Raw genomic sequence first — 72,089 nt, forward strand, 5'->3', positions numbered from 1 at the left:
AGGCCAGCATCCCAGAGTCACCTCTTCACTGTAGACGTTGACACTGGCGTTTTGCGTGTACTATTTAACCCCTTTCTGACATTAGACGTACTATCCCGTCGAGGTGGGGTGGGCCCCTATGACCAGCGACGGGATAGTACGTCATGCCCTTTAATGCGACACTGCGACTTAAGTCGCGGTGATCGTGCAGCGCCCCAGAGTCCTGGTCGTTGCAGTACTGATGCTCCGCCGCTAAGGGGGGCTATGGTACGTCTGATGGCACTGAAGGAGTTCACCTGATCAGGTATCACAGACACCAAAACACTTCACAGTCTGGCCTCCAGGGGGAGCTAAGGGTACTATGTATTAGGCCACTCCTCACAGTCTGGTAAAACTGGGGGTTAGACAGGAAGTTAGGGAGAAGCTGACTGGGAATCGAACAGGCAACATCCTGTGGCAGAGGGTGTTGCGGGGAGAGACTCAGGGGGGTCCCTGTCAGGGGTGGGATCCTGACAGAGGCCTAGCGAACAGAGAGAACATTACGGGACCGCGCCTGCACGAGATAGCGGCGGTGCCCGAAGAAAGGACAAGAAGCGAGGTTTATTGTGCTGAGTGAGAAACGAGATCAACGCAACAAGGAGAAACACCAGTAGGAGTCGTGCTGTAAGACGAGGCAACATCCTACTGAGGCGCGTAGCCGGTGGCCGGAACGCCGAGGAAGTATTGAGCTCCAGGCCTTACTTCAAACCTACGGCAGGACAGTCAGTTATAGGCGGGCTGTCTCACTCAAATCACCTAAGAAGACATAGGGGGCAACAATTGGAGAGGGGCGACACTAGGGTCCCGGAAGAGCTCCGAGCCTACCCGTCATACGGGTGCGTCCTAGCCATATGATCTGGGGGACGAAGAAGAACATCATAATCGAGTTGTGAGGGAACTTCAGAAACAGACACAACAGTTGTGGGGACTATCCCGTAAGCAGAGCAGGGGAGGACCACAACACACAAGCGCTAGAAGGTAGGCACAGATTTCCACCTGCAAAGGGAACTCTGGAGGTGCCATCGGACCAGCCGGAATTGCGCAGCCTGGTTAACCGTATTCCGGACTGAGGATCCTGAAGCCTTCAGTAAAGAGGTAAAGAGACTGCAACCTGGTGTCCTTGTTATTTACTGCGATCTGCACCGCACCACTACAACATCATCACCACCTTCCACCTTCATTGTACGCCCCTCAGCAGGGTCACGGACCGGGTCTAGCCACCGTGACAACCCCAGAGCAGAGACTCAGAGGCCCGGTACCGGGTACCCCTCGGCCCTGCGGCAGTGGGGGCGCTACAATCACATTAAAATTCCGACGCCATCTTACCTTGGGGAAGATGGCCTCGGCATCCTGAGGTATGGCGTCCCTCCCCCCGATCGCTGTGATTGGCTGTTCAATTCTGAACAGCCAATCACAGCCTTTCTCATTGTTTCAGCCAATCAGCTTGGCTGAAACAGTCAGGTCCCAGGCTAGGATCCAGTACCGATGTACTCGATCCTGGGGCCGGTGCCTGGCAACGGCCAAAACCCCCCCAGATTGGCGCGATCGACGATCACATCGATCACGCCAATCGCAGGGCACAGCGGCGGTGTTACCGCGCTGTGCCCTGCCTGAAAATGCCTGATCCGGAGCCTTCCTCAGCTGCCCTGCTGCTCCGGATCCTGCAGCTCTGATTGGCGCGATCGATGTGATCGTCGATCGCGCCAATCAGAGGAACAGACCCGCCGGATTGGCGCGATCGACGATCACATCGATCGCGCCAATTGCAGGGCACAGCGGCGGTGTTACCGCGCTGTGCCCTGCTTGGAAATCCATGGAGCCTGTGCCCTGCCTCATCTCCCTGCCACCTCCGTTGCCAGATCCTGCAGCTCTGCCAATCAGGGCACAGCAGCGGTGTGCCCGCGCTGTGCCCTGCTGGTGACCTGCCGGTGACCTGCCTATGATCGGAGCTGTGAGCTCCGATCATAGGCTGGTGCCTAGCAACACCGGTGTCACCAGGGCCTCCACCAGGGATCATTCGATCCCACCAATGACAGGTCATAGCAGCGGTGTGACCGCTCTGTGACCTGTCTCACCTGTCCCTGACCTGTCTGACCGCTCTTCAGGAATCCTCACACTTGGTGAGGATTCCTGCAGAGCGGTCACGCTGACAGATTCCCTCCTGTGCTGAGACTTGTGGTGCCACAGTAGCCTGTGACACCACAATTCTTGCTAAAGAAAAAAGAAAGAAGACAGAAGAAAGAAAAGAGACACAAACGTAAGTGTTCATCCCCGATCCCGGCCCGATCTTACTTCACCCCTCCTTACCCTTACCCCCCCTTCCCCCTCCACCCCCACTTTGCGCTGCGTCCGTCCGTGCCCAAATTTAGCAGCCGCCGAGCGTTGATTGGTGACGCAGTTCACCGATCAACACTCGTGCTCGCTTTTCTTTCCCACATCCCCTTGCGCGCACCCAGCCGCTGCATCTAAACCCGTGCCTTTTTTTTTTCCACATCCCCGTCCGCGCACCCCGCCGCTGCGTCTGAACCCGTGCCTTTCGGTTTTTTTTTTCCACATCCCCTTGCGCGCACCCCGCCACTGCGTCTGAACCCGTGCCTTTCGTTTTTTTTTTCCCCACATCCCCGTCCGCGCACCCAGCCGCTGCGTCTGAACCTGTGCCTTTCGTTTCTTTTTTTTTTTTCCACATCCCCTTGCGTGCATCCAGCCGCTGCATCTAAACCCGTGCCTTTCGTTTTTGTTTTTTTCCCACATCCCCGTCCGCGCACCCCGGCGCTGCGTCTGAACCTGTGCCTTTCGTTTTTTTTTTTTCCACATCCCCGTCCGCGCACCCAGCCGCCGCCGAACTTTGATAAGTGACGCGGTTCACTTATCAGAGCTCTCGTGCCTGCCGTTTTTTTTCCACATCCCCGTTCACACACCCAGCAGCCGCCAAACTTTGATAAGTGACGCAGTTCACTTATCAGAGCTAGGGCCTGCTGTTTTAGACTTTTCCTTTCACAGGTTTTTTTTTTTTTTTCCTTTAGCTTTTTCCTTTCAGAATAGTTTGCACCAAACACTATCCCCCCCACACGTACACATAGTTACCAATAAATATTACACCCAAGCACCATACTCACAAAAAAAATGTCCCGTTCGTCCCAGCAGCGCTATTCATTGGAGGAGGCATATGCTTTCCTGACACTGATAGCGAGGGAGAGGATCCCACATTCCTTTACTCTTCAGATTCTTCATCCTCTTCCTCCTCCTCCTCCTCATCTTCCTCCTCGGGTACTGCGGAACCGCCACGCAGACGCCCCAGGAGAGAAGATCAGGCAGCGCCCACTCCTGAAGATGAACCAGCGCGGCCCTCTTCGGACCCCATATGGACCTCGCCCCCCGAAAATTACGAGCCACTGATTCCTGATTTTGTGGCAGAATCAGGAATCAAGTTTGACACCACGGGCCTCACAGAAATAGACTTTTTTAAAGTCTTTTTCTCTGAGGATTTTATTAACCTCATGGTGGAGCAAACTAATTTGTATGCTCGGCAATTTTTGGAGCAAAACCCCGGTTCATCATTTTCTAACTGGTCTCCTGTAGACGCAGTTGAAATGATGCAGTTTTGGGGCCTGGTCCTCCACATGGGGATCGTGAAGAAGCCAGAAATTCGGCAATATTGGAGTGTAGATATTTTATATAACACTCCAGTGCTCCAATACCTGCCCAGCAAAAGGGCCAGGTACGGAATCAAACTCTACAAGCTGTGTGAGAGTACCTCAGGGTACACCTACAGCTTTAGAGTGTACGAAGGTAAGGACAGCAGGACTGAACCGCCTGAGTGTCCTTCCATCCTGGGAGTGAGTGGGAAAATTGTGTGGGATTTGGTGCACCCACTGCTGGATAAAGGTTATCACCTCTACACCGATAACTTTTATTCCAGCATCCCACTCTACAAATCCCTCTCTGCGCGAGGTACCGCAGCATGTGGTACTGTCCGCAAAAATCAGAGAGGCCTCCTGAAGACGCTACTTGGGCAGATGCTCAGAAAAGGTGAGAGCAAAGCCCAATGTAGCAACCACCTGCTGGTGGTCAAGTACAAGGACAAGAGGGATGTCCTTCTCTTGACCACCATACACGGTGATGGCAGTGCCCTCGGCAGTGTACGGGGTACCTCTACACAGGTCTGCAAACCGGACTGTGTACTGGGGTACAACAAAAACATGGGGGGGCGTTGATCTCTCCGATCAACTCCTCCAACCGTACAGTGCTTTGAGGAAGGCCAAGGTGTGGTACAAAAAGCTGTCGGTGTACATCGTACAAATGGCAATGCTTAACGCTTTCCTGCTGTCACGATGTGCACGCCACACCGATACGACGTACCTTCAGTTCCAGGAGGTAGTGGTTAAGGCCCTGATGTTTGGCACAAGGGAAGGAGCGGGCCCCAGTACTTCCGGAACTGAGGGTGCTCGTATTGTACCAGGTCAGCATTTTCCGGGGGTGGTCCCGCCAACTGATAGAAAAGGTAAGCCGCAAAAAAGGTGCCGAGTGTGCTACAAACGAGGAGTACGCAAGGACACCATCTATCAATGCGACACATGCCCCGACAAACCTGGCCTGTGTATGAAGGACTGCTTCAAATTGTACCACACCTCCATGCACTACTAATTTACTTAACAGGAACCAGTAGATTAGTTCCAAAGAGGGGGCACATCTAAGTAAGTTCCATGGGGGTCTAGGTTCCAAAATGATGTCACTTGTGGGGTTTTTTTACTGTTTAGGCACATCAGGGGCTCTGCAAACGGAACATGACGCCCTCAGAACCAGTCCATCAAAGTCTGCATTCCAAATCGTCACTGCTTCCCTTCTGAGTCCCAAAGTGCCCAAACAGTTTTTCCCACATATGGGGTACCAGCGTACTCAGAACAAATTGGAAAGCAACTTTTGGGGTCCAATTTCTCTTGTTACCCTTGAGAAAATAAAAAATTGGGGACTGAAAGATCATTTTTGTGGGGAAAAAAATAGAATTTTTTATTTTCACGCCGGGCGTCATAAACTTTAGTGAAGCACTTGGAGGTTCAAAATTCTCACCACACACCTAGATAAGTTCCTTAGGGGGTCATGTTTCCAAAATGGGGTCACTTGTGGGGGGTTTCTACTGTTTAGGCACATTAGGGGCTCACCAAATGGAACATGATACCCGCAGACAATTCCATCAAAGTCTGCATTCCAAAACATGACTACTTCCCTTCCGAGCCCCGAAGTGTGCCCAAACAGTAGTTTTCTCCCACATATGGGGTACCAGTGTACTCAGGACAAATTGGACAACAACTTTTGGGGTCCAATTTCTCCTGTTACCCTTGGGAAAATAAAAAATTGGGGACTGAAAGATCATTTTTGTGGGGAAAAAATAGGATTTTTTATTTTCACGCCCGGGCGTTATAAACTTTCGTGAAGCACTTGGGGGATAAAAGTGCTCACGACACATCTAGATAAGTTCCTTAGGGGGTCTAGTTTCCAAAATTGGGTCACTTGTGGGGGGTTTCCACTGTTTAGGCACATCAGGGGCTCGCCAAACACGACATGGCATCCGATCTCAATTCCAGCCAATTTTAGCTTGAAAATGTCAAAGGGCGCTCCTTTCCTTCTGAGCCCTGCCATGCGCCCAAACAGTGGTTCCCCCCCACATATGGGGTATCAGCGTACTCAGGACAAATTGGACCCCAACTTTTGGGGTCCAATTTCTCCTGCTACCCTTGAGAAAATAAAAATTGGGGACTAAACGATCATGTTTGTAGAAAAAATAGGATTTTTTATTTTCACACCCAGGCGTTATAAACTTTCGTGAAGCACTTGGGGGTTAAAAGTGCTCACGACACATCTAGATAAGTTCCTTAGGGGGTCTAGTTTCCAAAATGGGGTCACTTGTAGGGGGTTTCCACTGTTTAAGCACTTCAGGGGCTCTCCAAACGCGACATGGCGTCCGATCTCAATTCCAGCCAATTTTAGCTTGAAAATGTCAAACGACGCTCCTTTCCTTCTGAGCCCTGCCGTGCGCCCAAAAAGTGGTTCCCCCTCACATGTGGGGTATCAGCGTACTCAGGACAAATTGGACAACAACTTTTAAGGTCCGTTTTCTCTTTTTACCCTTGGGAAATTAAAAAAATTATTGCTGAAAGATCATTTTTGTGACTAAAAAGTAAAATGTTAATTTTTTCCTTCCATGTTGCTTCTGCTGCTGTGAAACACCTGAAGGGTTAATAAACTTCTTGAATGTGGTTTTGAGCACCTTGAGGGGTGCAGTTTTCAGAATGGTGTCACTTTTGGGTATTTTCTGCCATATAGACCCCTCAAAATGACTTCAAATGTGAGGTGGTCCCTAAAAAAAATGGTTTTGTAAATTTTGTTGTAAAAATGAGAAATTGCTGTTCAAATTTTAACCCTTATAACTTCCTAGAAAAAAAAAAATTTGTTTCCAAAATTGTGCTGATGTAAAGTAGACATGTGGGAAATGTTACTTATTAAGTATTTTGTGTGACATATCTCTGTGATTTAAGGACATAAAAATTCAAAGTTGGAAAATTGCGAAATTTTCAAAATTTTCGCCAAATTTCCGTTTTTTTCACAAATAAACGCAAGTGATATCGAAGAAATTTTACCACTATCATGAAATACAATATGTTACAAGAAAACAATCTCAGAATCGCTAAGATCCGTTGAAGCGTTTCGGAGTTATAACCTCATAAAGGGACAGTGGTCAGAATTGTAAAAATTGGCCCGGTCATTAACGTGCAAACCACCCTTGGGGGTGAAGGGGTTAATGAAGCTGCAAGTTGAGGATCTGTGAGGCATCGATTTCTCAAACTACAGACTCTAATGTACTTTTCTTGTTGCTCAGTTGTGCAGCAGGGCCTCCCACTCTCTGGTTAGAGCCTGTTTGTGCTCTTCTCTGAAAGGGGTAGTACACACCGTTGTAGGAATTCTTCAGTTTCATGGAAATCACTCGCATGGAATAGCCTTCATTTCTAAGAACAAGAATAGACTGTCAAGTTTCACATGAAAGTTCTTTTTTTTCTGGCCATTTTGAGAGTTTAATGGAAGCAACAAATGTAATGCTCCAGATTCTCAACTAGCTGAAAGGAAGGTCAGGTTTATAGGTCCTCTAATCAGCCAAACTGTTTTCAGCTGTGCTAAATACTTGCACAAGGGTTTTCAAACCATCCATTAGCCTTCTTAGACAGCAAACACAAAGTACCATAAGAACACTGGAATGATGGTTGTTGGAAATGGGCCTCTATACCAGACGTTTGCAGCTAAAGTAGTCATTTACCGCATTAACAATTTATAGAGTGTATTTCTGAATCATTTAATGTTGGCTTCATTAGAATAAAACTGCTTTTCTTTCGAAAATAAGGAAATTTCTAAGTGACCCTAAACTTTTACACGGTAGTGTACATTTGTAATTGAGGATAATGTCACATTTGCATGTAGCTGAAAAGTGGCTCCATGGAGTTGGTTAGTGGTGGGCCCTTGGCACCCCGGTCCGACACTGCTTGGAACGTTGTATTAATGGGTGGTGATCCTAGTGATTAACAACTTATCTTGTAGCCTATAGATAATGGCACATCCCCTTAGGCCGGTTTCACACGTCAGTGGCTCCGGTACGTGAGGTGACAGTTTCCTCACGTACCGGAGACACTGACACACGTAGACCCATAACAATCAATGCATCTGTTCAGATGTCATTGATTTTTTGCGGACCGTGTCTCCGTGTGCCAAACACGGAGACATGTCAGTGTTCGTGGGAGCGCGGACACATAGATCTTTATTTTAAACACTATTATTCAAATTTTCTCTGCAGCAAACGCTGCTGCAGGGAACATATGAATCGCGGCTTCAGCACGATGCAGGGTACCACACGCTCCGTGTGGTACCCACTCGCCATACGGGCGGCACACGTGTGCTGCACGTATGGCCTACGTGAGTTCCCAGGCACACGGACACGGATAACTCCGGTACCGATTTATTCCGGTACCGGAATTATCTGGACGTGTGGGACAGCCCTTAAAGTGTAAACCACAGCACAGCAACCCTAGCACATGTAACATGGCTCCCATAACCTCCTATGGGCCCATAGTGTACCTCCATATGCCTCAGGTTTTATATGGAGCAAAACAGATTGGGTGAATGTGTGAGAAGAAAAATATGGAATAAAATAAGGATTTCTTTAGAAGCATTTGGAATAAGGTGCCTCATTAAGACCCTATAAGGGGCATGTTACCAGTGTATTGCAGACCCTTAGGGACTTGCAATGTAGGAACTCTTGCATTTATAAACTTTTTCTTTTAATTTACCACAGCTAACACTTTTTGCTTATAATGCTGATATTTAGACCACAGCATGGATTTCTTTTGGCCTCATGCTTTTGTAATGTCCTTCCTTATAAAAATGAATACACTCAAAACAGACAAAGTGAACACGAGAAGAGTTTCTCATTTTTTTCCTATTTTTAATTAATTATCACAAATCTCCAATAACAGGAAATAAATAAACCCATTAACATTTTTTGTCCATTTTTTTGTTTCACTGTGAAGTAAGCACATCAAGCTGGAGGAATGGTTATGAAAAAATAAATTATTAAGCGTAAAGATGATCACAAATCTGTACATCTTGTAAAAACTCATTTTGTATAACAAAACTTTATCAAAATTTGGATTTCCAAAGAAAATATCTGTATACTGCATTTGATATAAAAGGCGTCCAGCCTTTGCACTGGTTTCATTCATCAGTTGGAGAAAAAAAACAAATAAGTTAATTTTGAAGGACTGCATGCCTTGCAAGTTGTAATGCGTCATCTGCTTCTGGCACGTACATGGAATGTGCAAGGCCATTATCGTGATCGTGTACGACACATGAAAAGTAGCACACGCCGAATACTGGTTAAGCGATCCTTCAGTGAGGTCATAGCCAGAAAAGGGAGCTGTGCCCTGCTCTCCAGAGGAAGAACGGCTAGAATCCACCAGCACCAAGCAGGGCCATTGGGGTTCACCTGGAACAGACAAGGAGTAACACAAATACATTACAAGCTGCAATCTACGTGACATCTAGTATCCGCCCATCATGGAGCCCTATGTCTTTAAATTAACAGTTTCCTAGATGTTAATATTGCACTGTGTTCAGTTTATGTAAAGTGGTTCTTATTGTCAGCTCACAGAGTTTTACAGGGAATCACCTTTCTAGCCACCCTCACCCAGTGATATACAGGAGTTATCACTTTGTTTCTGGGAAGGGGGTGCAGAAAAAAAATACTGGTCCATTCTGGGCCTTATAGTGCAGGGAGGAACCTTCATAGCTGCAAAATTCTGCGGCTCGCTGACTGGAAGGGAAGATACAGAGTGACAGACACCACACCAAACATGGAGGACAGGTAGAGAGTAACAGACCTCAACTGCACACAGGGGACAGGTAGAGAGTGACAGACCCCACACTGCACACGGAGGACAGGCAGAGAGTGACAGACCTAACACTGCACACGGAGGACAGGCAGAGAGAGACAGACCTCACACTGCACACGGAGGACAGGCAGAGAGTGACAGACCTCACACTGCACACGGAGGACAGGCAGAGAGTGACAGACCTCACACTGCACACGGAGGACAGGCAGAGAGAGACAGACCTCACACTGCACACGGAGGACAGGCAGAGAGTGAGAGACCTCACACTGCACACGGAGGACAGGCAGAGAGTGACAGACCCCACACTACACACGGAGGGCAGGTAGAGAGTGACAGACCCCGCACTACAAACGGAGGGCAGGTAGAGAGTATCAGACCTCACACTACACATGTGAGGTCTGTCATTCTATACCTGTCCTCCACTACACATGGAGGACAGGTAGAGAGTGACAGACCCCACACTACACATGGAGGTAAGGTAGAGAGTGACAGACTACACACGGAGGACAGGCAGAGAGTGACAGACCTCACACTGCACACGGAGGACAGGCAGAGAGTGACAGACCTCACACTGCACACGAAGGACAGGTAGAGAGTGACAGACCTCACACTACACATGGAGGGCAGGTAGAGAGTGACAGACCTCACACTGCACACGAAGGACAGGTAGAGAGCGACAGTTCAATTTCCTGTATGACTCATGAGTCACTGCAAAAGTCTATGGCTGGGGGGAGGAGAAAGCAGCTGGATCAGGAGTTGAAGAGGGGAATGAATTCTGCAGGATCAAAAGACTTCCTGTTTGTTTCTCAGAGCAGAGAAAAGAGAATATTTAAGTGCGTAGAAAGGCAAAATGAGCAATTGTAAGTACACAGTGCTGCATAATATCATGGCTGCAATATATTAAGAAGCTTAAAGAGAACCTGTCACCCCCAAAATCGAAGGTGAGCTAAGCCCACCAGCATCAGGGGCTTATCTACAGCATTCTGTAATGCTGTAGATAAGCCCCAGATGTATCCGGAAAGAGGAGAAAAAGAGGTTATATTATACTTACCCAGGGGCGGTCCCGGTCCGGTTCTGGTCCGATGGGTGTCGCGGTCCGTTCCGGGGCCTCCCATCTTCTTACGATGATGTCCTCTTCTTCTCTTCAAGCTCCGGCGTACCTTGTCTGCCCTGTTGAGGTCAGAGCAAAGTACTGCAGTGCGCAGGCACCTGGAAAGGTCAGAGGCCTGGCGCCTGCGCACTGCAGTACTTTGCTCTACCCTCAACAGGGCAGACCCTCCTCCATTATTGCTTTGAACTGTACCGGCCGACGCCGGTATAGTTCAATGCGGCGGGGGAGTCGGCGCTGGCGGCAGGCGGGGCCCGTGCCTCACAGGGGCCCCATAGCAGCTGCGTGATGTGCCGCTAGCTGGGGGCCCCTGGGGGAGCAGGCAGCTGCCTGCCCCTAACGCCGGCCCTGCCTGCAGGGGCCCCCTGGAGCCTCCGGGCCTCTGTGCAGCTGCACAGGTTGAACAGGCGGTATGTCCGCCCATGGATTTAGGGACATCTGTTACTTTGCATGCACCACTGCCAGAAATCTACTACCGTCAGAGTCTGGAGTACATTTCTGGAGTCCAATGGCCAGTCCATTTACAAAATATTTGCCAGTCCTGATCATACCTACTTCACTACGATAATGATGGAAGAATTCAAGACATACACTAAAAAAGGTAAGTCAATGGCTACTAGTAGTCACAAGTTCTGAGGTCATATAATAAGTGATTAAGAATAGAGATGAGCAAATTTGATTTGGTCCCCGCTTATTAGACAAGCTATAGCGCTTGCCAAATAAACTGCATAGGAAACCCACATACATGAAGCGCGGTGGCTGATCATCTGTTCGGCTCCACGGCTACATGTGTCCCGGCTGTGTCACTGTCACAGCACATGCATGGAGAGCCCAACAAACAGGCTGTCACTCAGCCGTGATACATACAGCCGTGACACATGTAGCTGCGGAGCCGAACAGATGATCAGCCACCGCGCTCCATGTATGCGGGTTTCCTCTGCAGCTTATTTGGTAAGCGCTATAGCTTGCCCAATAAGCAGGGACCCGATCAAATTCGCTCATCTCTAACTAAGAATACGGTCTGCCATGTCAAAAACTTTAGTTAAAGAGGATCACTTGCCATTAATAAGTATGGTACCTTAATTGTTCTCCCTGGAGTAAAAGCAGCTGCTCTCAGGAATCTAGAAATACTTTTCTTATGTTCCTATTCCTCTCTCTTCCTGAAAAATGGCCCCCTGTTTCGTGTATGTAAATCTACTCTAGTTAGCCAAGTGGTTGTGGTCCTAAACTCTTCTCTATGGTATTTTTCATGATGATCACACCACCTGGGCTAAACAGGCTAGATTCATACACAAGGAACAAGGGGCCATGTATTCGGAACGAAAAGGCACAGGTACAAGCAGAAACAATGCCAGATTCAGGAAGTCAGCAGCCTTTGAACCAAATAAAGTAAATACATATTCATGGTAAGTGGCTGGTCCTCTGAGTCAATGTATCTGTTGTGGGAAACTCCGACTTCTAACCTTACCTCGAACAACTTAGGTCTGGCGGTAGACCAAACATGGAAGGGATGTGACCGATATTTTTGAGAGCCATGTCATCTATAGAAATAAAAGTGCTGTGATAATATCCTCTATGTAGCCACTGATCAACCTACAGAGAGCACAAGTAGATTGTGGACCCCTGGTTTGGAAATCCTTTCCTAGGCTAGGGAAGCAGCCCTAATGGCTGACAAGTCATGCCAGTCCATTGCCATGAGTAGCACAAATGTTAGTGGATCACTCCCTGACCACAGATGATGTCTTCTTCATATCTCCTTCACTTACACACAATTTCACACCAACAATGTATCAATATCTGATACTAAACATTTACCTGTAAATCAGTTTCCTTCGCAGGCATGGATCCGAAATGACTCAAAATGCGACCTTTTAGTGCAGGTTTCAAGGTAGAAAACCAAGTGTAAGCTTGATCGTACACCGAATCATGCAGTACAAGCAAGTCTGCGTAATGTTCTCCCTGGACCTGTAAGACAAGCAGCACACTCAGGCTGGATTGGATAATGGCTCTTTATTCTGGCTACAGTAATGTGTGATGTGAGCTAGGTTCACACCGTGTTAAGTACTGCTTCCATGTCTTTTCATCCAGGGTTTCTGGGATTCGTGATCCCATGATAAATCCATTCAGTAAAATGAGAAAAAAAGGAATTCCAATTGACTCCGTTCACTCTCCTTTTTGACATTGACCAGATATTCAAATGAATTTTCATTCTGTATATTTAAAGAGTAGTTTGTTTTGCTTTCTAATGGGAATCTATGGGTGACTTCTACCACTTACTAACAAAGAAACCAACCCTCTTTGTTAGACAATCCCTGCACATGTTGCGGCTGTCAAATGGCCGCGAGACATGCAGCCGGAGGGACTTAGGCCTCTTTCACACGTCTGGATAATTCCGGTACCGGAGAAATCGGTACCGGAGTTATCCGTGTCCGTGTGCTCAAGTGGCACATCAGTGTGGCACACGTGCGGCATTCGTGTGCCGCCTGAGGACCACACGGACCGTGCAGGAGAGACAGCGCTACAGTAAGCGCTGTCCCCCCCGCTGTGGTGCTGAAGGCGGCATTCATTTCTTCTCCCCCGCGGGAGGGAAGAGATGAATGATCACGTTTTTTTTTCTTTTTTGTTAAAAATAAAGTTGCATGTGACCCCCGCCTCCCACCCCCAGTGCGTCGCCCGGCCCTTTGCAGAAGAAATACTCACCCGGCTCCCGCGATGTCTCCTGTCTCCTCTCAGCGCTGGCAGCCTCTACTGTGTGAGCGGTCACGTGGTACCGCTCATTACAGTGAGGATTATGCGCATATTCCTCACTGTAATGAGCGGTCCCACGTGACCGCTCACACAGGACAAGGGGCCGGCGCTGAGAGGAGAGTGGAGACATCGCGGGAACTAGGTGAGTATTTCTTCTGCAAGGGGTCGGGCGGCGCACTGGGGGTGGGAGGCGGGGGTCACATGCAACTTTATTTTTAACAAAAAAGAAAAAAAACCGTGATCATTCATCTCTTCTCTCCCGCGGGGGAGAAGAGATGAATGCCGCCTTCAGCACCACAGCGGGGGGGACAGCGCTTACTGTAGCTCTGTCTCTCCTACGGGCGGTACGTGCACACGGAGGAGAGTGCACATTGTTCTCCGTGTGCACGTGCGCAGGACGTATTGCTGTATGTGCTGCCGGAGAAACACGGACATGTCTCCGTGTTTTGCACACGGACACACGGTCCGTGAAAACACGGAGACATGTGCATAGACCAATTCATTTGAATGGGTCTACGTGTGTCAGTGTTTCCGGTACGTGAGAAAACTGTCACTACACGTACCGGAGACACTGACGTGTGAAAGAGGCCTTAAACGCATTTTTCGAGCATGCCGAAGACACACTTGACACCAGAGCATGCTCAGATAACACCTGATCCCGGCACATTCACTCATCACTAATGAGCATACTTTAGTTGTAATGACCCACATGGCCACATAGTGGCAGTATTTTCGCTTCCATATGACGCCTGTCAAGTCCCTGCCTTACCTCGAGTCTTTTGCCCCGAACTAACAGACTCACATATGCCCATGATGGAATTTAGTCTGTGCTAGTGATAAATTATGGAGAACTGGAGGCAAAATGTGAATTACAGTTTGATTACGTCCCTACAGAGTACAGATATGTGATGTCTGGGAGTATAGGACAACATTGTACTAATTATGAGCACTTACTTTATCATCTTCGACATACTCTATATCGGCGGTGTTATATCCGTCTCGCTGACTGTGTCGAATAACCTTAAATCTCCGTTTTCCAATGCTATCCACCACCGAACGTCCATCAGCAAAGAACTCTACATTTCTGATCTCCAACATGCAGCCATAATCTGCAAACCTGTGAAAAAGGGAAGAAGAATAGCAAATGAAAGCGATTCCCTGGATAGTATTAGGCGGCATTAATACGACCATATTAAACCTATCTTAAACCTCATTAACTTATCAGCTTTTCCTTCTCTATACTTTGCTGACCACAGATCGGACTGCATGTATAATATGACAGGTTGTCTTTTACAAAAAGGTAGCAAAGAACTGTAACCTAAATACATGTAAAGAACCTATTTACATACCCTTTAACAGAGTCTCCGATACACATGCCGAACTGCTTCGTACCCGTTTCCATGCATCTTCGAATCATCAGGCGATAACAAGGCTCAAATATGTGCAGTGGACATGGTACTGTAGGGTAGGCCATTGTGCACACGAATATGGGCACATTTGTATTCAAGCTTAAAAAGAATAAAATAAGGAATGATTAAGATTAGATGAAAAATTATGAATCCCTATGTGACTGCATTAAAGTCAATATGATCTGCTGGAGTTCATCCGGACCTCTTTGTCCGTAGGCCCTGCATAGCTGTCATGGAAGCCACAATACTAGTGAGTGCAAAGTGGTGACCCTTATAGTGGTTGGCCTCTAGTTTTCTTTTTTATTAATGGCCTATCTTTAAGGTCATCAAAAGGCTGCCAATCAGCTGTTACCGGCACCGGCCAGACGTACTCAGATGCTGCAGGAACACAGCAGCTCCGGCCGGTACCACAGATCCACCCACTAGTCATTTGAACCCAACTAGGGCCATTATAGAAATAACTTAGCTGCTGTGTTCCAACAGCATCCAAGAACTTCCAACCAGGACCGCTAACAGCTGATCTGCGGGGTGCAGAGTGTCACACCCCTATTGATCAAACATTGATGGCGTATCCTAATACCTACACTGAGGGCTGCCAGTGCGCTTGTGAAGTTTACACTGTTATCACTATATTTTCATAGAACGGCCTTTGAACAAACAATTGGCTAAAAGATGAGCAGTGATTAGGGGACTGCTCTGGAGGAAGTGACAGGTGGGGTCCAGGGGCATGTGATTTAGCAGGTCTGATAACATCAGCTCAGGATCAGGAGCCTGATAAGGAGGAGTAGATGAAAAGATGTCTTAAACTGTTGTATAAAAAATATGGACTGCAAAGAGGGTGACTGGGATCTCAGGAGTTCACTCGTCAACCTGAAATGTAGCTATATTCGGTCAGGGTCTGGCAGTGGCAATGAGCTGTAAACAATGTAACATCAAAGCTCTCCTAACTGGAGAATGACAGCAGATAGAAAAAGCAAGTAAATTGCAAACTTACTTATTTTCATGCTGTCTAACATAAGCAATTTAATAGCACAAGTTCAACCCTTTAATTGCTGCGTACCTTGTGTGGATGCATACATGCTCTAAATCAGTCCAAACCCTTTACAGATATACAGGATTCTATTTTTGTGGACTTACTTGGAGAGTTCTGCTATTTCCTCTTCATCCACCAATTTTCTCTCTTTGAGTTCCTCAGGAAAGTACTTAGCAATGAGATCTTCCATCAGGTCTGTTTTACAAAACTTCCTTACAGCCAGGTACTGGAAACATGAAAATATGCAATAAATGGTAATAATTTGAAAGGTGTAAAATGGGGGTAGCTGATACTGAAGGAGAATCTGAACTTGTCTTGCAATTGATTGAATGGAACATTACTACAATAGAAACTGGCGGAGTCTGTCTCCCATCAGTCCGAAAATCTCACTTGTCCACAATACACTCTGAATTATGCTAAACTTGAAGGGATATTCCCATCTCCAAGATCCCATTACAATATGTAGCATGTGTAATAATAATATTAGCAAATACCTTCTATTAGAAATGTAGTATAGTTCTGGCTCGCTATGTCTCTTTCCTCATGTGCAGACATTGCAGGACCTTACACATCCATGGTTACAACCATTAGCAACTAGCTGTTGCTATATGAGTAGGCGTTACCATGAATACCTAAGCTACAGCAATGCCTTGCACATGAGGAAAGAGACATAGTGAATCAGAAGAACTATACTACATTTCTAATTGGAGGTATTTGCTAATATTATTATTACTACTACACATACTACATATTGGGATAGGATCTTGGAGATGGGAATACCCCTTTCATTTTAGAATCCAAGCTAAACTTACAGAGAATGTAAGGTCCTAGAAAAAATACCGCTATACAGGAGAGAAAGAAACTAAGCTCAGCAACATAAAAAGAGGGAAGTTTTCTAGATTTTCAACTTACAAAGTCTAGAACCAAGGGGCCTAAACAGGGATTTCGATATTGCAAGATTTAACTCATAAACTTACATGTTTTATTTTGTATTTACAGCAATATTAACAACCTGTTACACTCTGAGACCCCATCCTCTGACATCACTGGGTATTATACTTGTACAATGTCCTCTACTGTCCTCTTCTGGTTTATTTTTTATTCTTTTTGTATTCCATTTTTATTTTATTACTTTATTTTCATTGTTTTTTTAATTCATATTTATTCCCTTTTTTTACTTTTCTGCCTTTATTTTCTATTTTCATTTTTCCATTTTTCGCATTGCTGTGTCAGGGTGTAGTGTCTGTCTATCGCTGTTAATATCACGTGAAGACAGGGAAGTAGGAGACTAAATATTAGGACTATTGGTCAATCGGATATTTGCAAAATTTTTAAATAGTTATATGAAAAATAAAAACCTTGGCAAAAATACAAATAAATTTAACATAAAAACCTGATTTAAAAAAATAAGTAATTTTCTGATGACACACTCCATTTAAAGCTCAAGAGCACAGCGATAGCGTCACCTCCCTTTTGTCAATATGAGTTGCTTCTTTGATGGACATCACAATCCCACACTCTTTTCTATTTTATCTGGATGTTAAAATGTGTTGGGAGTTAAAAATTGCACTCTTGTATGACTTAAATGAAAGATTAAGGCGTACGTTTTATTTCAGGTGACTTAGTTGTCGTGTGTGCCATCATTAATCGGGTCCAATGCGCCCTGCTGGTGCATTTGTTTGGAGGCTTCAGCAGGTAACCATCTCTGCTTTTTTCTCTGTGATTTTTTTTTTGTCAATTTTCTGGAGGATTTTTAAGTCCTCTTTGTGCGTCTGTGAGCTTTTACTCAATGTTTAGCGTTAGGACTGGCAAAAATGTAAGGACCCTTGACGTGGGTTGCCGGCTTACGTATTGAGGCCCCAATATAAACTAATACCTTACATACATTGATATGTGGTTTTTTTTGCACTTTATCTTGCAGGGCGCAGTCGGACCAAGATGGCTCTGTAAACTGTAGGCCTCTATTCACACAACATGCATTTTGTAGCACTGGGCGGCCCGCCTGTATGTGCGTTAGTAATAGGCTGTAGACCAGATGCTTTGCATTGCCTGTGTGAACAATGCCACATACAGACTATTATCGCTTATCTTTTTGTGCACTAATGCCAAACAACCAATACTGGATTGAAAGTGGTTGTTTCATCGGTATTTTTTGCACCTGTGTTTTTGCCATCATTAATCGGGTCCGATGCGCCCTGCTGGTGCACTTATTTGGAGGCTTCAGCAGGTAACCATCTCTGCTTTTTTCTCTGTGATTTTTTTTTTTTCGTGTGTGCATTAGAAAGCACACTATATCTGATCACTTGTATCCTGCCTTTTTTTTCACTAGTTTTCCCCCTCTAATTTTCAATTGTCACTGAGCTAGTGGGTGGAGACAGCTATAATGTCTCGCGTACACACCATAATAGCCCACAGAGACATGAGGAATTCCTGCTCACCTATCTCCCTGTAGCACGTGTTCAGAAGCAGCAGCATGGAGGACATTAAACAGAAGTAGTGAGCAGTGTTGGTGTGAATCCAGCACAGGGGTGAGATGGAACATTAGCCAGCAGCAGCACCATTTTTCTGTCCTAATCTCTCCTCCTTTCCCGTCACCTCTCCTTAGACTTTGCTAGGCAGCTGGAATCTGACACCTCATTGAGCAATATGGATGGGAGATAATTTTCAGAATGAATGATGAGTGCAGGTGGAAGGGGTAGGAGAAGAAGTGGCTTGTAAGTGGAGAAAGAAGCATTTTTCCCCCTATCATATATATAACAAAGTTTCTTATATTTACTTGTACTATAGATTTAATTTGATTTGATGTCTGTTTGATAGAATAAGGTATTATTATTATTATATTATTTAATAAAACCGCAAAGCAACAAACCTCACACAGATCTTCTTTGCACAACGGACACTTGGAGTTGTGGTCCAGGCAGCGCTCTAGACACTTGAGGCAATATGTGTGTCCACAGGGGGTAGTAACTGGTTCATACAGCAACCTGGAGTCAATAGATTAAAAAGAGAAAACAATATCTTGAAACAATAGGAAACGTGTGAGTCATATCTGCAGTACAATGGGGGCTTTACGGGAGACCTATGGATCACTGGTGTGGCTAGCTAAAACCTTGCATATACACTACACACTGCCAGCTGAATATCTAGCACATCTATAGCAAGGTCGGGTTGTATTAAGAGGGTCCTAGTCACAAAAACGGCACCAGCAACCATTTTACCTTAAAATGCTTTTCTTGAATGTGAAAGTTTTTTTTTTTGTTGCCTGAAAAGTAGAATTGGGTTAATTCCGGCTTGGTGTGTAGACTGGACTCTGGGTCATTGGATAATCCAGGGAAAGGAGCACAGTCTGACCATTTTAATCACTGCCTGTGATATATAAAGTTACATAACCGGTCTGCAAATGGGGCAGACCCCCAATGTCGGAGTCAGCGATGAACAAACTAGCTTCTCTTAGCGCTACCCTCTGAAGGGACCATACTTTACAATGGATCATGTTATCCAAATACATGTAATAAAGACATTAGAAACCCGAATACTCTATACAGGAGGTACATAGAAATGTATCATCATTACTGGTCATGATTCATGAGGATTATTCACACATAATTCACAGAAACCTTCCCTTTCTTTCAGGTATTTGGGTCTGTTATACAAAATTTGTGGAGTGGCTATACATGGGCAAATGTCTCACCAGCACTCACCAGTCAATGAGACGTCTGCCCACCTTCAGCCCCCTGTGCTGTGCTCGCACATGGTTGGATACAATAAGTCCTGCTGATCATAAGAAACACTAAGGACCCGATTTGTCAAGATCTGCATTGTTCACACCAGGTTTGATGGGGGTGTGCTGGACTCAGAAGCTTCCGATTCATGAGGTGCGCGCCTCTTCACGAATCGGGAGTGTCTGACAAGTTGTGTGTGCCTTTCTGCACCACACCAGAAATCTTTCTCCAGTTAGGGACTGGAAACAGATTTCTGGCATAGGGAATGCCACACTTCGTCATGAATTAAACAAGATGTGATGTCCACCCCTGCCTCGCCCCCAGCTCAGCTTATTTTGGCAGGGCTGGGAGAAACTGGCATGAAAATTGTGACATTTTCAAGGCTTTTATGCAAGAATTCTGGAGTGAAAGCTTGGATGAAGCGGACCCTTTCTTAATGTTCCTTTCTTTAAAATATGACTGTTACCTCTAAAACATCTTATTTAGGATTCTTTATGTATAGTATACCAGAAGAATTAGTACAAGTTATGACTTTAGCCTTAGAAGTAAAAATATATATTAATTATGAATCCTAAAATGATTTTTTCCGGGTACTGATTAGTTTCTTTAATATATCTGCTCAGTCCTCTTAAATAACTTTTTAAAAGTTAACATGCTAATTGCCTTGGAAATATCTGGGCGATGCAGGAGAGTGTCCTCTGTGCTGTTATCATGCCCACAATTCCCTAACTGGCATCCCTTCGAGCCCCTGACATCACCACTAGCAGAGTCAGGTATCACCTACTAGCCTTTTTTCAGTACACTGGATTGAATGGGATGCATGTGATTTTGGCTCCGCTAGTAGTGACCCAAGATGAACTATGGGATGTATAAGCTTGAAAAGAGTAGGGACACCATGAACCGTCACCCCCAGTGCCAAATTTCCAAGGCACAAGCCTCAGACTTCTTGCTCGATGACCTGGGTCTCAGACCGATCTCCACTCTGAACTGTATCAGCATGAACATAATATATTTTTTTATAGGCACTATCTATCTGGCACTACTGTTTTATGGGACCCTTGAAGGAGGATACGTATACTTCTAACACATTTTGAAGTATTTCACTGTGTCAAATAGTAGGTGCAGTGATGGGGAAAATGGGGCTACAATAAACACAGAATTGAGAGTAACAGCAGGATGGGAAGTTTGGGCAATTTGAGGGAGATTCTGGAATTGTGAGAAGATAAAGGAGTCTGTTGACTCTTTGGACTGAAGTCATTGCTAGTAGAAGTCGTCATTGTGATCTGGGCCAGATGGGAAATGTGAAAGACGCCAAGCAGAAAGAACATCAACTGTCAGTCGCTGGATTTAGCTGTTACTGCAGATACTTGTATGGTCACCAGGACTGGCATCTACCACTATATGGTCACCGTATAGTGGTAATATTGGTAATTTTATGGTGAATGTATAGTTGATAACAGTTTGGAGCAATTCCATCAATATGAGATGAGTGCTATTTTGGGTATTATTATTCTTTGTATAGTGTGTTTTGTTGAGTAGTAGTATGGTATGATTATTATGTAGTGGTAATGGTAAAGGTTATATTGTAGCGGTATTATTCTGATGTGCTATAGTGTGATTATTGGGAATAATGGTCTTTGTATGGTGTGCTTTGTTCCTAACAATATGTAGGTAATATTTAGTCCTGTTGTGGCTGGGAAAAGTTCTATAATAGTATTAAATTCATATATATGTATATACGTTTTAGTGGTGGTGGGCGAATATGCAGTAAGCTTCTGGTAATGGTAGATGCAATGTAGTCAACCAGATTGCATAAAGTGTGACAGTTCACAACAATAAAAAAAGAAGTAAGGAGCGCACTCACCGGAGTAGAATTTTCATGCTTTTATTCGGACATACAAAAAAACTAGACAGGGAGAGATGTGGAGATGAACGTTTTTATATGTCCGAATAAAAGCATTAAAATTCTACTCCGGTAGCAGCGGGGTGCCTGCACACGGGAGGGAGGAGAGCATACCGGGTGCGGTGCTGTTCCTTGCCGGAGCTGGATCCCTCCCTCATCTCGGAGGAAGCGGCGGTGTGCGATACTGGTGGATGCGGTGAGATACCTACATGCAGGGGCTGTTGGGGCTGACACTCCGGACGGCTGCAGCAATAATCTGAAGCAGCGGGAGCTGCGAAGACAGAGACGCCAGGAAGACCCACGTGCAGCGGCGGCCATCTTGGGCGCGCGCGTTCTGGATTGCAGGACGCGGCGCCATCATTTTCTGCTGGGACCGGACTTTTCTTTCGCTGGAGCCGACGGAGACAGGGCCGCAGCGGTGAGAACGTGGTCCGGTGTGCAGAGACAGGGAGACCTGAGGGGGATAGCGGTGCACGCGGGGAGTAGTACCCATTAGTATAGCACGCTCCCTGACAGCAGAGGGAGTGGTGCCTTCCAAACCTGCGGTGCTGTTTGGGGGATAATTAAATCTTATAAAAATAATTTGAGGGGTGGTGCGGTGTATGTGTGCCCTGAAACATTGGGCCCTGTGCCCCCCCTGTCATACAGCCGCCTCGTTAACGGCACCATAATACTGGGAGTTAACCCCTTCACCGCTGTTCCCCCTATATTCATAAACTGAGCGTCTGGCCTATCATATTGGACCTAAGTGATCACCCAGACAACAACCCGGTGATTCTCATTATTTGTCATATTTGTGGAGTCTTGGAGCGCAGTCCAGCACTATATATATAAGACCTGGGGTCGGAGTTCGATCCATTTAACATCATAACATTAGAGCACAGTTCATCTACAACTACTTTTGTGGTTGCTCTGTGGGATCCCCCCCTTGCGTATACCCGCCATGCAACATTCTAGAGGAGCGGCAGCGGCTGAAAAGCTTAAAAAATATGCCAAAGATGACTCTCATGATACTACACGCAACCTTAGAAACAACCCTACATCATCTCAACGCAGGGGTCGCCCCTCTGATGGTACTGGGGAGGGGGAGGAGGAAGAATTGACTCTTAAACAGGCATCGGAGCAGTTGATGCAAGCCATCTCCCTCACTAGATCATCTCTTACTGAGAAAATAGAGGATGTACATACGGAGGTGGGCCGCCTGCGGCATGACATGCAAACTATGAGGGGACGTATTTCTGAGGTTGAAACAAGGGTATCCCATATAGAGGACACTATCACTCCAATGGAGGCTAAACTGGCTAAAGCTACTGGATCCGTAAATGCGTGGAAGCAAAAGGCAGACGATTTGGAAAATAGGCTACGTCGCAACAATATCCGAATCATAGGTCTCCCGGAGCGTTCGGAGGGTCAACGACCTGAACAGTTCTTAGAGGAATGGCTTAAATCTTCATTGGGGGATGAATTCTCCTCAACATTTTCGGTAGAGAGGGCCCATAGGGTACCAACGAAGCCTTTGCCTCCTGGGGCCCCGCCGCGACCTTTCCTGGCACGCCTCCTTAATTGCAGAGACAGGGATGCCGTCCTCCGCTTGGCGCGACAGAAGGGCCTTATCAAACTCAATAATGCCACCATATCAATTTTTCCAGATTTTTCTATGGAACTTCAAAAGCAGCGGGCACGATTTATGGATGTTAAGAAACAACTCAGGGATAAGAACATCGTCTACTCTATGCTCTATCCAGCCCGGCTCCGTGTCGTGCACAATGGCTCTTCTTTATTCTTCACGGACCCAGCGGAGGCAATTGATTGGATGCGATCTCGCGGGGGTCCGAATGTGGACAATCCCTAACCTGGACTCCTTGATCAAAGGCAACATACCTAGAGCTTTCTGTAGGGGTGCGGGAAAAGAGTCAACAATACCGGACACTGTATCCAGTGAGGGTATCCCCTTTTCAATCTGACTGCGGGAGAATGGAAATACTCTCCCCTACTGTTCAAGTTTTCTTGTTCTTGTTTTTTCTTTTGGTTTTATGCACCAGTTTTGATTGTTTATTAAGTAAGACTGCCGCTGATACTAACTCTTCGCCCTGTATGATACTGATGGATTGCACCCGAATAATAATGTTATGCATTAACTTTTTCTTTAAAGGTAAATATGGGGGCTGAAATTATATGTATGACATGGAATATACGAGGTATCAAAACCCCTAGAAAGAAAATTAAGGTATTTTCTCAGATTAAAAGGTACCATCCCCACATTGTAGCACTAATAGAAACACACTTAACAAGAGATACGGCTAGGTGTGTGCAAAAACCATGGGTACAATGGGCCTTACATGCCTTCCACACCAGTTATTCCAGAGGGGTTTCTCTACTGATACACAAGGAGGTCAGATGGGAGGCCAAGGAGGCGAGACGTGATCCCGAGGGTCGCTTTGTCTTTGTGCATGCATTCATCAACTCACGAGAGTATGTATTGTTATGTATCTATAATCCACCCCCTGCCAACATGTCGGTTCTTCGTATGGCTCTAGGCTTCTCCTTAAAATATCCAGAAGCAAATGTTATCTGCATGGGAGACTTTAACTTAGTTATGGATCAATCTATGGACAGATTGAGACTAGATGACGTAGCACCAGGAGACACTTTACCTCAACCCCCCTCTCAATTAGCACAATTTATGGATGGTAGTGGATGGCTGGATTTGTGGAGAATGAGTCATCCGGGGGTCAAGGGGTACACTTGCCACTCATCTACTAGACAGTCACTATCTCGAATAGACTATATATTTGGATCGAGTGGATTGGCATTATGGATGGATAGTATTGACCATGGTGGCCGGGGGATCTCAGATCACAGCCCAATCATTCTTAAACTTAAATTTGGACAATCTAATAATAATAGTAAGTCCTGGAAATTGAACCCCTTCTGGTTAAAATTAATAGACGCCAGCGATAGGACGATTGATCAGCTGAATAGTTTTATTCTAACACACTCGGAACTCCAAAATCTTGGTTTATTTTGGGACACCCTGAAGGCATATTTGAGGGGATGTCTGTCCTCTACTATCTCCTATATTAAGAGGGTGACGGCGAAAGAGGATGAGGAGATGGAACAAAGATTAAAAGACTCAGAGGCCACTTATATAGCCAACCAGTCCAGCAGTAATAGAATTGAATGGCTTACTTCCCAGAGACTATATACCCAACATGCAGATGTTAAGTCAAAGCGCAAATTGTTTTTTACTCGCCAAGCCTATTTTGAACTGGGAAATCAGGCCAGTACACTTTTGGCCTTTTTGGTACGCCAACATAATACCTCTAACACAATATTGCAGATCCGGGTGTCTGATGGCTCTTTGGTGTCCTCTACTGAGGGGATACTTCGGAGCTTCTATGACTATTATACCTCGCTATATAAATCTAGCAGTGGTTCTGGTATTGATGAATGTTTAAATTATTTATCAGATATAACATTCCCCTCACTGAGCCCATCTCAGCAAACCCTTATGGAGGCTGAATTTACCCTGGAGGAGGTAGAACATGCTATAACAGATATGGCAGCTGGAAAAGCCCCGGGACCTGATGGATTTCCCATTGAGTTCTATAGGAAATATCGTGACAAACTGGCACCTATACTGCTGAAAGTCCTCAAAGGAATATGGGAGGGGGAATCTGTACCCGAAACGTTTTATGATGCTAATATTGTTGTACTCAGGAAGGAGGGGAAGGATCCTCTGGATTGTGGATCATATAGACCAATCTCCCTAGTGAACGTAGATTATAAAATTTTCACTAAAATCCTAGCCACTAGATTGAATAAGATCATATTAGACCTCATACACCCGGATCAAACCGGTTTTATGCCGGGGAAAAATACTTCTATCAATATCAGACGGGTACAGTCGGTCATACAATATAGCTCTTTGGAACCAGACAATAAGTGGGCATTGGCTTCGCTGGACGCAGCCAAGGCTTTTGATTCCCTCGAATGGCCCTTCTTGATTGCATGTTTACGGAAGTATGGGTTTGGGAATAAATTTTTGAGGGGGATAGGTACATTGTATGCAAAACCTAGGGCACGAATGGTGGTGAATGGCTCAATGTCTGCACCGTTTTCTTTGCATAGAGGAACTCGACAGGGGTGTCCTCTCTCCCCAGCTCTATTTGCCTTGGCGATAGAGGCCTTGGCAATACGAATGAGATCTTCTGTAGACATTAAAGGGATACATATCTCTGACAGGGTGGATGTCATCGGTTTGTATGCTGATGACATGGTGGTGTTTATGGATCAAACGGAGGAAACATTACCGAAAGTAATAACAATGATAGATAGATTCAGCAAATTTTCTGGCCTTTATATAAATTGGGAAAAGTCTGCCCTGATGCCTCTCTCCCATGCTCCGATGCCCTGCCTTGAGACCCTCTCACTGTTACCTATTGTCTCCAAGTTTAAATATCTAGGAATATATATGTCCCAGAGTAGTCACTTAGACTTGCATCTTAATATATATCCGTTACTAGGTGTGGTTAAATCCAAATTTGCTACCTGGGACAAACTACCATTATCTGTGGCTGGACGTATTAATCTCATAAAGATGATTTTGCTCCCAAAGCTGAGCTACTGTTTTCAACACAGCGCAGTCATAATTCCCAAATCTTTTTTCACAACCCTAAATTCCCTTACTACATCTTTCATATGGGGAAAGGCTAGGCCTAAACTTAAGTTATCCACCCTGCAAAGACCCAAACAAGGGGGTGGGATGGCTTTGCCAGACTTCTACCTATATTACCTTGCTGGTCAGGCTAAAATGTTGAATATGTGGATGCCTGGGAAGGCTCTTCCTAACTCTGAAAACCATATTCTGTACTCAGCTAAAATTGATTGTCCACTGGGATTTCTGGAGATGGAGAGAACTACTGTTCCTCATTTATTACCTCTGCTTCGGTTGGCGCGATCAATATGGAGGCAAATTAAAAAGGTAACGGGTTTTGCTGACATAGCAGCTGAGATGCCATTGTGGAATAATGGTTATTTTTCGGTATTACTGGGCCATCCGTCCACCGAATTCTGGATATCGTATAGTGTCCTTACAGTAAGAGATCTACATAATCAGGGGATTTTTGTTTCCTTCGAACAGTTACAAAATACCCACAACATACCAAAATCTCAATTTTTCCGTTACTTGCAACTAAGGTCAGCCTTCCAGTCACATATGCGGAGTGTGGGCACGGGTCGAGCTATCTCAGATCTACCGTTAATAGGTATCCTTAATTCGCAGGGTCCCCAGGGACTTATCTCCTCTTTGTACACCTATCTGTTATCCATGGGTGAGGGATCTACCACAGATTCAATTAAAGGGAAGTGGGGACGGCTTCTGCCTGATACACTGGGAGAGGAATGGGATGAAATATTGGAATCCCCAACTAAAGTCTCCCCATCAGCTAATAATAAGATGACCCAACTATATATTATACACCAATCCTATTTGACTCCGATCCGTCTTTTTAGAATGGGTCGCCTACACTCATCAGACTGTTTGAGATGCCATTCTAGCAATGCAGATTTTATTCACATGGTATGGGAGTGTCCTATTGTCTTCCAATATTGGAATGAGGTTACGACATTATTGACGTCATTGGTGTCGATCCCTGTCCCGCTAGAACCCCTGGTGTGCTTATTTGGAGTGTGGGAGGCGGGGACCTGGGATCATCATACGGGAATTTTTCTAAGGGAAACGCTGTTTTTGGCACGAAAGGTGTTGGCTTTGAGATGGATGGGTGGTTCTTGTCCAACTCTTAGGGCATGGATGGACTTGGTGAATTCCATTGTTCCGTATGAGCGGACGCTGTACCAAAATAGAGGTAATCCAGCTAAATTTGAGAAGATATGGGAAAGATGGAATTCCTCCTGTCACACTGTTTAGGTTAAGTAATTTAACGAATATATAGGGAAAAGGTGTAAGATGGTGGACGTTATCTACTCATAGAGTAGAATTTATCTAGAATTCTCCTTTAAGCGGCAGCATGTTAATGTTAGCTTTAGAGGTTCTGTTAGAAGTTAGTGTAGTTAAAGTTTGAATAGAATGTAAACAAATGATTGACATGCATTGCTTGTAACTTTTACAACATTCCAGACATGATTATGTGTGGTAATTCTATGTATCTAATGGATAATTATGAATATAAGCAAATGTATGTATGGTTCATGCGGTAATTAATAAACGAATTTAAAAAAAAAAATTCTACTCCGGTGAGTGCGCTCCTTACTTCTTTTTTTATTGTTGTGAACTGTGTACTATTTTTTTGGATGCGGCACCCTGGTGTATATGGGGATACATTATTACGGCTATAAGCAGCTAAGAAGGGTTAGAGACATTAGGGTCTAACGTATTGCAGCAGTGCGGAGGTATTTTGTTTCTGTTCTTACATAAAGTGTGAGATTGCTTTTAGCAGGGTCGGACTTATCATTGGTGCAACCCCTCTGGCTGCACATGGGCCCAAGAGGTAAGGGGCCCCACTTCTACCTCTAATGTAGGTGAAATTGCTTTAGGATAAGCTATTGGACTGGAAAGGGAAAGACTGGAAATTGTTCTTGTACAGGGGCCCTCTTCTGCCTGTCAGCCACTGGCTTTTAGGCTATGTTGTAGGACTGTTTTATAATACCCTAAGAGTATAACATTATCTGATTGGTGGCCATCATTTGGGCTACTTGTACTTTTGCCACTTTACTACCAAAAGAGGTAAAAGGAAATGAGCAGAAACTCAGGAGGAGCGTCACTGTAGGGCGTACAGGTGATAGGTGGCCACCAGAGGTTTTCTGAGTAACTGGTCGCAGATTAAAGGAAACAAATGATTTTCACTTCGGATGTCATGTTGGGAACAATCCCAGCAGAAAGAAACGTTACCTCATACAGAGAGAACAGTCCAGATCTGATGGGTCTACGTAGACGGTGTCCCGGTCTCCATTGTTTACTCGTACTAATAAATCTAAAAGAATAAAAACTGCATTTAGTGGAATATGCCATACTTTCTACACTAGAAGGACATGCAATCTCATCAGACTTGGATAAAGTTGATTTTTTTTATTTATTTATAACAATAAGTTCATTTGTATGAATGTGCAGTATGTATCTGCCAGAAAGAAATACGTGTGACATGTTCCAATATATGGTAAATTTCAGGGGTATTTCCTCCAACGGCATGGGAGAAGAACACAGAGGTAGAGCAGATCGGTGACCATTCTATGTGTATGACACCTTAGGGCCTAGTCACATGTGGTTTGCAGCACAAGCAAGGGATACATAAGGAGGACTTTCTGATGTATACCTCCGGTAGAAGACCCTGACATATGCCCCTACATAGACAGAGTGATATATGTAGCCATAACATTCTAGGTTAAATACATTTTCATGTTTCTGCTGGGTGCCTGTACATATGAAATAGCAACACAATATTTCATACACAGGCAGAAATACACCTGAACATGAGAACTGAACCTGAAGGTCTCACCTCTTTTCTGGAGCTTGCATGGCCCCTCCAGCATTCTTCCCTCATCATCCGACGATAGCTTTCTCTTTAGTGTGTTGCACGGCAGAGGCAGTTTTACAGGAGTCTCTGCTGATGAGGTCCTTTTATTCTCCACGTCTGTTTTATTTTCAGATTTCTGCTTAAACTTCCATGAGCTTTTACATTCACATGAGTCTACTTCTTCAGGAAACATTACTGATTTCTTATATTCCATATGTCCCTAATCACATGAAAGGTAAATTGTGTTTTAGTTTTCTTGCCATCTCAAGATAATGGGATTTTCTGTAAATGTCAACGATCAAGAGAACAGGAGAAACCAATCCTTCATGAAGGCTCAGACTGGCCGACAGGAGAATCCTCCGGTAGGCCCTCGTCAATGAGTGCGAATGACTAGAGCTATTACACTTGATTCACAATTTGCAGAAAAACAAGCTAGCCAAATTAACATTGCATAGAAGCAAAAGTAAATTTGTGCACTAGGGTCAAGTTAATTTTGCATGTAGCTGAACAGTGGGCCCAAGAATCAATTTTACTGGTGGACCTTTGCGAACCCTGGACTGGTGGACTGCTTTGCACACTCTTGGCATTCTCTTGAGGAGCTTCGAGGTAGTCACAGGGAATGGTCTTCCAACAATCTTGAAGGAGTTCCCAGAGATGCTTAGCGCTTGTTGGCCCTTTTGCCTTCACTCTGCGGTCCAGCACACCCCAAACCATCTCGATTGGGTTCAGGTCTGGTGACTGTGGAGGCCAGATCATCTGGCGTAGCACCCCATCACTCTCCTTCTTGGTCAAATAGCCCTTACACAGCCTGGAGGTGTGTTTGGGGTCATTATCCTGTTGAAAAATAAATGATGGTCCAACTAAACGCAAACCGGATGGAATAGCATGCCGCTGCAAATGCTGTGGTAGCCATGCTGGTTCAGTATGCCTTCAATTTTGAATAAATCCCCAACAGTGTCACCAGCAAGTACCCCCACACCATCACATCTCCTCCTCCATGCTTCACGGTGGGAACCAGGCATGTAGAGTCCATCCGTTCACCTTTTCTGTGTCGCACAAAGACACGGTGGTTGGAACCAAAGATCTCAAATTTGGACTCATCAGACCAAAGCACAGATTTCCACTGGTCTAATGTCCATTCCTTGGGTTCTTTAGCCCAAACAAGTCTCTTCTGCTTGTTGCCTGTCCTTAGCAGTGGTTTCCTAGCAGCTATTTTACCATGAAGGCCTGCTGCACAAAGTCTCCTCTTAACAGTTGTTGTAGAGATGTGTCTGCTGCTAGAACTCTGTGTGTCATTGACCTGGTCTCTAATCTGAGCTGCTGTTAACCTGCGATTTCCGAGGCTGGTGACTTGGATAAACTTATCCTCAGAAGCAGAAGTGATTCTTGGTCTTCCTTTCCTGGGGCGGTCCTTATGTGAGCCAGTTTCTTTGTAGCGCTTGATGGTTTTTGCCATTGCACTTGGGGACACTTTCAAAATTTTCCCAATTTTTCGGACTGACTGACCTTCATTTCTTAAAGTAATGATGGCGACTCGTTTTTCTTTACTTAGAATTTGTATTATGGCAATAAAAAAGCAGCTAACAGTCTATTCAGTAGGACTATCAGCTGTTAACCACCAGACTTCTGCACAACACAACTGATGGTCCCAAACCCATTTATAAGGCAAGAAATCCCAATTATTAAACCTGACAAGGCACACCTGTGAAGTGAAAACCATTCCCGGTGACTACCTCTTGAAGCTCATCAAGAGAATGCCAAGAGTGTGCACAGCAGTCATCAAAGCAAAAGGTGGCTACTTTGAAGAACCTAGAATATAAAACATTTTCAGTTGTTTCACACTTTTTTGTTAAGTATATAATTCCACATGTCTTAATTCATAGTTTTGATGCCTTCAGAGTGAATGTACAATTTTCATAGTCATGAAAATACAGAAAAATCTTTAAATGAGAAGGTGTGTTCAAAATTTTTGATCTGTACTGTATGTGAGAGGTAGTTGGCACAATATATTTGTTTCACTAAGTTCAGAAAAGGGCAGCATCTCAATTTATTTGATGAACTACCCCGTTTATTATTATTATATAGGAAAATAAGTACATTTGTGAATGAGAGTAATGTGATATTTGCATGTAGCTGAACAGTGGGCCACTAGAATCAATGTTACTGGTGGGTCCTTGGCACCCCTGTCCGGCACGGTATAATATAATATTCATATATAAAATAGTGTTGGCCTCAGTGGAAGTCATTTGAAGAATGGTCAGGTCCATTCTTTTAGCCACTTCATGGTTAAAAGAAGTCATAAAAGACTGAACATGTGCACAGTAAGACGTTTTGCCATTGCAGTGCATATGTTCATTATTCTTAACATTTAAACTATGTGCACACGTAGGAAATGTGGTGCAGAATTTTCTGCACAAAATCCGCATCTCCTGGCAGAATCCGCAGCTGCGGATTTGCCGCGGTTTTTATGCGGATTTGCTGTGGAATTGATGTGGATTTTGTGCGGATTTGCTGCGGTTTTTCCCACTGCGGATTTCTATGATGGAAGGGTGCAGAAACGCTGCAGATCTGCACAAAAGTAGTGACATGCACTTCTTTTAAATCCGCAGCATTTCCGCACAGCTTTTTTTTTTTACCCATTGATTTACATTGTACTGTAAATCACAGTGCGGATCTGCAGCGTTTCTGCACGGAAAAATCCGCTGCGGATCCGCACTAAATCCGCATCGTGTGCACATAGCCTTACTGAGTGCTTTTTAGGTTGGTTCCGAGCTGGATCTGCCTGAAAAAGACACTGTGTGCACATACCCTTAAGACTCCATACTAAGCTGGTCCGTTTAAGAATAATCAGTGCTTCCCCCTAAGCTGGATCTCTTGGCTCATATTGTTATTACAGCCATACTTTATCTTGTAGAACACGGGGCTGATGGCGAAGTGCCAGACTCTAATGATGAGATTGACAGAACAATGCCCCGTGTTCTTGGAGGATCCTTCGTATACACTTTTCCCCAGTTCAGTGATCCCTTTCTAGTGTCTGACTCAATATGCCGATGACATCCAACCCCTGGAATGTAACAATGATCTCACTGCCTATAAATAGGAAACACAGAAGCTGAAAATGAAGACTGGATGCGGAAGAGAGGAAAGCTGAACAAGATGGTCCTACAGCAAAAGATGATGGGAGAAGATTAGAACGCTTTCACCGATGATTTCCTATGAATAATGTACAGTGTTACACACGATGGTGGTGCTATGAGTCAAAAACAGTAACAAAATCAAAATCTATTATGTTATTTCTTAAGACACAGAGCCATGATAAAATACCAGCAGATCATCTTACTCACCCTATATAATCTCTGTGTGTTACTGCTGTAGTCCGAGGTGCTTAGTGAATTCGTTGTAAGACTTCCCTTTATCCTCGTGGGATGATGTGGCATTATTTGCAGGATTTCAGGCAAGTCTCCCTGACTGTGTCCAGGACTTAACATCTTTAGCAAAAGCTGTGGATATGATAAAATAACAATACATTTATTAATACGTGCAAAACTTCCTGTGACTAGAAGATGAGATGTTGGTGGATATGTGGCAACAACAGTCTTTGGAACTTGGAGAAAATATAATAACTTAATCTGTTGGGTTTACATGTGAACATCAAGTCTTCAATTTTCTGGTAATTTTAGATTACTGCAAATCTTTGTTATCGAGTCCTCAGAATTGTTTTATGTATCTGGGAGTCGTTCAGAGTCACTCATAAATTACTTAATTCTTTCCTGAATTTCCAGTTTTGGACATTTAGTTCATTTCCCAGTATACAATAGATGAAAATTCTCCAAAGCTGCTGATTTTACTGGAGGTCTATCTGGAGTGTATGGGGCCTCTTAAATCTTCCTGGACAGATGATGTTAGAGAAGGAATGAAAATTTAGAAATTGCAAAATCAAATTATTTGGTTTTCAGGGGTGACTGAAGTGTCAAGCAGTGACTTTCCTCTTTCTGTTCAAAACACATGAATGCTCACCCGAGCTGAGCGTACATGTATATTGGAAGGTCAAGAGACATAGCAGACAGCCATCTCATGTGTAGTCAGCCTTAGGCCGGCGTCACACTCAGCGTATGTAAATACGGTCCGTTTATTAAGGCCGTAATACGCAGAAATCTTCCCAAAATAGTGATCCATATGTCATCCGTAGGCAGGGTGTGTCAGCGTATTTTGCGCATGGCCTCCTCCGTATGTAATCCGTATGGCATCCGTACTGCAATATTTTCTCGCAGGCTTGCAAAACCGACATCTAATGGATTTATGTGCTCAAATGTTCGTTAAAACATATATACAGTATGTGTATATCTATATCTATATATATATATATATATATATATATATATATATATATATATATATATATATATATATATATATATATATATATATATAATGTCATTGAGACACAATATCTATACACACACACACAGTGCCTACAAGTAGTATTCAACCCCCTGCAGATTTAGCAGGTTTACACATTTGGAATTAACTTGGCATTGTGACATTTGGACTGTAGATCAGCCTGGAAGTGTGAAATGCACTGCAGCAAAAAAGAATGTTATTTCTTTGTTTATTTATTTTTTTTAAATTGTGAAAAGTTTTTTCAGAGGGTCATTTATTATTCAACCCCTCAACCCCCCAGAATTCTGTTTGGTTCCCCTAAAGTATTAAGAAGTAGTTCAGGCACAAAGAACAATGAGCTTCACATGTTTGGATTAATTATCTCTTTATCCAGCCTTTTCTGACTATTTAAGACCCTCCCCAAACTTGTGAACAGCACTCAAACATGGTCAACATGGGAAAGACAAAGGAGCATTCCAAGGCCATCAGAGACAAGATCGTGGAGGGTCACAAGGCTGGCAAGGGGTACAAAACCCTTTCCAAGGAGTTGGGCCTACCTGTCTCCACTGTTGGGAGCATCATCCGGAAGTGGAAGGCTTATGGAACTACTGTTAGCCTTCCATGGCCTGGACAGCCTTTGAAAGTTTCCTCCCGTGCCGAGGCCAGGCTTGTCCGAAGAGTCAAGGCTAACCCAAGGACAACAAGGAAGGAGCTCCGGGAAGATCTCATGGCAGTGGGGACATTGGTTTCAGTCAATACCATAAGTAACGTACTCCACCGCAATGGTCTCCATTCCAGACGAGCCCGTAAGGTACCATTACTTTCAAAGCGTCATGTCAAGGCTCGTCTACAGTTTGCTCATGATCACTTGGAGGACTCTGAGACTGACTGGTTCAAGGTTCTCTGGTCTGATGAGACCAAGCGATCTTGGTCTCATCAGACCAGAGATCTTTGGTGCCAACCACACACGTGACGTTTGGAGACTGGATGGCACTGCATACGATCCCAAGAATACCATCCCTACAGTCAAGCATGGTGGTGGCAGCATCATGCTGTGGGGCTGTTTCTCAGCCAAGGGGCCTGGCCATCTGGTCCGCATCCATGGGAAGATGGATAGCACGGCCTACCTGGAGATTTTGGCCAAGGATCTCCGCTCCTCCATCAAGGATCTTAAGATGGGTCGTCATTTCATCTTCCAACAAGACAACGACCCAAAGCACACAGCCAAGAAAACCAAGGCCTGGTTCAAGAGGCAAAAAATCAAGGTGTTGCAGTGGCCTAGTCAGTCTCCTGACCTTAACACAATTGAAAACTTGTGGAAGGAGCTCAAGATTAAAGTCCACATGAGACACCCAAAGAACCTAGATAACTTGGAGAAGATCTGCATGGAGGAGTGGGCCAAAATAACTCCAGAGACCTGTGCCGGCCTGATCAGGTCTTATAAAAGATGATTATTAGCGGTAATTGCAAACAAAGGTTATTCCACTAAATATTAAACCTAGGGGTTGAATAATAATTGACCCACACTTTTATGTTTAAAATTTATAAAAATTTAACTGAGCAACAAAACTTTTTGGTTTGTAAGATTTATGCATCTGTTAATAAATCCTGCTCTTGTTTGAAGTTTGAAGGCTCTAACTTATTTGCATCTTATTAAACCTGCTAAATCTGCAGGGGGTTGAATACTACTTGTAGGCACTGTATATAATCCGTATTTATATTTAATTCAGCGCGAGATATGTGAAAAGCCGGTAATTCAATTTTCGGAAAAAATTGGGGGGCCAATAACCATGGACCCTCTCCTGGCTATTAATATCTGCCCTCAGTCACTGGCTTTACCATTCTGGCAGAGAAAATTGCGCGGGAGCCCACGCCAATTTTTTCAGCGATTTAACCCTTTATCTTACAAGCTACAGCGCCCAAATTTTGCACATACACACTACTATTAGTAGTGTGGAATATGCAAAAAAAAAAAAGGGATATGAGATGGTTTACTGTATGTAAACCATGTCTCATATCATGTCGGGTTTGGGAAGGAGAAATGAAAAGCCGGCAATTGAATTACCGGCTTTTCTATAGAACACCGCTGCGTATTTCTCGCAAGTCACACTGCTGGTCCGTGTGTAATCCGTATTTTTCTCGCCCCCATAGACTTTCATTGGCGATTTTTTTGCGCATTACGGTGACAAACGCAGCATGCTGCGATTTTGTACGGCCGTAGAAGACCGTATAATACGGATCCGTAAAATACGGCTGATAGGAGCTGGGCCATAGAGAATCATTGGGCCGTGTGTTATGCGTATTTTACGGGTGTATTTTCTGCGCTCATACGTCCGTAAAACTCGCCAGTGTGACGCCGGCCTTAGGCTTCCCTGACATTCTAAACATGTTTTTTTTTTTGCATAGGGATTGAGATTAGACAACACTTAACCTTTAAAAAAATTTTGTGAGAATCAAAAGAAGTTTCACAACTGGTAATTATAAAATGTTCCTGTGCCGAGATAATCTTATAAATGTGCCCCAGCATAATGGCTGTGACTGACCGTGCAGAAATATGGTCTGATCATACACAGCTCTTTGGCAGGGGAAGAAGCATGTCTGATGATTCTATTCTAGATTTCTATTGAATGATCTCTTCAAAAAAAAAAAAAAAAGTACTTTTTTTTTAAATTAGGGGACAAACACCTTTACAGCCATACCAATACTTCTACATGTAAAAACCTACTCACAGCTTCCATTTAATAAAACAGACATGTCCGAAAAGAAGACGGGTCGACCATATTTGATGTGTGCAGGCATCATTAGAAACAGAATTATTACATTACCTTCTGAGCTTCTGATTTTGCTGTATTATTCCCAGAATCAAGCGCGAGACAGTAAAGATATTCTTTTAAAGCATCATCAGTTTTTCCCAAGTTAACCAGTGCTTGTGCTTTTTTCAGATGCCCCTATTTATTTAAAAAAAAGAAATATTGAATTATTTTGTGTCATTTTATACTTCTGATGCATACTCATACCCTTCCTCAGACTGACACAATAAAGAGTATAAATAATTATTTATCATATATTATTGAGTGTTAGCCTCAGAACACAAGACGTAGGCTCACAGGAAAGAAAAGAATTGTTCCATATCTCAAGGCACCAATACATTTGGAAATCGCACTTTAAAAATCCTATGTTAGCCCCAAGTTCTGTTTAGCTACTGATATTAATCTAGAGAAGATGCAGAATGCTCACTATATTTTTCCAAATAAATAAATGCATAACAAATAGCGATGGATGGAGCTCTGTCTTTTTCTGCCATCTATGCTTGTAGTGTAATAGACAAATAATTCTAAGATCAAAAACTTACTTTTAACCAATTTGGCTGCAGCTTACAAGCGATGTCCGCATCGTTCAGGGCCTGTTCATAGGACTTCAGGTTGAGGTGAATCATAGAACGGTTGCTATACAGTAAATGGTCAAGTGAAGCTGTAACAAAAAAAGGAACATCACAATCTGCCGATAATGGACACGTGTCGGTAGGTTAGACGTCCTGCATTATCAGAATGGAAATGTAGGGGAAGTACTGTATATATAAGAAGTACAAAATTATTCCTTTTTTTTGAGTATTTACTGTCATTAACGAAGCCTGGTTATTTATTGAGAAGGAAATGGTTATTATTTTTTTCTTCGTGAGGCTCATTCTTTTTATGCTGAAATATTTCTTCTATGGCTCAACTGTTGACCCCCATCAGGCCAAAAACGAGCTCAACAGAACATTTGGATTTTGAAAATTACAACATTTCTCTTGTTTAGAACAACATTTTTTTCTAAAGCCTAAGAGAAAAATGTGAGTTGAAATATTACTCGCATCTTAAGTTTTTACGGCACCGAATCTCCACCATTCTCTTAAAGGTGGATCCTGAGGATAGGCTGTCAATTCTAAAGGGGAGATTAACCCTTTATTAGAGGACTGGATATATTTCTTATCCATGACGCAACTGTAATCTAGAGTTGAGAGAAGCAACTGAAAATTTCCCACACTTTAGAAGATCCCGCATGTCCATGCCCTTGGATTGTAATGGTCAACGTGTAAAGATTAATTTCAATTATGGTGGCATTGTAGGGGGCTTCAATATTTGCTTCTAGTTTCCCCTGGACAGAACAGTTCAAGCATTAGAATATTGTTGGAGGACACAAATAGGGATTGTCTAAATTAGACACCACCTTTAAGCTGTTACTACCAATTTTTGTTTCACCAATTCTTTTATCCATTAATTCATTTATTTTTTTTACTCACTTACATAGCACCATTAATTCCACAACTCTTTCAGACCCCTGTATATTGCTGTCCCCATTGAGGCTCACGATCCATATTCTCTGTCAGTATGTTTTTGGAATGTGGGAGGAACCTGAAGGAAACCCGGGGGAAACCCACACAAACACAGGGAGAACACACAAACTCCTTGCAGATATTGTTCTTGGTGGGATTTGAACCCAGGACCCCAGTGCTACATGGCTTCTGTGCCAACCACCGAGCCACCTTTGTGGCCACTTAAAGCCATTACTATTCAAAATCTCCTGGGCTGCACTGAGAATTGCTGGGCGATCCCTCCTACAGGATATTTCGCAGTTTGTTTAAATGGCGTCCACTTTGGCCAATTATGTTTTTTTTCCTGTAAAGATCAACAAAACTGAAACCTGTTCAGGAAAACTTGTAGCCATTGTCGAATGCACAATGGAAGATTTACCTCTAGGACAAGATATAAATGACCAGCCATCATGGTTTAATTGCTGAGAATTCTCTAGCTCATTTTAATAATCTGTTAACCAGAGTAATTGCCCTCGGGTGGTCAGAAGATTTCATATACAGACCCGAGCACATCAAGTTGTTAGGTCAGTAGTGATGTTAATGGGAAGGAAGCTCATTAAGTTCTAATTATCATTTTTCCATTACAGTATATGTTCCAGCAGAGTAGTCACTTGGGAAGGGAAGTCCAGAGCAATTTATAAAATTAAATAGGTCTTCATAGAATCTGTTTCATGAGAAATGTGTCTCAGAACTAGAAGAGTATCCTAGTAACTATGGTCAGAGGACAGGAGTAGGTCTACAATGATGATTTTCCTCAAATATCAGCACTTTTTTTTTTTTTTTACTCACTAAAGGGGTAAAAGCATGAGATTGGGGGCAGAGGCATAAGATCGGGGGCAGAGGCATGAGATCAGGGGCAGAGATGCAAAGACCGCTCCCATCCCCACTTCCTGTAATCTCAGGGTCTCTGCTGCTATAGATGGATCACACATGACATCAGCGGACAGCAAGTTGGACAGAAGTGAGATACCTAGTGGTCGGCAGATTGGAACAATTTTTGGGACTTAGATTGTTATTTTGTGTAAATAAAGTATTTTGCAATGTTATTAGTCAATGTCATCTCTATAAGAGGAGCCTCTTTCCTGACACAGCAGTGACCATGTAACAATTTTGAGCACCTGAAATTGTTATCAGGGGAAGTAAGAACCCCATAGATGAAAGCTTTTGGTGGGGAAAACAGTTTCGTCAAACAACAATGTAAGAAATCAATACACTGCCAGAAAGTCTGGGTGTCACCATTATAATCTATCATTGTACAGCTGAAAAGCAAACTGCCCATTATTGTAATATTGACCTATATTCCTAATAGACACGGGAGCAGCGTACAAAGCCGAGTTACATAAGGTGGGGAAGGCGCAGCTATTAATACTCGCTATGACATTCCCATACTGTTGGTAATTGTTTTGCCATTATTTTCTGTTAAATAGAAGCTTTCTGTGTTAAAATGTATCACTTCAATACAAAATTAGCTCTGGCTCCAAATTAGCTGATTGTAAAGTGTCATTTCGCACTAAGAAATGTCAACAACGTGTGTTGCTATGGCATCTGGATCGTAATGGATGGAACAGAATAGTAACAGAATCCCAGTGCTCCTCGTCATTCTGACACTATTTATAGCAAAGTAAACGGAAGCAAATAAATATACAAAGCGATAACGTGAAGGTCGCCCTTTGTTGGATCTTTGGAGAACATTTTTATTAATTTCCTAGTTCACTATCTAGTATTTCACTTTTTAGCAAACGTGATCATCTCAATCAGCTGCGAGGAGATCAATGTCTCTGTGGCTGCAGGGAATACAGACGTACAACGTGCGGAGTATCATGAGAACATGGACCTGGCTTTTTCAGACCATACGATAGGCACAATTTAGGGTCTATAGCGCATGACGCCAATCTACCCTGCAACTTAGATCACCTCTGTATTACAGCCTTTTGAGGGAACTGATTTCAATGCCCCACCTTTCCACTAAACCAAAATATAACATATATTTTCATTTTGTCCATATTTTTCCGGGAGCATGGATGACGAGGGCCACTATAAGTCTATGGATCTGTGAAAAAACAGGTAAAGAGCATGGGATGGCATCGGTGTGCTGCCCGTGGTTAGCATTGTAAAGTATAGGAGAAACTTTGTCATTTATTTCTTCATCTATCTGTGAAAAACACTGATGGGAAAAACGGAAACAGTGATGGTAAAAACGGACAGTGATGGTAAAAACGGAAACAGTGATGGGAAAAACGGACAGTGATGGTAAAAACGGAAACAGTGATGGGAAAAATGGACACAGGGATGGGAAAAACAGACACAGGGATGTAAAAACGGACACACTGATGGGAAAAACGGAAACAATGATGGGAAAAACGGACACAGTGATGGTAAAAACGGACACGCTGATGGTAAAAAGGGACACGCTGATGGGAAAATCGGAAACAGTGATGGAAAAACGGAAACAGTGATGGAAAAACGGACACGCTGATGGGAAAAATGAACACAGTGATGGGAAAAATGGACACGCTGATGGTAAAAACGGACACGCTGATGGGAAAATCAGAAACTGATGGGAAAAACGGAAACAGTGATGGGAAAAACGGACACGCTGATGGGAAAAACGGACACTGATGGTAAAAATGGACACGCTGATGGTAAAAATGGACACAGTGATGACACTCTGATTACCGCCACTAACATTTTTTCACGTATGTGTTTAAACAAAGATGTGTGAATGAGGCCTAAGGCTGTAAGTTGAGGTCGGGTTACCAGCAATCAGACTGGGCACTGCTATTCATATACAGAAAGTGAAGTACGCCCATGGGAACCCGGCCTAAAGAGAATAGTATTGGACCCCAAAGATCTGATATCTCGACCTGTCCTACAGATGGTTTGTCAATATCTGGTGAGTGGACAATACCGTCAATGACCTTTTCTGTAGCGGATTTATTCTCAGGGACCTGTAGGAAGTGTCAGGTGTATTAGAACCAGTGGCTTGTTGGTCCAAATGCAAAATCTCCCATAGGGCCCCCAACTATCACAGGTCTTTAATTGTACTGGTCATGTCATATGTGCCAAAGGGACTTTTAGGCCCCTATGATCCTGAGAGTGGGTGTGACTACAAACCCGGCATCCGATTAGTATCCACCCATCGAGTGGGCCACTCAGGTTTCTGTGCCCATTGCCTTATTTTGTCAGAGCTCCGTACCTAGACCCCTATTGGTATACCCCCAAATGATAATGTAATGTTTTCTATGGTTGCTGATTGGTTAATATTTGGAGAACAAAAGGTAATGTACATATATTGTTAGTAAAGCCCATGATTTCCTGATCATGAGGGGCTAACCACGTTAGCATAGTGATCTGATGGCTTGAGATACTGAAGGTGGCACAGTAATAAAGTGCGCGGCAGCTTCTCCATTTTCTGGATCGGTGGGGATCCCTGGTGATACTCACTTACTTCATGTTATGAAAATACTGCTATAAAAGAACCAGAGCGGTTCCATAGATTATTGAAAAAAAGTGACTTGCCGAGATGAAACAATTGCATCACTATATTATATGAAGATAATAGGCTTCCATCTATTAAGAGATCATTATAGAGTGCATTGTTCGGCTGCAGACAACTCCAATGTATGTGGTTGCCAGCGAGCTGCATTCTCTGCTCTGTTTCCACAGAGGATCAGTCATTTTGCCAGCTCCGATTTACAAAAATCTAAGTACCGTACATTCTGATAATTCCATTGTATAAGAGGCACTCAATAATTCCACGATCTAGTTAAATTACAGTTATTGTTGGGAAAAGGTTGCCAATGTTTGACCCAGTTCTTTGTTACCTCACTAGTTATGCAAGCATAGAAGAGGGAGGCGGGCGGGAGAGCTGGCAGACCGTGTATTCTTCATGGTTATGCAACTCTGCTCTCCTGACCCACTTTCTCAACATAGCTACACTTCCAAGGAACAAACCGGTTAGGCTTCTTAAAAAGAACATGTGGAGCAGCACCGAGGCCACGGAACGGGTGCCAGCTCCAGAACATGACACTCCGCTACTAGCTAGTGGAACCCATAAAGTCAGAGCACATAAAAGCTCCACAGAACACTTGTAATACTGTAAGGATATTAAGGAACATATTCAGAACTGATTAAAGTGGATTCTTTTACCAATTACATGTATATTATGTATAGGGTTGTCTGTGTGATCTAATATAGGGGCTCCCGGATCAAGATTTCTTATCTAAATGCCGGCATTGTTCATTGAAAACAATGGACCCATTGGACGGAGAAAACTAACAATTATACAACACCCGATTCCAAGGAATCCCAGCAACTAGATCCCAAAATCATTTTGTATATTATTGGAAACTACAATGGGAGCCAGGGTTGTCCAAACCAGATAACCCCATTAACAATGTACAGTGCCTGCTTTGTCTAATGTTATGTAACCATACTATGTCTGATCAGAAACCAGGCAAAGTCAACATCACCTCACTCTTCCATTCTATCAATTATGCGCATTTATTTAGCATATTAGGAAATACTAGATAATATATCAGTTCATGAAATTCGGGTGTCATCCAAGAGCGGTCTGATGTTTTTCATGGTCCCATAGACTTGCATGGCCAAGTGCGATCCAATACTCAAATTAAAAAATTAATAAATCAAACATGTCTCTTATTTTTTGCTTGGATCACTCAGTATGAAGGAAAAAAATATGACGTGCAATGCGCCATAGAATATCATGGGTACATGGTGAAAACCATGGATAGCACTCGTCCGAGATAATCAGTTGTGTGCAGGAGCCCGTATAGCCTGTGTGCTCACGATGAGTTTTTGATGCTGTGTGTTTCCTTACAGTTCCCATAAAGTGTATGAGATTTATATCTCATTCTCATCTGTGCTTTTATTTACTCAGCATAAACGGACCTGCGCTGATTCACAACATGCTAATTTCCCTTGCCGCTACGCCGAGTTTTATGTGCTTATTTTCCTCATAGACTTGCATCAGATGCGAAAAATGCTCTGGCAAAAAAAATGCACATGCATTTTTAGCGAGTTTCCGCTGTGGAAACACATCAGATCTGTAACCGGCACATGACTGTATCAATAAAGTTGTCAAAACAAAATAACAGGAAGCATCGAAACCAAGCAGCTACATTTAAAACAGGACATCCCAAAAGGAGATAAAGAAAATGCAGAGTCAAAAACGCAATGAAAAATGCAAGTAACCTAATTTACATAATAGGTGCAGAAATGGTTCAGAAAATCTGCAACATCCAAAACTGACCCAATACTCATCCTGAGAGTAAAGCCTGAAAGAGCCTGTACCAAGCTTGAAAGTCATAGCAATAAGTGGATATGAGCGCCACCTGCTACCGGAGGTCCCCGAGCATAGTGCATAGCAGATGCGGAAAACTGCACCTATAGAAAGTGCAATAAATGCCCCATAGAGAAAGCTGAAGGCGTTCGCCAGCCATTGCCCAACATAAGCTCAGTCCACTCTAGGCCGTCCTATACACTTTGTACCAAGGTGAGAGTTTGCTCATTCACACTCCTCTGTGCTCCTTTTTACATCCTGTTTATAGTATACCGATGTACTGCACATAAGAGCCAGAAATGTATCAGATTGTCGCACCAGAGTTATTGGCATGAGCAATGTGGATGAATACTTTTATAGTTACTAGAAAGGAATATTGTTGTATCTGTCAGTATCAGGCCAAGTTCACACGGACGGATTTTCCGGTGTCATTGCTGGCTATGAAAAAAAACAGACAGCACTCAGACCCATGTTATTTAATGGGACTATGCAGAAGAGCAATTTTTTTTTTTTTTTTTTCACGGACCGAATCTGTGCGTAAAAAACTAAATAAAATCACAACGCACTGTTTTTGTCTTTGGGTTGACTGAGACTCCCCCATTCAAATTTAGGAGTGTGTAAAAAATAAATACAAAAAAAACAGATTCCTTATGTAGCCACATTATTATGGTGCCTGATTGTTATGGGTACATTGCAATTATTTAAGAAAAGAAACAATTTCATCTTCTAAATTTTTTAAACTGCCGATGTTTAAAAATCAAAATGGATTGTACACAGATGACAAAAGGGAAAAAAAATGTCTGAATTTTCTGGATGAAATTGGGATGATTTTTATCTAACCTTAAAGTGGTGCATGGCAGTAATGGGGCAGCCCAGATCCAGGCTCTCCATACACAGCAGACTGGCTGTCCCCGTACCAGTCTGCAGTCCCCGCTTGGTGCAGATTTTGAGACAGTTTCAGTCAATTCTATATGCGTGTTAACATAGAAAAAGCTGCAGGGTGACCTGTGGGGTATGCCCAAGTTCCTCATGCCAGCCTATTCCTGAGAGCCCCCCCTCAGTGCCCGCACAGTGTGACCAGTTGGGTATGCCCAGGTTCCTCATGCCAGCCTATACCTGAGAGCCCCCCTCAGTGCCCACACAGTGTGACCAGTGGGGTATGCCCAGGTTCCTCATGCCAGCCTATACCTGAGAGCCCCCCCTCAGTGCCCGCACAGTGTGACCAGTGGGGTATGCCCAGGTTCCTCATGCCAGCCTATACCTGAGAGCCCCCCTCAGTGCCCACACAGTGTGACCAGTGGGGTATGCCCAGGTTCCTCATGCCAGCCTATACCTGAGAGCCGCCCCTGTGCCCGCAGTGTGACCAGTGGGGTATGCCCAGGTTCCTCATGCCAGCCTATACCTAACAGCCCCCCTCAGTGCCCGCACAGTGTGACCAGTGGGGTATGCCCAGGTTCCTCATGCCAGCCTATACCTGAGAGCCCCCCCTCAGTGCCCGCACAGTGTGACCAGTGGGGTATGCCCAGGTTCCTCATGCCAGCCTATACCTGAGAGCCCCCCTCAGTGCCCACACAGTGTGACCAGTGGGGTATGCCCAGGTTCCTCATGCCAGCCTATACCTGAGAGCCGCCCCTGTGCCCGCAGTGTGACCAGTGGGGTATGCCCAGGTTCCTCATGCCAGCCTATACCTAACAGCCCCCCTCAGTGCCCGCACAGTGTGACCAGTGGGGTATGCCCAGGTTCCTCATGCCAGCCTATACCTGAGAGCCGCCCCTGTGCCCGCACAGTGTGACCAGTGGGGTATGCCCAGGTTCCTCATGCCAGCTTATACCTGAGAGCCCCCCTCAGTGCCCGCACAGTGTGACCAGTGGGGTATGCCCAGGTTCCTCATGCCAGCTTATACCTGAGAGCCCCCCTCAGTGCCCGCACAGTGTGACCAGTGGGGTATGCCCAGGTTCCTCATGCCAGCCTATACCTGACAGCCCCCCTCAGTGCCCGCACAGTGTGACCAGTGGGGTATGCCCAGGTTCCTCATGCCAGCCTATACCTGAGAGCTGCCCCTGTGCCCGCACAGTGTGACCAGTGGGGTATGCCCAGGTTCCTCATGCCAGCCTATACCAGAGAGCCGCCCCTCTGTGTCCGCATAGTGTGACCAGTGGGGTATGCCCAGGTTCCTCATGCCAGCCTATACCTGAGAGCCCCCCTCAGTGCCCGCACAGTGTGACCAGTGGGGTATGCCCAGGTTCCTCATGCCAGCCTATACCTGAGAGCCCCCCTCAGTGCCCGCACAGTGTGACCAGTGGGGTATGCCCAGTTTCCTCATGCCAGCCTATACCTGAGAGCCCCCCTCAGTGCCCGCACAGTGTGACTAGTGGGGTATGCCCAGGTTCCTCATGCCAGCCTATACCTGAGAGCCGCCCCTGTGCCCGCACAGTGTGACCAGTGGCGTATGCCCAGGTTCCTCATGCCAGCCTATACCGGAGAGCCGCCCCTCTGTGCCCGCACAGTGTGACCAGTGGGGTATTTACAGGTTCCTCATGGCAGCCTATACCTGAGAGCCGCCACTGTGCCCGCACAGTGTGACCAGTGGGGTGTGACCAGTGGGGTATGCCCAGGTTCTTTATGCCAGCCTATACCAGAGAGCCGCCCCTCTGTGCCCGCACAGTGTGACCAGTGGGGTATGCCCAGGTTCCTCATGCCAGCCTATACCTGAGAGCCGCCCCTGTGCCCGCACAGTGTGACCAGTGGCGTATGCCCAGGTTCCTCATGCCAGCCTATACCGGAGAGCCGCCCCTCTGTGCCCGCACAGTGTGACCAGTGGGGTATGCCCAGGTTCCCTATGCCAGCCTATACCTGAGAGCCCCCCTCAGTGCCCGCACAGTGTGACCAGTGGGGTATGCCCAGGTTCCTCATGCCAGCCTATACCAGAGAGCCGCCCCTCTGTGTCCGCACAGTGTGACCAGTGGGGTATGCCCAGGTTCCCCATGCCAGCCTATACCTGAGAGCCCCCCTCAGTGCCCGCACAGTGTGACCAGTGGGGTATGCCCAGGTTCCTCATGCCAGCCTATAGCTGAGAGCCGCCCCTGTGCCCGCACAGTGTGACCATTGCTCTTACCTAGAGAGATCGCCTCGTTGTATCTGTCCAGGGCATCCTGCAGCTTGCTCTCACCGAGCAGGGCATTGCCCTCATGCCTGAGCCTGGCAGCCCGGACCTCGCAGGAGAACCACTTGGCTATGATGGTGCTGAGGAGCACATTGACCCTGTAGTGCTGCCCCGGAGCCTCCCTGCACAGTGGGCACGGCGTCCTCCTCCTTTCCAGGCACCTCTTACAGAAGGTGTGCCCACATGGCAGGGTCACCGGCTCGTACAGGAAGCCCTGGCACTCCTTGCAGGTGAGGACCCCCCACTGCGGGCTCAGGGGCAGCGGCTCCCCTCCTCTCAGCGGCTCCGCCAGGCAGCACACCAGGGTCTCCAGCTGCTCCGCACTCAGCTTCTTCTGGGCAGCGGCTTCCCGGTACAGCGAGCAGGCGTCCTGCAGTCTGCCGGTGTATGCCAGGCACTCTGCCCTCCGGAGCAGCAGCCCCCAGTCCGCCGCCCCCGACTGCTGCCCCTCACAGAGCTCACTCGCCAGCTGGAAGTTGTGGGCTTGAAAGGCTTGTGCGGCAAACTCCAGCATGAGGCCGGCACTGCCTCCCTCCGGGCTGCCCATGCTGCCCTCACTGCTCCCCGGGGCCCCGGAGTCGCCTCATGCCTGCCACACGGCTCCAAGAAGTCTCCCAGCCAAGTGTTATATAAAAAGCCCGGCACGTGACGCCCAGCGGCGGCTCCCATTGGCCGAGCGCCTTCAAATTGTTACAAAACCTCACTGGGTTTTATAACAAGGTTGCGGTTGTCATTGTGTGAGCGAATGTCAAAGTAAAGTAGCGATCGTGCCAAGAAGGCGGACACGTACACAGCTGGCACACAGGGCACACTATATAATTATACTATGTAATACCTGCCAGCCAAGACACGTACACAGCTGGCACAATATACCATAGAATATATACTATAATAATACCCCCCAGCCCGGACACTTACACAGCTGGCACACAGGGCACAATATATAATATACAATACCTGCCAGCCAAGACACGTACACAGCTGGCACACAGGGTACAATATACTATAGAATATATAATATAGTAATATAATACCTCCCAGCCAAGTCACGTACACAGCTGGCACACAGGGCACAATATATAATTATAATATACAATACCTGCCAGCCAAGACACGTACACAGCTGGCACACAGGGTACAATATACTATAGAATATATAATATGGTAATATAATACCTCCCAGCCAAGACACGTACACAGCTGGCACACTATACGATAGAATATATACTATAATAATACCCCCAGCCCGGACACGTACACAGCTGGCACACAGGGTACAATATACTATAGACTATATAATATGGTAATATAATACCTCCCAGCCAAGACACGTACACAGCTGGCACACTATACGATAGACTATATACTATAATAATACCCCCAGCCCGGACACGTACACAGCTGGCACACAGGGTACAATATACTATAGAATATATAATATAGTAATATAATACCTCCTAGCCAAGACACGTACACAGCTGGCACACAGGGTACAATATATAATTATAATATATAATACCTGCCAGCCAAGACACGTACACAGCTGGCACACAGGGTACAATATACTATAGAATATATAATATGGTAATATAATACCTCCCAGCCAAGTCACGTACACAGCTGGCACACAGGGTACAATATACTATAGAATATATAATATGGTAATATAATGCCTCCTAGCCAAGACACGTACACAGCTGGCACACAGGGCACAATATATAATTATAATATACAATACCTGCCAGCCAAGACACGTACACAGCTGGCACAATATACGATAGAATATATACTATAATAATACCCCCCAGCCCGGACACGTACACAGCTGGCACACAGGGTACAATATACTATAGAATATATAATATAGTAATATAATACCTCCTAGCCAAGACACGTACACAGCTGGCACACAGGGCACACACAGGGCCATGGCCGATTTTAGACAAAGTGGGGCCCTGGACAAAAGTTTAAAGTGGGCACCAAATGCTCACATATTCCACATCACACACAAACATTTCTGTTGTATTTACATGCGCTGAGCTCAGGCCACTAAACGAACGCGATCAACAATATTGAAGTCGTTTGACACTTGTTTCCCGGCCTCTTTACACGGCTGAGGAAGAATGATGGGTACAGATAGACCTCGATACAGTATGATGCAGGTCCCATATAGTACAATGCAGCACCCCTCATAGAGTATAATGCAGCCCCCCTCACAGATTATAATGTAGTCCCTTCAGAGCATAATGTAGCCACCCTCAGAGTATAATGCAGCATTCCTCAGAGTATAATGCAGCCACCCTCATGGAAAATACTGCATCACCCCCTCAGTTTATACTGCAGCCCCCCTCAGGGTATAATGTAGTCCCCTCAGAGCATAAAGCAACCCCCCATAGTACCCTCCTGGCTTCTGACCATGGACTCCTTGACCACTCTGACTCATGGCTTGGCCGTGAGAAGTGACTAACGTCACATTATGTCTTGCTGATACTGTCTATACTGTGGTCTCTCTGGACGTTTTCGTAAGAATTGCCCAACTCGACCTCAAGCTATCAAACCATCGAGAGAACGTCTGAGTCTGGGTGACAGCCGAGGTGGCCACCCAGACTCCCAGGTACCTTTTTCTTCCTCTGTTAAAGTACTGATAAATACGATAATTTCCTTTGAGAACGAGGTGTTATCAGCATTGGCGTTCATTGACTGTAAGTCTGCGGCTAACTTTATTGATTCTGGACTGGTTCTGAAGTTAGGGTTAGGGGCAGTTAGTTTAGAAAATTCCATTCAAATCATCGCTCTTGAGTACAATGTAGTCCCCTCATAGAGTATAATGCAGCCCCTTCAGAGTATAATGCAGCCCCCTCAGAGTGTAATGCAGCCCCCTCAGAGTATAATGCAGCCCCCTCAATATATAATGCAGCCCCCTCACACACACAGTATAATGCAGCACCTTCAGAGTATAATGCACTCCCACACACAGTATAATGCAGCCTCCCACACACACAGTATAATGCAGCCAGCCACACACACAGTACAATTCAGCCCCCATAAACACACACTGTATAATTGAGCCCCACAAACACACAGTATAATTCAACCCCCCTGCACATACAGTATAATACAGCCGCCCCACACACAGTATAATGCAGCCCCACACACCACACACAGTATAAAGCAGCCCCCCACATACACACAGTATAATGCAGCTCCCGCTCAAACACACACACATTATAATGCAGTCACCATACTATAAAGTAGCCCCCTCAGAGTATAATGCAGACCCACCACAAGCACACACACAGTATAGTGCAGCCCTGACACACAGTATAGTGCAGCCCCCACAAACAGTATAGTGCAGTCCCCCACACACAAAGTATAGTGCAGCAGACACACACACTATAATGCATATACACACACACAATACTTACCTCTCTTCCTTGTTCCCCCCTCCTCTGGCTTCTGCAGAGAGTCTCAGCTCCCCTGCTGGCACACGCTGAGTCAGAGGCAGAGGGAGGTGACGGGAAAGGGAACATCATCTGACGCTCTCTCCTCCATCACTGCTTTCAACTAAATCGGCATGTATGATGCTGATAAGTTGAATGCGGGGGAGGGGGCGGCACTGGGCCCCTCTTACTCACGAGCCCCATAGCGGCTGCGTGGTGTGCCGTTATTAGTGGCACGCCACTGGCTGGGGGCCCCTGGAAGCGCGGGGGCCCTAGGCAGCTGCCTGGTCTGCCTACCTCTAATGCCGGACATGCACAGGGCACAATATACCATAGAATATAAAATATACTAGATGGCGACCCGATTCTAAAGCATCGGGTATTCTAGAATATGTATGTATGTATGTATATATATAGCAGCCACATAGCATATAGCAGAGGCCATGTAACACAGACAGCCACGTAGTATATAGCACAGCCATATAGTATATAGGAGCCACGCAGTATATAACACAGCCCATGCAGTATATAACACTGCGCACATAGTGTATAACACTGCCCACGTATTATATAACACAGCCCACGCAGTATATAACACTGTGCACGTAGTATATAACACTGCCCACGTAGTATATAACACTGCCACATAGTATATAACAATGCCCACGTATTATATAACACTGCCCACGTAGTATATAACACTGCCCACGTAGTATATAACACTGCCCACGTAGTATATAACAGAGCCCACGCAGTATATAACACAGCCCATGCAGTATATAACACTGCGCACGTAGTATATAACACTGCCCACGTATTATATAACACAGCCCATGCAGTATATAATACTGCACGCGTAGTATATAACACTGCCACGTAGTATATAACACTGCCCACATAGTATATAACACTGCGCACGTAGTATATAACACTGCGCACGTAGTATATAATACTGCCACGTAGTATATAACACAGCCCACATAATATATAGCATTCACCCAGCATATAACACTGCCCACGTAGTATATAACACTGCCCACGTAGTATATAACACAGCCCACGTAGTATATAACACTGCCACGTAGTATATAACACTGCCCACGTAGTATATAACACTGCCCACGTAGTATATAACACTGCCCACGTAGTATATAACACTGCCCACGTAGTATATAACACTGCCACGTAAGCAGGGGGGAGGAAATGAATCCAAAAAGATAACCTTATGTCTTTTAGTAAAATTGCTTTATTCAAAATGCAAGGCAAGAAGGCAATGGTGACAACAGAGTCGCCCAACAAGTATAAAAACAATTAATACAAACAGGACACCAGAAAAAACACCTGCTGACCCATATCAGAGAATTATTGTTGAAACAAACAAAATATTGGATCAAGATTACACAGCCAACAGGGGGACCTATCCTATATCACAAAGGCCCATTTAGTAAATCGCTATGTCCCATAAATAGTAGTGCCACAATTAACATGCAATCTGGTATAGCATAGTACAGAAAGAGACTATAATAAGCGAAAAAAAATAATTAATACATCACCCCAAAAATATGGCGTTTAGCAGATGCAGAGTCCCGGTGTCCGCCCCAACGCGCGTTTCGGAACACCTTCGTCAGGGGGCGCATAGTACAGGGTAGAAAATGTGCAGCATAAATAGGCCAGAAACCGGAAGTGAATGCCGATCGTGAACCGGAAATGACCGCGCGTATCCTAGCAGCCACCGGTACAACAGAGGGAGATGGCGTCATCCAGGTTGTGCGGACCGATACACATGGGGCCCCACGTGATCTGTCCACAATAAACACTGGATCACCATTCACCAAAGGATCAACCGGCGGGCGCATGCGCAAGACAAAGCCGAGCACGGGGACGTCATATGAGGCAGAGGGGAGGAGAAAAAGAAGAAAAGAAAACAGGGCACAGTGATCTGTATTTAAGTAGCGCTATCAAGCTGCGACCAATTTTCATAATGTAAACAGTTTCATTTAACATACTTAGACTTAGGGTATAAGAAAGATACTGTATACAAATAATACAAAATAACAAGAATACGGCATACGTGCCCAGTATATTAATGTTATAATACAACATGTGTAACTTTCTCCTTAGTAGACGACATATGTCAATGGTTAAAAGAGAAGGAGAAAAGTAGCCATACAATAAGTCCATGTATGAGAAAAATTTAGGTTTTATCTCTCAAATAATCTTTTAAGTTTAACTGCAGTACAGAGAATATCCAGTAGATGGTGATGAAGAGGCGATTTTCCATTTTTATTTTTATTCAAACTCTTTTTTTCCTCTATTTCTCTCTCCTTTCTCTTTCTTGCTCCACCTTCACAGGTAACCTTCTCCAACAATATACGGCATGGATGGAAGAAACCTCACGGATATGGCCAAGAAAATATCCTTAATACACTAAAACTAAGAAACAGGTAAAAACATAAAAAAATAGTTGGGTAGGAGTATGCTATCAACAAGAGTGCTCAACAGTCAGGTGATCACAAGAATGGGGCGAAGCTTAGGTTTTCATTGAGACCAAGGGGGTGAGTTGTCTGCAAAGTCCAAATCCATTTCGCCTCTAGGCGTGCAAGTCTAGTAGTTAGTTTGCCACCCCTAATACCAATGTCCAGGCTATCGATCCCCCTAAACCTGATCAATTTACCATCACATCCGTGATATTCTCTGAAGTGTCTAGGGAGTGTTGTCAGTTTTGCAGTATCTACTGTGGGATTGGCTGCAGCCTCAATTCCACGTACATGCTCACGTATACGGATCTTGAAGTGACGTGATGTAAGCCCAACATATATTAGGCCACATGGGCATGTGGCATAATAGATAACACAGCGTGTTGTGCAATTTATCGTTTTTTTAATATCAAATGTTTTTTCTCCACTGGAATCGGACAAAACCTGGGTCCGATCCATATTAGGGCACGCCACGCAGTGGCCACAGGGAGAGGAACCAGATCTCGGGGGAGCACTATCAAGGAAGGTAACCCTAGGTAACGCCTCATAGTGACTCCTCGTCAAGTGATCTTTAAGATTCCTAGCACGCCTGAAAGAAATAAGAGGGCAATCAGGTAGAATTTTAGAAATGGTTTTATCTACCCTAAGAATTGGCCATGATTTGGATAGGGCTTCACGAATTTTGTGAGCCTGAGAATTAAAGTTAATCACAAAACGTAACTGTCTATTAGACTGCCTCGAACCACTGGATATCTGATTGTAAACCAAGGACTCACGGGAGGCAGATCTTGCTCTATTATAGGCCTTCTTGATAGACCGTTTACTATATCCACGGTTGAGGAATCTCGTCTGGAGCTCTTTAGCCTGTCGCTCGAAGTCTGATTCGGTAGAGCAAGCGGAGGAACTGCCCTACCGGTACAGCTCTGATGCCATGTGGTGGATGACATGATGATGCATGTAGTAGGGAATTCGTGGATGTCGGCTTCCGGAACAGATCGGTTTGTAAAAAACCGAGCTGGTCCTTCTTAATGGTGACATCCAAAAATTCCACAGACTCCCTGCTCCAATGATATGTGAGATGAATAGTGTTGAGCATTCCGATACCGCAAGTATCGGGTATCGGCCGATACTTGCGGGTATCGGAATTCCGATACCGAGATCCGATACTTTTATGATATCGGGAATCGGTATCGGGATTAAAAGCAATGTGTAAAATAAAGAATTAAAATAAAAAATATTGCTATACTCACCTCTCCGACGCAGCCTGCACCTCACCGAGGGAACCGGCAGCCTTCTTTGCTTAAAATGCGCGCGTTTACTGCCTTCCGTGACGTCACGGCTTCTGATTGGTCGCGTGCCGCCCATGTGACCGCGACGCGACCAATCACAACAAGCCGTGACGTAATTTCAGGTCCTGAATGCCTAATTCTAGGCATTCAGGATTTGAAAATTACGTCACGGCTTGTGATTGGTCGCGTGCCGCCCATGTGACCGCGACGCAAACAATCACAAGCCGTGACGTAATTTTCAAATCCTGAATGCCTAGAATTAGGCATTCAGGACCTGAAAATTACGTCACGGCTTGTTGTGATTGGTCGCGTCGCGGTCACATGGGCGGCACGCGACCAATCACAAGCCGTGACGTAATTTTCAAATCCTGAATGCCTAGAATTAGGCATTCAGGACCTGAAAATTACGTCACGGCTTGTTGTGATTGGTCGCGTCGCGGTCACATGGGCGGCACGCGACCAATCACAAGCCGTGACGTCACGGAAGGCAGTAAACGCGCATTTTAAGCAAAGAAGGCTGCCGGTTCCCTCGGTGAGGTGCAGGCTGCGTCGGAGAGGTGAGTATAGCAATATTTTTTATTTTAATTCTTTATTTTACACAGTAATATGGATCCCAGGGCCTGAAGGAGAGTTTCCTCTCTTTCAGACCCTGGGAACCATCAGGGATACCGTCCGATACTTGAGTCCCATTGACTTGTATTGGTATCGGGTATCGGTATCGGATTAGATCCGATACTTTGCCGGTATCGGCCGATACTTTCCGATACCGATACTTTCAAGTATCGGACGGTATCGCTCAACACTAGAGATTAATATTCAAATCATTGATATTCAATTCTTCCATGAATGAAACCAATTCCTGAGGGGGTCCCTGCCAGATCATGAGTATGTCGTCAATGTAACGGGCCCAGAGAAGGGCCCGGTCCATTGACGACCCCCGATCTGACAGGAAGAGGTCCCTCTCCCACAGCCCCAAGAACAGATTAGCATAGGAGGGCGCAAAGGCCGCCCCCATGGCTGTTCCTTGGAGCTGCAGGAAGAAGGACCCCTTGAAAACAAAAAAATTGTGAGTTAAAGCAAACTCAAGTAATTCCAACAAAAACATTCCAAACTCAGAGGAGAATCCGGACAAATCAAGGAAAAAACGTACAGCATTTAAGCCGTCTTTGTGTTTAATATTCGTGTATAATGATTCGATGTCAGCCGTCATCAAGATTGTATTCTCGTCCAAATGGACAGAGTCAACTTTCTTGAGAAGCTCCCCAGTGTCCCTCAGAAAGGATATAACACTGCCCACGTAGTATATAACACTGCCCACGTAGTATATAACACTGCCACGTAGTATATAACACTGCCACGTAGTATATAACACTGCCCACGTAGTATATAACACTGCCACGTAGTATATAACACTGTGCACGTAGTATATAACACTGCCACGTAGTATATAACACTGCCACATAGTATATAACACTGCCCACGTAGTATATAACACTGCCACGTAGTATATAACACTGTGCACGTAGTATATAACACTGCCACGTAGTGTATAGCACAGCCCACATAATATATAGCATCCACGCAGTATATAACACAGCCCACTTAGTATTTAACATTGCCCACGACGTATATAAAATTGCCCACGTAGTATATAACACTGTCCACGCAGTATGTAACACAGGCCACCCAGTATATAACACTGCCCACGGAGTATATAGCAGCCTCGCAGTATATAACACAGCCTAAGTACTATATAGCACTGTGGGCACCATATCCCTGTTAAAAAAGAATGAAGATAAAAAATAGTTATATACTCATCCTCCGGAGTCCAGCGAAGCTATCCCTATGCGCGCGATGCGGCCACCAGCTTCCGTTACCAGCGATGCATTGCAAAATTACCCAGATGACTTAGCAGTCTCGCGAGACCGCTACGTCATCATCTCGCAAGACCGCAATGCATGGCCCGGAGCGTCGCGATAAGCTAAATACTTTTTTTCCCAACTGTATATACAGGAGGAGTGGTACTGTGAAGTGTATATACAGGACAGGAGGGGTGGTACTGTTCAGTGTACAGTGGGGAAAAAAAGTATTTAGTCAGCGACCAATTGTGTAAGTTCTCCCACCTCAAAAGATGAGAGAGGCCTGTAATTGACATCATAGGTAGACCACAACTATGAGGCCATGTGCACACGTTCAGGATTTTTCGCGTTTTTTTTGCGTTTTTTCGCTATAAAAACGTGATAAAAACGCGAAAAAAACGCTAACATATGCCTCCTATTATTTACAGGGTATTCCGCATTTTTTGTGCAAATGTTGCATTTTTTTCCGCAAAAAAATCGCATCGCGGAAAAAAAAGCAACATGTTCATTAAAATTGCGGAATTGCGGGGATTCCGCACACCTAGGAGTGCATTGATCTGCTTACTTCCCGCACGGGGCTGTGCACACCATGCGGGAAGTAAGCAGATTATGTGCGGTTGGTACCCAGGGTGGAGGAGAGGAGACTCTCCTCCACAGACTGGGCACCATATAATTGGTCAAAAAAAAAGAATTACAATAAAAAATAGTAATATACTCACCTTCGATGGCCTCCGGAGTCTTCCCGCCTCTCCAGTGCATGCTGCCGCTTCGGTTCCTATAGCTGGTGTGCGGTGAAGGACCTGCGATGACGTCGCGGTCTTGTGATTGGTCGCGAGACCGGTCATGTGACCGCTCTCGTGACCGCGACGTCATCGAAGGTCCTGAACCACACCATCTATAGGAACGGACGCCGCTGAGGATATCGGCTGTCTGCAGAGGGTGAGTATAACCATTTTTTTAATTTTTTTTATTATTTTTAAACATTCTATCTTTTACTATAGATGCTGCATAAGCAGCATCTATAGTAAAAAGTTGGTCACACTTGTCAAACAGTATGTTTGACAAGTGTGACCAACCTGTCAGTCAGTTTTCCAAGCGATGCTACAGATCGCTTGGAAAACTTTAGCATTCTGCGAGCTAATTACGTTTGCAAAGTGGGAAAAAAACGGGAAAAAAACGCAAAAAAAAAAATGCGGATTTCTTGCAGAAAATTTCCGGTTTTCTTCGGGAAATTTCTGCAAGAAATCCTGACGCGTGCACATACCCTGAGAGTCAAAATGAGAAAACAAATCCAGAAAATCACCTTGTCTGATTTGTCATGATTTATTTTGCAAATTATGGTGGAAAATACGTATTTGTCTGTCTATGAAGTGCATATAGTACATCATCCAACTTTCCACACAGACTTACCTCTGCTCCTAGCTTCCACTTGGTATGTCTTTCAACTAACCCCAGCTTTACCCACCCCGCACCCGTGTTATTTATGACGTTGTTTACTTTGGCTTGATTATATGCATCTGGTCCACTCTTAATTCTCTGACCAAGATGAACAGAGACCACTCCTCTCTGCTTCACACCTGAATGCACTCAGTAGTACATATATTGCATAGCACAAGTCTGCAGTGTGATTTCTATAAGTGTGTCCTAGAAGTGTGAAGATTAATGTAGAATTAATACCAAAATTGAACCAGAAGGGAACTGAAGGTAACTGGCCAGTCACTGAAAACAATGTTTCTGTTTATTTTCACTTTCACCCCTATAATCCTTCACTTTCTGCTATCTCCCCTAATCCCTACACATAGTAATGAACTGTTCATCTCTTCTTCAATCCTCCCCATCCATCTCACCTCCTCCTCTGAACTGTTCCTCAACATACAATCCTCTGTCTCCAAACACAGACAGCCCCCCTTATGCCCTCTCATGCTCCAACCTGCTAACACTTTCTCTGCTCCTTCTCACTGCTGGTGATATCTCTCCAAATCCTGGTCCTCCTCACCACATCCCCACAGTCAGTTCTACCTCCCATCCACGCTCTATCACAAATTTCCGTAACCTCTCTAACCTTATACCCATTTGCCCAGCCCCCACTTCCCCTGTCCCACTAACAGGAGCTCTATGGAACACTCGCTCTGTCTGCAACAAGCATTCCTACATCCATGATCTTTTTATTACTAACAAACTTTCCTTCCTCGCCATCACCGAAACCTGGCTCACCCCTTCTGACACAGCCTCTCATGCTGCACTTTCGTATGGTGGCTTCCACTTTTCTCACACACCCTGCCCCAGCAGCAAGCATGGCAGAGGAGTTAGTTTTCTCCTGTCAGATAACTGCTCCTTCACCCACATCCCACTGCCACCCTCTGTTACTCTCCCTTCTTTGAGGTGCACTCTGTGCGCATCTACTCCTCCTCCAACCTCCAACTGACTGTCTTGTACCGCCCCCCAGGGCCAGCCACCACCTTCTTTGACCACTTCACCACCTGGCTACTTAAATTCCTTTCTGCGGACATCCGCACTATCATGGGCGACTTCAACATCCCCATTGACACTTCCCTCTCAGCTGCCACTAAACTTCTATCTCTCACTTCCTCCTTCGACCTCACTCAATGGTCTTCTGCAGCCACTCACAAAGATGGTCACACACTGGACCTCATCTTCACCCGCCTCTGCTCCCTATACAGGGGCTGGCTGGCAAATTTTAGCCTGGGGGGCAAGCACACAGCAGTGGCCCATGAGTAGCGGCCCATCCTTAAAGGGGTTGTCGGATCTTAAGCTACATGTCTAGTCACTATGTGTGAATCCTCATATCGTGCGCACTGTGCGCTGTGAGGATTCTCCGGTGCCTGCGCCAGGAACAAGTGGTCTTGTGACTGCAATATATAATACTAGCTGTACTACCCGGCTTCGCCCGGGGTAATAACTGCTGTTAGCAAAATAGAATGTGTTAACAAAAATTTATTCTGCACAAAAAAAACACAAAGCAAATAGATAGAAATGTAATTATTAAAAGGCAAAAACTAAGCTAATAGAAGCATTTTACAACATATATTTCAACACCAGAGATATTCCACACAGATTTAACTAAATTGGCCAAGTAATGTGAAGTAATCTTCTACTACTTATTCGAGAGCCTTTTGATAAACGACATTCTTAGTTTTTCCTTCAGGTGCAAAGACAAACAGATTTTTGGCTGTTCCAAGTCTTGAACAGGCCACATAAAGTTGACCATGAGAAAAGCATGGAGATTGTAAATCTAAGCTAGCTGAAGAGCCCGGCGTTGCCTGGGCATAGTAAATATCTGTGGTTAGTTATAGCACCTCACTTCTCTTATTTTCCCATCACGCCTCTCATTTTCCCCATCACATCTTTCATTTTCCCCCTCACATCTCTCATTTTCTCCCTCACACCTCTCATTTTCCCCCTCACTCCTCTTATTTTCCCCCTCACTCCTCTCATTCCCCCCTAACACTTGTCATTTCGACCTCACATCTGTCATTTTCCGATCACTCCACTATTTTCCCTCACTCCTCTCATTTTGCACTCACACCTTTTCATTTTCACCTCACACCTCTCATTTTCACCTCAGTATATACATGTTTGTCATCTCCCTTATATATAGTATACACCTGTATGTCATCTCCTGTATATAGTATATACCTGTATGTCATCTCCCCTGTATATAGTATATACCTGCTGTGTGTCATCTCCCCTGTATATAGTATATACCTGTATGTTATCTCCTCCTATATATAGTATATACCTGTATGTAATCTCCTCCTGTATATAGTATATACCTGTGTGTCATCTCACCTATATATAGTATATATCTGTGTGTCATCTCCTCCTGTATATAGTATATACCTGTATGTCATCTCCTCCTATACATAGCATATACCTGTATGTCATCTCCTCCTGTATATACTATATACCTGTAGGTAATCTGCTCCTGTATATAGTATATACCTGTGTGTCATCTCCTTCTGTATATAGTATATACCTGTATGTCATCTCCTGCTGTATGTAGTATGTACATGTATGTCATCTCCTCCTCTATATAATATATACCTGTGTGTCATCTCTCCTGTATATAGTATATATCTGTGTGTCATCTCCTCCTGTATATAGTATATACCTGTGTGTCATCTCCCCTGTATATAGTATATACCTGTTTGTCATCTCCTCCTGTATATAGTATATATCTGTGTGTCATCTCCTCCTGTATTAGACCTCGTTCACACGTTATTTGGTCAGTATTTTTACCTCAGTATTTGTAAGCTAAATTGGCAGCCTGATAAATCCCCAGCCAACAGTAAGCCCACCCCCTGGCAGTATATATTAGCTCACACATACACATAATAGACAGGTCATGTGACTGACAGCTTCCGGATTCCTATATGGTACATTTGTTGCTCGTAGTTTTTCAGCTTATTAATCAGATTTTTATTTTTGAAGGATAATACCAGACTTGTGTGTGTTTTAGGGCGAGTTTCGTGTGCTAAGTTGTGTGTGTTGAGTTGCGTGTGGCGACATGCATGTAGCGACTTTTGTGAGATGAGTTTTGTGTGGCGACATGCGTGTAGCAACTTTTTGTGTGTCGAGTTGCATGTGACAGGTTAGTGTAGCAAGTTGTGTGCAGCAAGTTTTGCGCATGGCGAGTTTTGCGCGTGGGGAGTTTTATGTGTGGTGCCTTTTGAGTATGTGCAAGTTTTGTGTGAGGCAACTTTTGCATGTGTTGCAACTTTTGTGCATGTGGCAATTTTTCCGCGTGTGCAAGTTTTGCGTGTGGCGAGTTTTCCATGAGGTGAGTTTTGCACGTGTGGCGAGTTTTGCATGTGGAGAGTTTTGCGTGTGGCGAGTTTTGAGCGGCGACTTTTGTGTTTCAACTTTTATGTGGTGAGGTTGGTGTATGTGTGGTGAAATGTGCGCTGAGGGTGGTATATGTGTTTGAGCACGTGGTAGTGTGTGGCGCATTTTGTGTGTGTGTTCATATCCCCGTGGTGGTGTGGTGAGTATCCCATGTCGGGGCCCCACCTTAGCAACTGTACAGTATATACTCTTTGGCGCCATCGCTCTCATTCTTTAAGTCCCCCTTGTTCACATCTGGCAGCTGTTAATTTGCCTCCAACACTTTTCCTTTCATTTTTTCCCCATTATGTAGATAGGGGCAAAATTGTTTGGTGAATTGGAAAGCGCGGGGTTAAAATTTCACCTCACAACATAGCCTATGATGCTCTCGGGGTCCAGACGTGTGACTGTGCAAAATTTTGTGCCTGTAGCTGCGACGCCTCCAACACTTTTCCTTTCACTTTTTCCCCATTATGTAGGTAGGGGCAAAATTGTTTGGTGAATTGGAAAGCGCGGGGTTAAAATTTCACCTCACAACATAGCCTATGACGCTCTCGGGGTCCAGACGTGTGACTGTGCAAAATTTTGTGGCTGTAGCTGCTACGGTTCAGATGCCAATCCCGGACATACATACATACATACATACATACACACACACACACATTCAGCTTTATATATTAGATGACACACACACGCACAGTCCCACTGTAAAATTGACACGCACAGCCCCACTGTATAGTGACATATACACGCACAGCCCCACTGTATAGTGACATATACACGCACAGCCCCACTGTATAGTGACATATACACGCACAGCCCCACTGTATAGTCACACACACAGCCCCACTGTATAATCACAAACACACACAGGGCCGGACAGGGACAAAAAAGCAGCCCTGCCACAAAAAAACCCACCAGTCCACATACTCAAACACTCCCCACCCCCAATCAGTGAATTTTGCTATACTTTGTTCTGCCCTTCAACAATCCTCTTAAAGGAGTTATTTGAAGAGCCACATGTGAATGGCGCCGAAGTGCGCATGATCGACCACAGGTCCATTTGCATGGTGCTCTTTAGAGCTCCAGCTCTCGGGATCATGGGGGTCTCAGCGGTTGGACCCCGGCGATTCCAAGATCTCGGCATAGGAGATTACTTGGGATAATCCATTTAAATGGATTTTCCAATATTTTTAAAAATTTTCCTATAAAAAAACTGAAAATAATAAACCAGTATTGACCTTCCCAAAGACCAATGTCGCCTCTCTGACAACAGAACAGGAGAAATGGCACCATGCAGTGTATATATACAGGACAGGAGAGGTGGTACTGTGCAGTGTATATATACAGGACAGGAGAGGTGGTACTGTGCAGTGTATATATACAGGACAGAAGGAGTGGTACTGTGCAGTGTATATATACAGGAGGAGTGGTACTGTGCAGTGTATATATACAGGACAGGAGGAGTGGTACTGTGCAGTGTATATATACAGGAGGAGTGGTACTGTGCAGTGTATATATACAGGACAGGAGGAGTGGTACTGTGCAGTGTATATATACAGGACAGGAGGAGTGGTACTGTGCAGTGTATATATACAGGAGGAGTGGTACTGTGCAGTGTATATATACAGGACAGGAGGAGTGGTACTTTGCAGTGTATATATACAGGACAGGAAAGGTGGCACTGTGCAGTGTATATATACAGGACAGAAGGAGTGGTACTGTGCAGTGTATATATACAGGAGGAGTGGTACTGTGCAGTGTATATATACAGGACAGGAGGAGTGGTACTGTGCAGTGTATATATACAGGAGGAGTGGTACTGTGCAGTGTATATATGCAGGACAGGAGGAGTGGTACTGTGCAGTGTATATATACAGGAGGAGTGGTACTGTGCAGTGTATATATACAGGACAGGAGGAGTGGTACTTTGCAGTGTATATATACAGGAGGAGTGGTACTGTGCAGTGTATATATACAGGACAGGAGGAGTGGTACTGTGCAGTGTATATATACAGGAGGAGTGGTACTGTGCAGTGTATATATACAGGACAGGAGGAGTGGTACTTTGCAGTGTATATATACAGGACAGGAAAGGTGGCACTGTGCAGTGTATATATACAGGACAGAAGGAGTGGTACTGTGCAGTGTATATATACAGGAGGAGTGGTACTGTGCAGTGTATATATACAGGACAGGAGAAGTGGTACTGTGCAGTGTATATATACAGGACAGGAGGAGTGGTACTGTGCAGTGTATATATACAGGAGAAATGGCACCATGCACTGTATATACACTCACCGGCCACTTTATTAGGTACACCATGCTAGTAACGGGTTGGACCCCCTTTTGCCTTCAGAACTGCCTCAATTCTTCGTGGCATAGATTCAACAAGGTGTTGGAAGCATTCCTCAGAGATTTTGGTCCATATTGACATGATGGCATCACACAGTTGCCGCAGATTTGTCGGCTGCACATCCCAAAGATGCTCCATACAAGGCAGGATGGATCCATGCTTTCATATTGTTTACGCCAAATTCTGACCCTACCATCCGAATGTCGCAGCAGAAATCGAGACTCATCAGACCAAGCAACGTTTTTCCAATCTTCTACTGTCCAATTTCGATGAGCTTGTACAAATTGTAGCCTCAGTTTCCTGTTCTTAGCTGAAAGGAGTGGTACCCGGTGTGGTCTTCTGCTGCTGTAGCCCATCTGCCTCAAAGTTCGACGCACTGTGCGTTCAGAGATGCTCTTAGGCCTACCTTGGTTGTAACGGGTGGCGATTTGAGTCACTGTTGCCTTTCTATCAGCTCGAACCAGTCTGCCCATTCTCCTCTGACCTCTGGCATCAACAAGGCATTTCCGCCCACAGAACTGCCGCTCACTGGATTTTTTTTCTTTTTCGGACCATTCTCTGTAAACCCTAGAGATGGTTGTGCGTGAAAATCCCAGTAGATCAGCAGTTTCTGAAATACTCAGACCAGCCCTTCTGGCACCAACAACCATGCCACGTTCAAAGGCACTCAAATCACCTTTCTTCCCCATACTGATGCTCGGTTTGAACTGCAGGAGATTGTCTTGACCATGTCTACATGCCTAAATGCACTGAGTTGCCGCCATGTGATTGGCTGATTAGAAATTAAGTGTTAACAAGAAGTTGGACAGGTGTACCTAATAAAGTGGCCAGTGAGTGTATACAGGACAGGAGAGGTGGCACTGTGCAGTGTATATATACAGGACAGAAGGAGTGGTACTGTGCAGTGGATATATACAGGAGGAGTGGTACTGTGCAGTGGATATATACAGGACAGGAGGAGTGGTACTGTGCAGTGTATATATACAGGAGGAGTGGTACTGTGCAGTGTATATATACAGGACAGGAGGAGTGGTACTGTGCAGTGTATATATACAGGAGGAGTGGTACTGTGCGGTGTATATATACAGGACAGGAGGAGTGGTACTGTGCAGTGTATATATACAGGAGGAGTGGTACTGTGCAGTGTATATATACAGGACAGGAGGAGTGGTACTGTGCAGTGTATATATACAGGACAGGAGGAGTGGTACTGTGCAGTGTATATATACAGGAGGAGTGGTACTGTGCAGTGTATATATACAGGACAGGAGGAGCGGTACTGTGCAGTGTATATATACAGGACAGGAGGAGTGGTACTGTGCAGTGTATATATACAGGACAGGAGAAGTAGTACTGTGCAGTGTATATATACAGGACAGAAGGAGTGGTACTGTGCAGTGTATATATACAGGAGGAGTGGTACTGTGCAGTGTATATATACAGGACAGAAGGAGTGGTACTGTGCAGTGTATATATACAGGAGGAGTGGTACTGTGCAGTGGATATATACAGGACAGGAGGAGTGGTACTGTGCAATGTATATATACAGGACAGAAGGAGTGGTACTGTGCAGTGTATATATACAGGACAGAAGGAGTGGTACTGTGCAGTGTATATATACAGGAGGAGTGGTACTGTGCAGTGTATATATACAGGACAGGAGGAGTGGTACTGTGCAGTGTATATATACAGAAGGAGTGGTACTGTGCAGTGTATATATACAGGACAGGACGAGTGGTACTGTGCAGTGAATATACACAGGACAGGAGGAGTGGTACTGTGCAGTGTATATATACAGGACAGGAGGAGAGGTACTGTGCAGTGTATATATACAGAAGGAGTGGTACTGTGCAGTGTATATATACAGGACAGGACGAGTGGTACTGTGCAGTGTATATATACAGGACAGGAGGAGTGGTACTGTGCAGTGTATATATACAGGAGGAGTGGTACTGTGCAGTGTATATATACAGGACAGGAGAAGTGGTACTGTGCAGTATATATATACAGGACAGAAGGAGTGGTACTGTGCAGTATATATATACAGGAGGAGTGGTACTGTGCAGTGGATATATACAGGACAGGAGGAGTGGTACTGTGCAGTGTATATATACAGGACAGGAGGAGTGGTACTGTGCAGTGTATATATACAGGAGGAGTGGTGCTGTGCAGTGTATATATACAGGACAGAAGGAGTGGTACTGTGCAGTGTATATATACAGGACAGGAGGAGTGATAATGTGAAGTGTATATATACAGGACAGGAGGAGTGGTACTGTGCAGTGTATATATACAGGACAGGAGGAGTGGTGCTGTGCAGTGTATATATACAGGACAGGAGGAGTGGTGCTGTGCAGTGGATATATACAGTACAGAAGGAGTGGTACTGTGCAGTGGATATATACAGTACAGAAGGAGTGGTACTGTGCAGTGTATATATACAGGAGGAGTGGTACTGTGCAGTGGATATATACAGTACAGAAGGAGTGGTACTGTGCAGTGTATATATACAGGAGGAGTGGTGCTGTGCAGTGTATATATACAGGACAGGAGGAGTGGTACTGTGCAGTGTATATATACAGGAGGAGAGGTGCTGTGCAGTGTATATATACAGGAGGAGTGGTACTGTGCAGTGTATATATACAGGACAGGAGGAGTGGTACCGTGCAGTGTATATATACAGGAGGAGTGGTACTGTGCAGTGTATATATACAGGAGGAGAGGTGCTGTGCAGTGTATATATACAGGAGGAGTGGTACTGTGCAGTGTATATATACAGAAGGAGTGGTACTGTGCAGTGTATATATACAGGACAGGACGAGTGGTACTGTGCAGTGAATATACACAGGACAGGAGGAGTGGTACTGTGCAGTGTATATATACAGGACAGGAGGAGAGGTACTGTGCAGTGTATATATACAGAAGGAGTGGTACTGTGCAGTGTATATATACAGGACAGGACGAGTGGTACTGTGCAGTGTATATATACAGGACAGGAGGAGTGGTACTGTGCAGTGTATATATACAGGAGGAGTGGTACTGTGCAGTGTATATATACAGGAGGAGAGGTGCTGTGCAGTTTATATATACAGGACAGGAGGAGAGGTACTGTGCAGTGTATATATACAGAAGGAGTGGTACTGTGCAGTGTATATATACAGGACAGGACGAGTGGTACTGTGCAGTGAATATACACAGGACAGGAGGAGTGGTACTGTGCAGTGTATATATACAGGACAGGAGGAGAGGTACTGTGCAGTGTATATATACAGAAGGAGTGGTACTGTGCAGTGTATATATACAGGACAGGAGGAGTGGTACTGTGCAGTGTATATATACAGGAGGAGTGGTACTGTGCAGTGTATATATACAGGAGGAGAGGTGCTGTGCAGTGTATATATACAGGACAGGAGGAGAGGTACTGTGCAGTGTATATATACAGAAGGAGTGGTACTGTGCAGTGTATATATACAGGAGGAGTGGTACTGTGCAGTGTATATATACAGGACAGGACGAGTGGTACTGTGCAGTGAATATACACAGGACAGGAGGAGAGGTACTGTGCAGTGTATATATACAGAAGGAGTGGTACTGTGCAGTGTATATATACAGGACAGGACGAGTGGTACTGTGCAGTGTATATATACAGGACAGGAGGAGTGGTACTGTGCAGTGTATATATACAGGACAGGAGGAGAGGTACTGTGCAGTGTATATATACAGAATAAGGCCACATGTTCAGTATTTGGTCAGTATTTTTTATCCCTATTTGTAGCCAAAACCAGGAGTGGGTGATATGTGGTGCATATGTTCCTATTATACTTTCCCTCTGATTGTTCCACTCCTGGTTTTGGCTACAAATACTGATGTAAAATACTGACCAAATACTGATAGTGTGAACGTGGGCTTAATACAGGTACTCATTAGGGTGGAATCACAGTAGAATATGGCATCGGATGTGAGAAGAAAATGGAACCGATTTTTTTTTTTTTTTGATACTCTTTATTAGCCCATGTGGCAACATTTCACTTCCATATCAGAGAAATGTTCAGTTATGGATCTGAAACGTTGCCACATGGACTAATAAAGAGTCCGCTAGTTTTCTCACAATTAATTGGAATGATAGATAGATATATAGATACACACACATACATAGTAAGAATAGATACTGAGAATTACACCATTTATGAAGGACAGTAGAAGTATACACAGCTCCCAATATACCGTATGTACTCGAGTATAAGTCAACCCGAGTATAAGCCGAGGCACCTAATTTTGCCACAAAAAACTGTGAAAACGTATCGACTCGAGTATAAGCCGGGTATACATTGTCCCCACATCCCCGTCCTTTTATGCATGGCTCCTTATCCCTGTCTTTGTATTCATAGCTCCTCATCCCCATCCTTGTATGCATGGCTCCTCATCCCCATCCTTGTATGCATGGCTCCTCATCCCCGTCCTTGTATGCATGGCTCCTCATCCCCGTCCTTGTATGCATGGCTCCTCATCCCCGTCCTTGTATGCATGGCTCCTCATCCCCGTCCTTGTTTGCATGGCTCCTTATCCCCGTCCTTGTTTGCATGGCTCCTTATCCCCGTCCTTGTATACATTGCTCCTTATCCCCGTCCTTGTATGCATGGCTCCTCATCCCCGTCCTTGTATGCATGGCTCCTCATCCCCGTCCTTGTATGCATGGCTGCTCATCCCCGTCCTTGTATGCATGGCTCCTTATCCCTGTCCTTGTATGCATAGCTCCTTATCCCTGTCCTTGTATGCATAGCTCCTTATCCCTGTCCTTGTATGCATAGCTCTTTATCCCTGTCCTTGTATGCATAGCTCCTTATCCCTGTCCTTGTATGCATAGCTGCTCATCCCCATCCTTGTCTGCATGGCTCCCCTGTCCTTGTGTGCATGGCTCCTTATCCCCGTCCTTGTATGCATAGCTCCTTATCCCTGTCCTTGTATGCATAGCTCCTCATCCCCATCCTTGTCTGCATGGCTCCGCTGTCCTTGTGTGCATGGCTCCTTATCCCTGTTCTTGTATGCATAGCTCCTCATCCCCATCCTTGTCTGCATGGCTCCCCTGTCCTTGTGTGCATGGCTCCTTATCCCCGTCCTTGTATGCATAGCTCCTTATCCCTGTCCTTGTATGCATAGCTCCTCATCCCCATCCTTGTCTGCATGGCTCCGCTGTCCTTGTGTGCATGGCTCCTTATCCCTGTCCTTGTATGCATAGCTGCTCATCCCCATCCTTGTCTGCATGGCTCCCCTGTCCTTGTGTGCATGGCTCCTTATCCCCGTCCTTGTATGCATAGCTCCTTATCCCTGTCCTTGTATGCATAGCTCCTCATCCCCATCCTTGTCTGCATGGCTCCGCTGTCCTTGTGTGCATGGCTCCTTATCCCTGTTCTTGTATGCATAGCTCCTCATCCCCATCCTTGTCTGGATGGCTCCGCTGTCCTTGTGTGCATGGCTCCTTATCCCTGTCCTTGTATGCATAGCTCCTTATCCCTGTCCTTGTATGCATAGCTCCTTATCCCCGTCCTTGTATGCATGGCTCCTTACCCCCGTCCTTGTATGCATGGTTCCTATAAAAAAAACAAAAAAAACCACTTCCTACTTACCTTCCCTGCATGCCCTCGCAGCATCTCGTTCTGGTGCCAGCAGCTCCTATGGCTGGGCGATCACATGTCCCCCACTCATTAAGGTAATGAATATTTACCCACACCTATGGGAGTGGAGAGGGGTGAATACTCATTACTTTAATGAGCGGAGGACACGTGATCGCTTGGCCTGAAGAGCTGCTGGCCCCGGAACGAGATTCAGTGAGGGCGCGCAGGGAAGGTAAGTGGGATGTGTGCTGGAAGCCGGCGGCTGTGGCTGTGCACACTGTAAGAGAAATGAATATTCACTGCCAGCGCAGTGAATATTCATTTCTCTTTAGCAGCGGCACAGACTTTAGCCTCAGCCGCCGGCTCCTGCCTCTATGACCCACTGCTCCCCCTCCATCTTTCTGTGACAATGACTCGTGTATAAGCCGAGGGGGGCGTTTTCAGCACTAAAAAAAATATGCTGAAAACCTCGGCTTATACACGAGTATATACAGTATACTACAATCTATTATATACACAGCTGCATATTATATACCGTGTTAAGGAATATAGAGCGGTGTATATATTATATAGTGTAGAGATGTGGCAGCAGTGTATATATAGTGTGAATTCTACACTATATACATAGCACCACACTATATAAACATCTCTACACCATATAAACATCTCTCCCTCTCTCTCAATATATTATAATTAAGACACCATTATACTATATTATCATGCATACATTATGATGCATACATCACATAAGAGACACCGAGGCTGATGTACATAGGAGACACCGCGACTGCTGGATATATATCACATTGAAACTACTGTATATACAATATATAGTTGATACTGCGACTGATGTGCATAGTTGTAGTATCACCTATATATTGTATGTGATACTGTGACTGCTGTACACACATTATTTAGGTGAAACTGCTATATATATATATATATATATATATATATATATATATATATATATATATATACAGTATATATATATATATATATATATATATAATATACACACACACACACATATATAGTGCGACTGTACACAGAAGTATCACCTATATAACGTATATGCAGTAGTCAACATTATACAGGTGATACTGGAAATGTTGGATACATATTATATAGGCAATACTGCTACTGCTGTGTATGATAGTATCACCTATATAGTGAATATACAGCAGTCTATATAGATTATATAGGCAATGCTGCTACTGGTGTGTATATACATTATATATAGGTGATACTGCTGTGTATATATGTACGTGTGTGTGTGTATATATACACACACCAGTATCGCCTATATAACGATACAGTATATACTCAGCAGTATCACCTATATAACGTATATACACATCAGTAGCAGTATTGCCTATATAATGTATATAGACTGCCGTATATACATTATATAGGTGATACTGTGATTATATACAGGAGTAGCAGCCAGTATCACCTATATAATGTATGTATAGCAGTCTGTATCTAAGGGCTCATTTCCACATGCGAGGCACACGTCCGTATCTCGCATGTAGAAACCAAGCTGTGGCGCCGGCACTCCAGAGCGGAGCGTGCGGCCGCATAGGAACACATGGAGCTGCACAGCTCCGCTCCAAAGTGCCGGCGCCAGAGCTTGGTTTCCACATGCGGGATACGGACGTGTGCCTCGCATGTGGAAATGAGCCCTTATATGGGCAATACTGCTACTGATGTGTGTATACGTTATATAGGTGATACTGCTGTGTATACAGTGGTGTGATATATACACCCCCCCCGCAGTGTCACCTATATAAGGTATATACACATCAGTAGCTGTCTCACCTATTTAAGATATAGACTGCTATACGTACATTATATAGGTGGTATAGTGATTATATACAGCAGTATCACCTATATAATGTATATATAGCAGCCTATACACATTATATAGGTGATACTGCTGTATATAATCACTATACCACCTATATAATGTACATATAGCAGTCTATCTTATATAGGCAATACTGCTACTGATGTATATACGTTATATAGGTGATACTGCTGTGTATACATGTACATATATATATATACACATACATACATACACACACACCCCGCAGTGTCTCCTATATAAGGTATGTACTCATCAGTAGCAGTGTCACCTATATAAGATATAGACTGCTATACGTACATTATATAGGTGGTATAGTGATTATATACAGCAGTATCACCTATATAATGTATATATAGCAGTCTATACACATTATATAGGTGCAACTGCTGTATATACATTAAAAAAAATTCATCTTGGGACTCACCCAGGTCCCTGAGATGGGGGGGAGGTCGGGAGGATGAAGAGCTGAAGTGGGTCGGGTCCTGTCCAGCATAGGCGGTGAAGAGGAGAGGATCCCAGGCATTGGTGAGGAGAACAGTCTTCTCTGACGCTGGTGCAGGCCGGCCAGCGTCAGACACACAGTCAGGTGGAGGCGCCCTCTATGCGTGCCGGACTTTTCAAATCTCTCCATGTGCGCGCGTGGTCTCCTGCTTGCCCGCGCTGGCACAGGCAGCAGACGAGCACGCGCAGGAACTAGTAATGCGGCCGTGCTCGTGCACTACCCGGGCCGCCGCGGCACTTCTCAGCGCGGGCAATGCGCGCACACAGGACCTGACTGACAAGATTTAAAGGGCCGGCTGGCGAGATGCGCTATATATTAAAATCGTTGCCGGTCCTCCAGCGGCCCTGTGCAGCTGCTCAGGCACCGGCCCGGGGGGCATATGCATTCCTGCAACCCGGGCCAGTCCGCCCCTGCCCCTATATAACCTCTCTAACTCACCTCTTCCGCTTTCTGACCACAATCTACTCACATTCTCTTCCCTCTCCACTCCTTGTCTACAATCCCCACCCCACAAATTTGCACACCCTCGCAGAAATCTTAAACACCTTGACCTATACTCACTCTCTGAATCCCTCCTCCCTCTCACAGACATAAGTTCCCTACACAATGCAGATGACGCTGCCGCTCAATATAACACAATAGCTGTAGCTTTGGAATCTCTTGCCCCTCTCACACATACCAAAGCTCGCAAAATCAACAGACAGCCCTGGCACACCAGCCTGACCAAAGAACTGAGGCGAGCTTCCAGGGCTGCTGAGCAGAGATGGAAAAGATGCCACTCCAACGAGCACTTCATTGCATTCGAACAGTCCCTCACTACTTTCAAGACCACACTCACCACAGAAAAACAAACCTACTTCTCATCTCTCATATCCTCCCTGTCTCACAACCCTATACAGTTATTCAACACCTTCAATTTTCTCCTCCATCCCCCAGCACCTCCTCCCTCCCCATTCATCTCAGCTGAAGACTTTGCCTCATTTTTCAAGCAGAAGATTGAGAACATCAGAGACAGTTTTAGTTGACAACCCCCAGAGCCCTTCCTCCCAACTACCCAGCCGACCACCTCCAAAACCAACTTCTCCACCATTACAGAAGATCGACTCTCTACTCTACTCTCAAGATCGCATCTCACCACCTGTGCACTTGACCCGATCCCTTCCCACTTCATCCCAAACCTCGCCACAGTTTCATCAAAACCCTAACCCATCTCTTCAACCTATCACTAACAACTGGTGTTTTCCCCTCCAGCTTTAAACATGCCTCAATCACACCTCTCCTCAAAAGCCCTTGCTTGACCCATCCTCTGTATTTAGCTATCGCCCTATATCACTTCTCCCCTATGCCTCAAAACTACTGGAACACGTCCATCTTGAACTGTTCTCCCATCTATCTTCCTGCTCCCTCTTTGTCCGCTTACAATCAGGCTTCCGGTCACACCACTCCACTGAAACTGCCCTAACTAAGGTCACCAATGATCTACTAACCGCCAAGAGCAAGCGACACTACTCTATCCTCCTCCTCCTGGACCTGTCCTCTGCCTTTGACACAGTCGACCATTCCCTGTTGCTGCGGACCCTCTCATCCCTTGGCATCACAGACTTGGCCCTATCTTGGATCTGGTCATACCTAACTGACCGGACATTCAGCATCTCCCACTCACACACCACCTCCTCACCTAGCCCCCTATCTGTCGGAGTCCTGCAAGGTTCAGTTCTAGGGCCCCTTTTCTT

General features: G+C 44.9%; 1 protein-coding gene across 1 annotated transcript; it reads right to left on the reverse strand.

Annotated features, from left to right (window-relative positions):
* Positions 1–8,467: 8,467 nt before the first annotated feature.
* LONRF3 (LON peptidase N-terminal domain and ring finger 3) lies at positions 8,468–46,727 on the reverse strand. The gene is made up of 12 exons (XM_077285200.1): positions 46,056–46,727; positions 36,637–36,755; positions 36,110–36,232; positions 32,249–32,404; positions 28,887–29,124; positions 28,283–28,364; positions 18,617–18,731; positions 15,852–15,973; positions 14,655–14,813; positions 14,260–14,422; positions 12,373–12,522; positions 8,468–9,043 (listed from the first exon to the last, which is right to left on the reverse strand). The coding sequence occupies exons 1-12, from the start codon at positions 46,648–46,650 to the stop codon at positions 8,885–8,887; spliced, it is 2,181 nt and encodes a 726-aa protein (XP_077141315.1). The 5' UTR covers positions 46,651–46,727; the 3' UTR covers positions 8,468–8,884.
* Between the last annotated feature and the right edge of the window lie 25,362 nt (positions 46,728–72,089).

The sequence above is a fragment of the Ranitomeya variabilis genome, chromosome 2 (genome assembly GCF_051348905.1).
Source record: "Ranitomeya variabilis isolate aRanVar5 chromosome 2, aRanVar5.hap1, whole genome shotgun sequence".
In the NCBI taxonomy this organism is placed as follows: Eukaryota; Metazoa; Chordata; class Amphibia; order Anura; family Dendrobatidae; genus Ranitomeya; species Ranitomeya variabilis.

Bases quoted from the DNA above. Each gene is read 5' to 3' on its own strand.
- LONRF3 (XM_077285200.1), bottom strand. From the start codon at position 46,650: ATGGGCAGCCCGGAGGGAGGCAGTGCCGGCCTCATGCTGGAGTTTGCC. The intron at 28,365-28,886 runs GTGAGACCTTCA...TTATTCTTTTAG, and splicing joins ATGCAAGCTCCAGAAAAGAG to ATTTATTAGTACGAGTAAAC. The intron at 14,423-14,654 runs GTATGTAAATAG...CCTTTTTCACAG, and splicing joins ATCGGAGACTCTGTTAAAGG to GTTTGCAGATTATGGCTGCA.